This window comes from Copadichromis virginalis, linkage group LG3 (assembly GCF_057382275.1).
Source record: "Copadichromis virginalis isolate Kocher_CV1m ecotype Utaka linkage group LG3, C_Virginalis_male_GT1.1, whole genome shotgun sequence".
NCBI lineage: Eukaryota > Metazoa > Chordata > Actinopteri > Cichliformes > Cichlidae > Copadichromis > Copadichromis virginalis.
Genome location: NC_140620.1, coordinates 9,833,135 through 9,904,056, shown reverse-complemented (window position 1 = coordinate 9,904,056; position 70,922 = coordinate 9,833,135). Strand labels below are relative to the sequence as shown.

The window sequence follows — 70,922 nt, the reverse complement described above, 5'->3', positions numbered from 1 at the left end:
GATGATAAATTTCTTCCCATAATTGATTTAGGACACCAAAGATAACACAGTGTCTGCTCAGTGGAGCAACAGGACAAATCCCAGGCTGCAGCCAGTCAAACATGTTTTCAGTGCAGATGTTTCACTTCATCCAAACAAAATGTTCTCAGTGCTGATGATGTTGTGTTCAGCTCATTGTGGTATTTTTTCTCCTTTCAGTCCCCCTGGTGGAGGTGGAGCAGGGGGTCGAGTCTGTGCAGCTGCCCTGCAAAACCAAACTTCACCTGCTTAAAGGCAGTAAAGTGGAGTGGACCTGCATTTACAGCCGGACCACAAAGGTCCACGTGTCTGAGAACGGCTCTGACCAGCTTGAAGAACAAGACCACTTTTACAGAGACCGAACGAAGATGAATGAAGACCTGCTGAAAACTGGAGACCTCAGTCTGACCCTGAGATACCCCACAGACAGAGACAACGAAGTCTACACCTGCACCGCCTACAGCAGCGAGGGAAACATCCTGCTGAAGAGAGAAGTGAGGCTTCGAGTCAAAGGTCAGAAATGAATTTAAGTCAGTTATTTATACAGCACCAAATCACAACAACAACTGCGTCAAGGCACTTTATATTATAAGGTAGTTCCTTCAATAATACAGAGAAAACAGAGAAAAACCCAACAATCATATGAGCCCACTATGGGTAAGTGCTTTGGTGATAGTGGGAGGAAAAACTCAGTTTTAACAGGAAGAAACCTCCGTCAGAACCAGGACTGGGGCGGCCATTTCTGACCCATTCCAACAAAACGATGGCTGATAAACACACGTGCTGTGGTAGAGAGGCAGAGGTTATTAATGACTAATTATAACATTCAGAGAGGTGTATTAACACATCATCACAACCACAATCAACACAATCATCATCTCGGCTCCTCTGACGACCTGTTTGCTGTTGCATGCTGCTGAAAGGCAGTGAGGAGAGGGGACACTCAGGCAGTGCATTTATCACGTATAATGTGTTTCCTGGATACACTGCTGCTTTTACAGCATTCAGAGATCGATGGCTCCGTGTCAGAGCTGGCTATGAATTTCAGACAGATCAGACTTTAACTTAACAAAAAAGTTATCAGTAGTTCTTTTCATCTTTCCTTATTACCCACACCTACATCCACTCTGTCAGGCCCAGGCTGCTCACTAGGGCTGGGTATCATCACTGATTTCTATAATCCCTTTGATTCCGATTCACGAGGTCCCGATTTGATTCAATTTAGCCTCAGACAGTCAGAAATATTATAATTCTGATCATTTATCAGCACTGATACATGTGAGACTTCATCACAATTGTGAGCATCACAGCAGATGTCTTTGTGTGAAAGTAACTGAGGATAAAACTCAGAAAAACATGAAGGAGATTTTCCTGGTCTGGCGTTTTATAGCAGATAACCATAAAAATATTCTACAGTAGATCAAAAACTGTAGAAAACCATGAATCGACATAGCATAACTAAGGGAGGATTCAGGGTCACCTGGTCCAGCCCTAACTATATGCTTTAGCCAAAAGGAAAGTTTTAAGCCTAATCTTAAAAGTAGAGATAGTGTCTGTCTCCTGAATCCAAACTGGAAGCTGGTTCCACAGAAGAGGGGCCTGAAAACTGAAGGCTCTGCCTCCCATTCTACTTTTAAATACTCTAGGAACAACAAGTAGGCCTGCAGAGCGAGAGCGGAGCGCTCTGGGTAAACTGGTGTAAGATCCAATAAAGTGTCATCTTGTCATTATATGCTCCACTTTCTTGTAAGTAGTTACCAAAATAGATTGTACTGATACAATACAATAGATACTTTATACCCAAAATGAGTTGAGATCAGGAGTATCTGTACTTCATTGATTTGATTGATCGCAATCTGTGTGTTACATGAACACACAGATTGTAGTTTTGGGTAAGTTTAAGGGTCCAAATATGTGTTTCACTCAATGATATACAGATGAATTTACACTTTTTATGTAATCTTTCTTTTTTGGATTTTTTGTTAATAAATGGTAAATGGCCTGTATTTATATAGCGCTTTACTCAGTCTCTAAGGACCCCAAAGCGCTTTACACTACATTCAGTCACCCATTCACACACACAGTCACACACTGGTGACAGCAGCTACAGTGTAGCCACAGCCGCCCTGGGGCGCACCGACAGAGGCGAGGTGATAATTTGTCTCCCTTTATTAAAATTAAACTACCATAAAAAATTAGAGACTCGTTCTTTCTTTGTGAGCAGTTCCACTCAAATCCTACTAAAGTGGACTGAAGGCAACAATTCAAAAGAAATGAAGAACAACCAATAAAATACATTATTGAATTATTATTGTACTTGTCTTGCTCTCAGCGAAGGCGGTCGCACTTTTTCTCCTCTTTTCTCCCTCTTTTCTCCCTTTTCTCCTCACTCCCTTATCTTCCCAGGGAAGATAAGGGAGTGAGGAGAGGGGACACTCGGGCGACATGACAACCCAATCCTGTGGGTTGTCATGTCTTGTGCTGTGGACATTTATGTGCTTTTTGTGCAGAGGAGTTTTTTTGTCTCCTGTTCTCGTGCTGTCCTACCATGGAAGCACAGCATGAGTAGAGGTCTCTTTTTTTCCTCTTGTACTTTCCCATTGTAGTGTATATTTCAGTGTTTTTCTGTAACGCTACCGATCTCTGACTTGTATCCTCATGTGATGTCTGTGTTGTGTGTGTAAGGTCGAGGGGGGGGGTCCCATTTCACTGCAGGGCAACCTGCATGTGGCGAATAAAGCTTTGATTGATTGATTAATCCTGAATTAAATGAGTGTAGTATATTTCATCTTTAGGAAATCAACACAAGCAAAGACAAACATCATAGTTTGAGCTTAAAATTGAATATTAAAGTTCACTTTGGAATCATTGAATAAAACTGCTGCTGTGTCATGTTGTGTTTGTTGTCCTCTCAGTCTGTCAGGTGGAGGTGGAGGAGGGGGCGGAGTCTGTCCAGCTGCCCTTCACAACCACAGAAAACCTGCCTGGAGATGCTGAAGTGGAGTGGTGGCGCTATGAACCTGAACCACCGATGACTGTTCACAAATATCACGCCGGCTCTGACCAGCCTGACGCACGAGACCAGTTTTACAGAGAGCGAAACGAAATGAGAGAAGACTCACTGAAAACTGGAGACCTCAGTCTGACCCTGAAGCTCCCCACAGACAGAGACACTGGAAAGTACATCTGCAGAGTTGAGGGGAAAGGGATCAAGAGAAAGAAAACAGTTCTGCTGAGAGTGATGAGTCAGTGCAAATACCTATGAAATATTTCTTACAGTGTATTTGTTTATAAAATAACAATAATTAAATGTAAATATCAGACTGCAGCATAAAGAAGCTTAATAAGGTGTTTTCTAGATTCACTGCTGTCTGTACAGCTCATGTTGTGTTTGTTGTCCTCTCAGACTGTGTGGTGGAGGTGGAGGAGGGGGTGGAGTCTGTCCGGCTGCCCTTCAAAACCACACAAAACCTGCCTGAAGATGCTACAGTGATGTGGAAACGCATTGACCCTGTACCATCAGTGTTGGTTTACGTGTATAAGAACGGCTCTGACCAGCCTCACAAACAGCACCAGGATTACAGAGACCGAACGAAGATGAATGAAGACCTGCTGAAAACTGGAGACCTCAGTCTGACCCTGAAACAGCCCACAGAGAGAGACAGTGGAGAATACATCTGTAATGTCTGCAGCAAAGAAAAATGCATTTCAAGAGAGACCACGGTGCTATTAAAGGTCAAAGGTCAGTATAAAAATATAAGTTTGTCTCTTGTTGTCTGTCCCTGTCTGACTGTCTTGTCTCTGCAGGGAGAGTTCCGGTCCAGGATCAAACAGGGGACATCAGGAACAGAAGCAGCTCCATTGATCCGACTCCTCTGATGGCTGATCAATCAGTTTGATCTGTGCTTAGTTTAGGATCAGCTTTTAGTTCAAGCTAAAATTAAAGTCCCTTTCTCATGACTACACTTTAAGAAAGGGACTGGAGCACACCAGCCTGCGTGGCAGAGTTCCAAGACTTTTGGGGAAAAAAACCCTGGACTGATGAGTGTGTGTCATTACACACTGCATTTCAGAAAAGGAAGCTCATACCAACAGTAAAATATGGTGGTGATAGTCTGATAGTCTGAGGCTGTTTTGCTGCCTCAGGACCTGCAAGACTTGCCTCCCTAAATGGAACCATGAATTCGGCCCTCTTAAAGAAACAATTCTTTAGGAGACTATCTGCCATCCGTTCTCATCTGACCTGAAGCGCACTTGGTTTCTGCAGCCGGATAATTATGCAAAACACCCAAATAAGTCAAAGTTCTTACCTGAATCTGATTTATATCCTGTGACATGACCTTAAAAAGGTGGTTCATGCTTGAAAACCCAGCAATGTGGCTAAATTACAACAATTCTGCAACAGTGAGTGGGCTGAAAATCCTCCACAGTGCTGTTAAAGATTTATTGCAGGTTGTTACAAATGCTTGGTTGCAGTTATTTATTAAATTCAGGGGCAATAGCTTTTTCTGACATGTTCATCTAGGTTTGGGTTTTTCCCCTTAATAATAAACACATTTATTTAGAAACTGCATTTTGTATTTACTTCTGTTCTTTGGATAATATTGTAATTCAATTAATGTTTTATCACTCACCTTTGAAAGTTCAGGTCAGGGGTTAACGTGTGATAATGAGAAATAACAGAGAAAAACAAAAGGAAGAAAAGGAAGGTGCAATGAGACATAGGAAATCATGATTCATGGCAAATGAAATTTATCAATAATTGAAAGCCATCCTGACAGTTATTACAAATTAATATTAGCAGGTTCAGTCCCAACTGATAACCTATAAAGATCTGTGTCATTACCAAAGTGTCACAAAAGAAACATCTCATGATGGGTAAAACCAGTGAGCCGTCTCAAAACCTTCACAACCGTATTGTTGCAAAACATACTGAAGGTATTGGTTCTAAACTACTGAAGGTTCTAGTGAGCACTGTTGGGTTCTTAATGCAGAGGTGGAAAGAACATCATTTCACCATATATAATAATGATCAGAAGAGTCGTTGAAGAGCCAAGGTGCTACAGAAAAACCTGGAATCAGCAGGTACAATTGTTTCAAGAAGGCATGGCATGTAGGTCACCATCCATGGTGCCATTGCTGAAGAAAAAGCATGATGAAGAGCTTTTAAAGTTTGCTGAACATTTAGAGAAGCCAGTGAAATATGGTCTGGTCAGATGATCATATGATTGTTCGGTTTTTCTCTGTAGGGTCTACCTTACAATATAAAGGTAACTGTTATTGTGATTGGTCGCTATATGAATAAAATTGACTGGAAATGAAAAGATGACTTGTCCATGGATATGCAGACTGGAGCATCCAGGAAATGATCCCATCAATTTTCCAACTGGGAAATGATCTGCTTTACCTCCTGAGTTGGTAGATTAACACCCCAAGTTGCTCTCTGATGCAAAGAATGAATGTTAGCATATCTTAGCTAGAAAGCACTAAAGCATAGAAACCAGTGCTCGTCTGGTTGAATGAGGCAAGTTCTTTAAAATGACCGTTGCTCTGAGCTGATGTCCTGAAACTGTTTGTGTCCACAATGTGGAAAAACCACGGCGATGTGTTTCCAGACTTTTGACTGGCAGCTTTCAAGACAATGTTTCATATATTCAGCTTCAGCTACGTGCTCTGATGTGTGACTTTCAGAGAAGAAGTTGGTGAAGATGTTTATGTGGCTCGTTGGTCTAGGGGTATGATTCTTGCTTAGGGTGCGAGAGGTCCCGGGTTCAAATCCTGGACGAGCCCACCTCACGTCTGTAGCGTTACAGGGTAACCTCCTACATCTTCTAACGAAACCTCTTAGAAATCCGTTATCTACAGCCTGAAATCACACGTTCCCATAGTACCTCACACAGATGTAGCTGAGAGATCTGATTTCCATTCTTACAATTTTAATTCTCCAACAAGTTTTTTGAAGATAATTATTTGTCTTTCATGTTGGCCTAACAAAAGAACACAGAGTATTATTTTAGATTAAATCAGAGGGTTCAATCCAAACTTGTGCACAGAACTACAAAAATACACAGCTTTCTATCAAATATTATAAATGTGTAACTCTTTGACACAACATTAACAAAATGCATGTGGAAAAATGCACATACATTTCTTCCTTTTGCACAAAGGGACCAAGATTGAACATCAGTAACAATTAATACTTTACTATCACAAAAGAATCTAGTTCAGTGCATTATGCACACATTATCTACCAACTTTAATACAAGTTTACAAATTTGATTACAGCAAAAGTCTGAAATGCCATGTCAGCTGTTATTTGGAGTGTAACTAAAGCAAAAAAACAATTAGTTAGAAAAATAATGCTGGGAAATTATTTTAGTCCTTGCCAAGCTCAATACAGGAAGGCTACACAGATAAAGGTCAGTAAAAATAGTGTTCAAGCTTGTGGTTTATTTTCCAGCTCTACATAAGAAACGCTTCAACCACGAGTGATGGCAGTTCACTGATCATCATTTATACATGTAAACTGGTTGTCTGTGTAAACGAACTGCTGCTACTGCTCTAATCCAGCTGAGCACTCAAGACTCAGCTATTCACACACTGCTTTCTAAGCACCTTTATCAAACACTCACGTTTGGATGGAGGCGTCAGAAGAAATTTGGGGTTCAGTATCTTGCCTAAGAATACTTCAGCATGCAGACAAGAAGACACATTTAGAAGACAACCCACTGCATCACATGAGCCTCAGTCAGTGTTCACAGTGCACAGAGAGATCCTGCTGGTTTGCTGTTTATGCATTACTAATGTAGATTTATTTTTGACATGCGTGTTTAAGGTTCGGTGCCCAAACTGACAGTGACTGATGGCAACATTTAGACTGAAAACCAAACAATGAAACTCTGAGAGACACAGGACGATTATCGACTCTGTCCACACAGTGGAAAATTTGTTCTTAATAGAGGAAACATCGTCTACATAACAGACCCAATCAGAAGTAGCGATGCTAAACACAGCAGCTGTGGTTTCCTGTTTGATGAAAACAGGTCGTCTGCCTTCATGTTCAGTCGTCATGTTACAGACTCTAACTGAACTGAACCTTCAGCAGGTTTTGGACGTTTATGAGACAAATTTAAATCACAAACTTTCATCACTTTAATCCTGCAGGTTTGAAACTGTTTTCTATTATTAGAAAGATTCTTTGTGTATTTCAGGTAAAGTGTGATGCTCATATGTAAATAACATCTTGTTTTGTTTCCTGTCCAACTGGCCAGCTTTGAGATGAAACCAGTCATTTTTAACCAGGATATGTCCTTCAACGCACATATTAAACAAATATGTAGGACTGCTTTCTTCCATCTGAGCAACATCTCTAAAATTAGAAATATCCTGTCTCAGAGTGATGCTGAAAAACAAGTTCATGCATTTATTACTTCTAGGCTCAAAATCGTTTTCTGTGCCTGTCATGAACAGCTGTGTGGCAGGCAGAGGCAAGACCCAAATGCAGGACTTGGAAACAAAGGGGTCGGCTAAAAGAGGCAGCGTTATTAATGTTAAAAGATACTCACAGAAGAACACAGCAAAACAGGCACGAGGGAGACTGAGGACCTAAACACAGGGATGGGATTACAAACACAATGAGACAGAACACAGAGAAAACAGACAAACGCAGGTACGTGAGCGGGGAGACTGAAAGAATAACAAAACACAGAGAAGAGGCTGGCACAGACTGGACACGAAGGAAATAAACATGAACAACAAGAAATAGAGAATAAGAAATATAAATAATGACGACTCTGACAAATAAGGGAACCTGAGCTCAAGAGACACCAATATAGAACCAGAACAAAGGTCATTGAAACAAGAGAACAAATAAACACATAGTCCATAACAAACACAAAAACTAGCTCAAAGACTGAGGACCATCACAGGACACTCTGTGTCAAACATGAGTGTTCATAAGTTCAGAGTATTGATCAGTTTGAAATGATGGAAGCAGCTCCTGAAAGTGACGACTCTTCACCTCGCAGTAGACCTTTGTCAGAGTTCAAGCTGCACAGACTCAAACCAGCAGCAGGTTGATTTCTTTAGTTCCCCGTCAATCCTGGTTCCTCAGGAGGAACTTGCTCCCACAATGACATCACTGTGTGAATGAATGGGAGTGAATGAAGAAAGGAGGAAGCTGATGACTGCCTGTAAATGTTCCCACGGTGACTGACAGAGTGAGACTGTCCACAGGAAGTCTGCAGGTCTGTCCTCAGCTTCCTGTTTACACTTCTTCTGTGGTGTCTGTGGTTCCTTTAGCTTCTGTAAAAATGGGACAGTTGAGTGTGCAGTCATGGTGCAGGTCACTAGAAGGGTGAGGCATTTATTGTCCTACCAACTTTAAAACCTAATTAAAATGTATATGTATGTAACAAATATACGAAACTTTAAACCTAATTTTTAAACTGAAGCTTAAAGAGAAAAAAGTTAATGATGGAAAGCGCTTTTCAAGGCACCCAAAGCCCTTTACAATGCCACTATTCATTCACACACTGGTGGAGGCAGCTACAGTTGTAGCCACAGCTGCCCGGGGGTAGACTGACAGAAGCGAGGCTGCCATATCGCACCATCGGCCCCTCTGGCCAACACCAGTAGGCGGTAGGGGAAGTGTCTTGCCCAAGGACACAACGACCAGGACAGAGAGAGAGCAGGAGGGATCGAACCGGCGACCTTCCACTTATAGAGGAGCTTCCCAATCCACTGAACCACAGTCGCCCCGATAGTTCAGCATGTAATAACACTGGGACATGAGTCATATAGGTGCAGCCTCCCTACCTGTGTTCTCAGGGGTCTGAGTGATGATGTCAGCATTGGTCATGTGTGTTTTTGGGATGACATCATCAAGACAAGAACATGCCAATGAGTGACTGAATATCCGGGTTTTATTTACAACTCACTGAACTTGGATTTCCCATCAACCCTGTTTGCCTGCTGAACTGAATTCAAATATATATTGTTTTCATTTAATAATAATCCTGCAGAAAAATCTTAATTCTTATGAAGACGTTGTGAGGGGCTTCATGAATCTCTCTCTGAAAAAGAACTCATTTTGTTTCACTTTAAACACTAGTCACACAAAGAGATGAAGACAAGAAACAAAGTTAAGAACATCTTTTGCTGTGTGGTAACTTTACATCTTCCTTTGTTCAGTCCTGTATCTCAGCACCGGTATCTGCTGACATGCACTCTCTCTACTCTCAGACACTGTTTACCTCTACAGAGTCCACAACATTCAAATAGCTGCTAGACTGATCTTAAACACATAAAACACTTCATGGTTTATGTGTTTTACCTTTGATCATTTCCCACTGATCTCAACAAAGAAGCTCCGTCACAGAGAGCTTCTCTCAGCAGTTAACCACACCAGCAGCACCTGTTTTGATGTGGGTGAATGAACGCTCGACTCCGGGAAATATGAACTACTGACTCAGGTGACTTCACTATTTATGTGCTTTTACATCTGATTACTGCTACTACTGTGTATAACCCTCAGATTTACATGGCAATAAAAGAAATAATGTGGTCACTGAACTAGCTTCTCCTGCTAGTCCCAAAAACGTGACTCAAAGTGAGAGCTGACTGGGCTTTTTCAGCTGTAGCCTAAACTGTGGAAGCATCACCCTGCCCTCGTTAGTTCAGCCCACTCGCTGCCTGTCTTTAAATAATGTCTTAAAATGTGTTTTTGCTCCTCAGATTAGAGTCAGAACGCGAGCAGTACATTCTCACCTTGTACTGGTTGTTATTTTCCTAATTTTGCTGGTTTGCTGGTTTGTACAGTATTTTATTAAACTGTCCAACGTGTGCTTCTCCGATTTATTTTTGAAAAGATACATCTGGATTAAAAACAAACCAAATCCGCTCAGATTATTTTTAATCTTCAGTTCAGGCCGACAGCTCCTGTTACACTGTGTCATACACACAAACCTGAATTGACTCCCATCAAACACCGATCATATCTGTTTAAGCTGCAGGATTTCCTGTCTCAGTGCCACGTCTCTCTCTGCTGACTGCCTCATGTTATAAACACTGAACTGACCAACGAAACCACAGTACAGCTTTAATTATGAAACCAGTGACAGGTTTTACTGAGGAAACAGGAACCTAAAGAGTGAACTGCACCTGCATTCAGGTCCCACTTTCAAAACACTAGTTTGATAAATGTGAGAAGAAGATTCTCATTGTTTCACTGACCACATTTTACAAGCCCAATGAAAACTACTTTTGGGTTTATCTCTCATTGATGTCCCTCGCTAGAACACAGGTGAATGTGTACCTGCAGTGTTTGTCCTCAGACTGGAGTAAAGTACTTCAGGTTCGCTGGCTGGAGTCTTATTGGTCCAGGCTCTACTGGTGACCTCAGCATAGGTGACATCATTTACTGGAGCTGACTGGTATCTCCCTGCAAAGATGAAGTGATCTGAAAGAATACTAGTATTTGTGTCTGTGGAGTTTTAGTCTGAATCTACTTTCTAAGTGTTCTAAAAATAGAAACGCTGATGGAGGCTGTCTTGATGTGTCCAACATGATGACTTTGGATGAAAATTTGAGACAGATGCCATACCTGTGCGCTTCTTCCATAGAAGATGAAGTACAAACAGAACCAGAACCAATAGCACCAGGGAACCTATAGCAGCTACAATTGGGGATATGAGGGAGGAGGGGGGAGAGGGAGAAGGGGGAGGAGAAAGAAGGGTAGAAGAAGAGGAGATATGAGTGTTTGTCAGTGACGTTATGGTTGTTGTTTCTTCTTTTGTTGTTGTAAACAAGGCTGTGGTTGAAGGACCTGCAGGAGAGATGAGGAAGCTGGTTCAGTCAGTTTATCATCAGCTCAGCAGATTGGCTTTAAACAGGAAGTGATGTCAGTGATCTGACCTCTGACCCTCAGAAAGCTCTGAGGAGATAATCCAAACTCATCAGGAGCACACCAGTAGAGACCTTCATCAGACTGCTGCACGTTAATGGTGATTATGTGCTCTGATTTAGGTCCAACAGGACGTCCATTAAAGTAGAAATAAGCTGCAGCTGTGCCACCAGTTTTCTTCTTACAGCGTAGAGTGACATCACTTCCTGTCCTCACAGGAAGTGCAGGGATCTCCAGGATCACATGTTTATCTGAAGAAAAGACCCACAGAGTGATGTAGAGGTGGTATAACAGTCTGCTGTTAGTCTGATGATGAAATGAATGACTTCATTACCTGATACAGTGATGTTGACTTCTTCACTCTTCTCTCCAGCTTCACCTTCACACCAGTAAACTCCACTGATTGGCTCGAACTCATCAAACAAACAGGATGAACCATTGAACCTCCCGAAGCCCCGCCCCCCTGCTCCACATGACTCAGTCCCACTTCCTGTGTCCCTCTTCACCGTCCATCCATCAGAGCCCAGCTGACCTTCACATGTCAGAGACACTGAGGCTGCTGTGACGAACTGCTGAAGGTTTGGACTGACGCTCAGAGAGACTGGAGGACAGACGGACAGTTTCTATCAGTGTTTACACTCAGTGTTTGTCCTGGACCATGGTGCACTTCATCTACTCACCTGCACAAACAGTCAGTGCAGACAGCAGCAGCACACACACACCTGCAACAGGAGGTCAGAGGTCACTGAAAGTCAGAGGTCAATGAAGGTCATAGGATATTAAAGGTGAGAGGTCACTGAAAGAGAGTGGAAATTATGACCAGAAGGCAGTAATAGGCCTGGGAGAGCATCTTCTATGTTACCATGTTCACTCTTCACCCTGCTGTGATGGCACTTGTTTAGCCATTTGTCACATAGACTCTGGATGTTATATTTCAAAGCTGCACACTGGTTATCTGTGTAGGTCACAGTTAGGTAGTGATGGCCCGCTTGAAGCTGGCGCTCCGGAGCGTGTGTCGAAAAAAACAACACACTGGTTCAGAAGCACTGTGTCGAGGCTTGCTTCGTTTGGCAAAAGTCACGTGACCAGTGACGTCCGAAGCTTCATTACGCACGTAACTGCTTCGGTACCTGATTCAAACGGATATAAGGAAGCGAATCATCCACGGGATTCGTGGAGTGTGTTGATGGTGACAGAGAGCGACGAGGTGATCATTCCACTGACAGATATGGAGCCAGCGAGGAAGAGAGGACGTTCTGGCGTGTGGGAATATTTTGAGTTGATTTTGCTCAATTCATTTTATCTGCCGAAGTGAAAAACTTGAAATGTCCAAAATCATGTTTTCATAATGTAAATATCATTACAGCATATGACTTTAGGAACACTTCCATGTGAATTAAAGCTGATGAAGACTACAAAAATGTATTTGACACTATACGTACATTACATTGCTACAGTTTAGAAAATCATTTTGTTTATTGTTTTTAGGTGATAGTCTGCAGGACCCAGGAATACCTGCATATCTACCAACTTGCAGTGTAGTTCCTGCACTCCACAGCCTCTTCTGTTCCATGCAAGTGGATTTTCTCCAGGGCAGGAGAAACTATTTCTAAGAAAAGAAACAGACTCAGCCAGCGCACAGTAACACTAATCCTCTTTTTAAATGTAAATAACAAAAGGGCTACCTGACATTGATCATGTTTTTACTTTGCAAGTTCTTGATTAGGGGTGGGTTTTGATTATCGCCTTTCTGATTACAATCCATACTAAATTGAATAAAGTGATATTGATTCATTACAATCCTGTGTCGATTTGTAAATTAACGTTATAATGCCTGAAACGCCAGCATCTCAGGTTAAACCTCACAACATGTCGTCAAACACCATGCAGCTAAAACAGTAACTGGGAGCAGGTTTACGGATTCTGCATACAAACGTGAACACAGAGCGCGGACCCGACGCGTCAGAATCAGATTTTGGTGTGTCGGCGGGTCCGCGCTGTGTTTGCCTCCTTTTTTTCCCCGCTGGCTTCTGCAGCTGCAGGTTTCATAACTCTCTGTTTACATCTCTAATTAAGTCTCACATGTGTCAGCTTTCTTTTAATAGATACGAAATTATGGATATATACTGTTAAATGACCAGAATTGTAATATTTCTGACTGAGGCAAAACTTTCCAGATTCCAATCAAATTGAATCGGATCCTGTATCGAATCAAAATGATTCTACAAATCAGTGACGATGCAGCCGTACTCAGCTCCCTAAGCATTTTCCCTTTCCAGTTCACAATCAATCCCACCCCTAGGTCAAAAATATGTATAGGACAATTGGCCTCATCTAATATTCTGTATGAACCTGTCCAGCTGTCCAGTGATTAAATGACAAGTAGATGGTGGAAGGACTCCACAGCAGGGGCATACTCCATAATGTGCTGTGCATTATCATATGTATATTATATATATTGCTCACTTATTGTATTTACCAACATCAAGGAGTTATGAGCAAAGAAAGGCCACACCATAGTGCATGTTTAAATAGGGAAAGTTTATTGATCAAAATGTATTACGCAAATACGCATTACATTTTTTTCAGCCCCCCAATCGAGAAAACAAAACCAATTACATGTTCAAAGCAACGGAACGGTGGCCCAATATCGGAGAGAACTCCACTCTTGAGTGAGCAGTGATGATTGAGCAGTCCGTTTTATTCTGCAGATTCAAGCTGCTCTTCAAAATTTTCACCACCAGATGTCACCGGAGAGGACTGTGTTGAAAAGCTTCGAGTAATGAACCGTTTTTCAATACAAGCTTCAGTGCTTCGGAAAGCTTCATTTGGCCATCACTACAGTTAGGTGTTGTGAGAAAGTTGGTGACACCCAGTTGGTGGGGAGGTCCTGGTGGTGAAGTCTTCTGTTCTCCTGTGTCAAGAGTGTAGACAACAGCTGTTGAAACACCTTCTCTTTTAACGTCTATTCAACTAAATGCTGTGCTATTTATCTTTAGTGACTGTGTACCTGCCCCCCCAATAGTATCTTCAACCTTTTGTATAGTCCGAGTGGAAAACAGTTAAAACATAAACATGTTTAATGAATACCTTTCATAACTTGAAATGCAAATAGAAATGATACATTTTTAAAAATGATGCAAACAACAAAGTAAAATGTTGCTATTTACCCCAAAATGCAGCCAAGGCCTCAGATTTTTTGCACAATCATTTCAAACTATTTACAGAACAATCAGGTGTGTTGCATCAAATAAGAAGGCACACAAAGTATTCATGCAACTCCCAAAGAATAGGTCCTGTCCACTATAAAACAGAGGAGAACACCACAAGGTCTGACAGCAGGAGCACCTGTGACATTCACTAGTATAACTCACAAAAACCCAATAACTGCATAACACACTAACTACAGCCTCCAAACACACTAAACGTCACTAATCTCTCACATGTGAAAACTCGCTCTCTCTCTTTCTTTCGCTCTCTCTCTCTCATTGGTGTCACTCCTAAAACTTCTCCCTCTTCCTAAACAACCAAACGCCTCATGTTGCCATATCATTTTTTGATTGGTGGACATGGTACACTTCAACATGAATAAGGAAGGGAAGTGGTGCTTTTTCTTTTTCACTCGCAAGCGGAGAGCGTTTGCTAGCGCTGTCCTTAGAAAACGCAGTTGCTGAGGCGGCTGAGGTCATTTGGAGTCCAGGGAGCGCTTTGAAGACCTTCTGTGACTCTTTGGTGGCATCTGTCATTTTTTACAGTGTTGTATGTTGGTACCTCAGGTCCCACATCTCCAGATTCACTAACAGCTTCTTCCACCTGGGCCATTCGGACATTTAACAAACACCATGTCCCCTCTGTTCTATCTCTGCTGTGATCCCAACAACCTACATGTAAAGGTCGCCCAAACTAATAAAATTGTCAGGGATTATAGTGGAGAGAGAAAACAGGCGGCTCCCACCCTCTTATCTGAACATCAGTTTTGAGTGGCTATACAGTATATCTGCAGAGATACGGGCAGTACAGGTGCAGCAGTTAGGTATTAAGAAATAAAAAAGAAAAGAAAAACATAAAATGAATTCATATTCAATTTCCACATTTACTAAAAGCAAACAATGTAATGATATTAAAGTAACTCCCTGATGGATGACATGAGCAATGAATAGCTTCACTGATTTTATTAGGTTCTATTTGAGTCTCAATCTGCTGCTGTTTGAAGCTCATCACCAGAAAAACAACAAAACATACAAACTCTGAGGGAAATGACCAAAACAGTCTCCAGTCTTTTGTTAGACTCTGTGTTTATAGTGGAAAATTTGCTCTTATTAAAGGAAGTGAAGGCTACATAATAGGCAGATAAGACAAACGTGTGGTGAGTGCAACTAGCAGCTGTGGTTTCCTCAATGAACGTCGATGTTCGAAGAAACGAGGTTACTACACCGGGGGACCCCATCCTTGGGGTGGACCCATTGTTGTTTTAGCGTGTTTTGGGGTTTAAAAGCCACAGAGACGCGGTGCTTAGGAAAAATGCATTTCAGCTGTGCTGATGCTCCTGACACGTATAAGACCTGGAAACCTGCATTCAGCTGGACCTGAAAAACACTATGTCCAGATAAACACAATCAACTTTTGGAGAAAAATAAAAGATTCTTCATCAGACTAACAACTAAAAACATGACACTTACCTTAACAGTATGGGCTACATCAAATATATTCAAGACCGACAACAACACTTCTCACTGCTGCTAATTTTAACAAAACTAAACAAAAAGTAGAAAAAGGCAATTCACCAAGTCTTGAAAAGTAAAACTGAAAAATAGAAACACAGAATAAAATAAAACATCCATCCAGATCTTTACCACCAACAACATAAAATCTATCTTAATTAAATGGCCAAATTCTCCAATAAATGAGCAATAATAAAGTAAGAAAAAATAAGACATTCAATTTATGGACGCTCAAATTAACAGAGCGACATTAAACGCACCTCATTGCCTGCCGTAGCGTTCTTCGCAGCTGCACTTCACCTCAAAGGTCGGTTAATACATCGGATTGAACTTAACCAAAGTCCAATTAAAGGAAAATAAATGTTTCTAACAAATACAATGAAGAAGATTAAAATAATTCACTGTCAGTTACTGTCGCTGTGAGTTTGACGAGGTCAGCTGCTTCATTTGGTTCTGCCTAAAGTTCTCTCAGTGATCCAGTGTTTATATGATAAGATACGTGTTTAATGCAGAGAGTTGGAATTACAAGTTGGTAAGAAGCTTTTTAACAAAGGTTTGATTTAAGCTTTAAGTTCAAAGGTGAAAGAAATTTCACGTTTGATGAAGGAAGATCAAGGCTAACAAGGACATAGGTCAAAGGTCAAAATAAGGTGAGAAAATATAATAGATATATATAATCAATCAATAAGGTGAAAATATCAGATAAAAGGGTTTTTTTGGTTATAAGGAATAAAGAGGTCAAAGGTCAAAACAAGAGTACTGTTAAGTTAAAATTAAAGGGTCAAAGGTCAGATTAAACAGGTTACACAGAAAGGATCGGCAAAACTTAAACAAGGATAAAGAAATAATACATTAAACAAGGAAATAAATTAAAAGTCTGAGTTAATGAGAAATTAAACGTTTAAATCAGGTTAAGAGTTAAATTTTAAGCTTTTCTTAGTTAAACTAAATAAAATAATCAGAATAAACGATTGGAGGAAAAAAGCAAAGATGTTGTGATCAAATAGTTTGTACGGCAGAAAGAAAAACATGTTTCAGTAGATTGTATGTTGGAAACCACAGTAGACACAGTAGACTCAAATCATTGTTACTGAGGAATTCTGCCTTAAACAGTAAAGTGTTCTTTAACAGTGTGTGTGTGTGTCTGCAGCTGTTCTTTGTGTTGTTGCTGCATCGTTGCCTCAGGGGGAAAGTTGTGTGTGTGTTATGCAGACTAGCAGAGACTGCAGCTGTCAGCAGCCACACACACTTTCTATTCTTCAAATCAAATCACAGTGAAACATGTTCACTGACAGCTCAGCTTCAGCATCGTCTTCATGCTGTGACTGCAGCCGTTCAACTCTGTTTGTCTTTAACCCAAATCATCACAACATGCAAATATAATCATCAAAATGATGTGACTGGAAGGATGCAGCAGTCTGTGCTCCACCTTTCTCCTCCACACCTGCAGGTGGAGAACATGGATGCATGAATCTCTACAGAGTTCTTTGAATATTATCCGTCTCATCAGTTTTCAGTGAACAAAACTCCTCACAGAGCCAAAATAAGCAGTTTGTATCCAACATAACTCAGCTGGACTCTGATGCTCCGTATAACAGCCACACATGAGTCTGGATTCACTCAAAGCATTGAACAAACTTTATTGGAAATGAAGCTTTTGGACATTTGTTCTCTGATATTTGCTCTTCAGCTCGAGTCTCCATCAGTGGGAACATTTCCTGATTCAACTTTTCTTCTGTTCAAATCAAACTCCATGAGAATCAAAGTGTGAATCAGAGTCCTGATGATCAGATTCTATAGAAACATGGAGACTGTAGAGGATTTACACTCAATATGTTCATTTGTTCCCTTCAAGAAAAATCAATCATTCATCCAATTAAATCAGTCGTTGATCAGTTTGATTGACAGGACAGATGATCAGAGGTGCAGAGTTTTTACCTCCATGATTAGGACTGGGACAGAAGAATGGGTGGAGTTTGTGAGTGAAGGAGCAGCCAGTAAAGGAGTAGATCAGAGCTGCAGCACCTACATCATAAAAGGAGACCAGACCCTCCTCATAATCCACAAACACCCCCACCTTCTCAGGACCAGGATTGAGACAGAGACGGACTGAAGGGGAAGCAAGAGCTTCGTACTCATTTCCATTTCTCAGCCACACAGTCCAGAAACCATCCTGAGGTCTCAGTGTGATTCCTCCCTTCCTGTTGATCGACTCTGTGGCCACTCCTAAAGTCCAGTCAGTCTTTCCTTTAACCTGAACCTCAAAGTAAAATCTGCCTGAAGAGAAACTCTGCTCTCCTAAAACATTAGCACACTGAGAAAATCTCTCTGGGTTGTCTGGAAGTTTCTTCCTCACATCACTATGATAAACTTGTTTTCCATCATCAGACAGGATGAGTTCAGGATGAGCTGTATCAGGATCCAGAGTCACATCCACCTCATGCTGCTGCACCCTCTGCAGCTCTGCAGCCTCTAACAGCTTCTTCTTCATGAGTTTCCAGACTGTCTCCTCCAGCTGAGCCACAGCTCTCCCCACAGTCCCCTCATATGATGGTGGACGGACTCTGACCTCTGTCCAGTCCTTGCTGGGTGGAGCAGCTTTCAGGGAGGAGAAGCTTTGGAGGAGGTGGAGGTGGTCTTCAGAGCGTGAGAGCTGCTCCACCTCAGAGCTTCTCTCCATCAGCTCAGAGATTTCCTGTTCCAGATCTTTGATGAGACCTTCAGCCTGTTTCTCTGTAGCTTCCTGTTTGTCTTCGATCTCCTTCATGAGCTCCTTCAGGCGTCTCTCAACAGACTCCATCAGAGCCGTGAGGACCTGAACACCTTCTGCTTTCTGTCTGTCTGCAGCACCTTTACTCATCTTCACCGACTCTGTGATCTCCTGAATCTTCAGTCGTCTCTTCTGGATCATCTGCTGAATCTCAGCCTCTGTCTTCTCCAGCTCTGCCTTCTTTCCTTCATATTCTTCTCTCAGAGGAACAAACTCGTGGTTCTTGTGGTCTAAAACAGAGCAGAGCATGCAGACACATGTCTGGTCGGTCTTACAGAACAGCTCCAGGAGTTTATCGTGCTTCGTGCACATCCTGCCTTCCAGGTTCTCCACAGCATCAACCAGCTGATGTCTTTTCAGACCTTTCAGTGTCAGATGAGGCTCCAGGTGAGTCTGACAGTAGGAGGTCTGACACACCAGGCAGGACTTCAGGGCCTTCAGTCTGGTTCCAGTGCAGACGTCACAGGGAACTTCTCCTGGTTTGGCAGCTTGTTGCTCTGAGCTGCTGCTGCTGGCTTTCTGCTGAGCTTCACGTCTGAACTGAGCAACCATCTCAGAGAACAAAGTGTTGATCTTCAGCTGAGGTCGAGTGTAGAAAGTCTCTTTACACATGGGACACTGACAGATGACATTCATGTCCCAGTGCTGACTGATGCAGGTTTTGCAGAAGTTGTGTCCACATGGTGTAGAGACTGGATCAGTGAACACATCCAGACAGATGGAGCACAGAAACTGATCTTCAGATCGCAGATTGCTGGCAGCAGACATGTCTGCACTCTGAGGGAGAAAGAAGAGAAACATTTGATTCAAAATTCACTTTAAATTTCATTTTACAAAGAGAGAAACAAGCGTCAGTAGTCTGAGGAGCTTGGAGAGAAAAGCGTCTGGACTTCTTTAAAATAACACAGCACTACTTAACCTCATTTTGAATGTATCATCGGTTCACTGACCATCGGGCAATACGCTCCCAACAGACTTGTGAAACAGATCTGTGGAACAAATGTGCAACACTGTGAGTGCGATAAGAGGTAGAGAACTACACACTCTCTGTACATTTTCTTCTTTTTCTTTGTATATAGAAAATAGTACGACTACCCTACTCCGGACTTCATTTCTATCCTTCTGCTTTTTCTGTCTTTATATTGTTAAAGTGTGATTTGACTTGGAAAGCTCTGCACAAGTATTCCACTGTGCATGGACTGTTGGTCCTGTGTGCAAATGTCAAAATAAAAATCTTGAACCTTCAGTTGTCAGAGTAACTGGTGGAGACCCAGCAACACACTCAGACACAAACTGGTTCATCTGAAACACAAACTGAACAACGTCGTGTCTGCTGTACAGTGCAGCGTCCAGATGAACAGGATCAACAGGATGAACATCTTTTTAACAGTCGTTACAAAGATGTGAAGTTGTTTGGCTGACACAGACAAACAGTATCCCACATTCTTGATTTTTAGCTCACAAACACGTCTTATAAGGACTTATTGATCCTGAAATGTTGGAGGTTTTAGCTCTTTAAACAGTAAAGTTACAGGAGGATACAGATAATTATCAGGAAAATGTCCTCGGTTTGTTAAAATGATCCCGTCCGATAACACACGAGAACAATAAATGTATCATTTTCTGTTGTAACCCACAAACTGAACGGTCACACTCATCTTTCATGTTGTCACTAAAACATCACTCCTTCCACGTCTAGTTGGTCGTGATGGAGGCGGAGTGCGTTGGGTCCGCTTTCCCTGCCCAGCCGATGTTCCTGACGCAGGGAAACAGATCCTGTTGGGGATCCCTACCTTGGCACAACACCTGCCATGGTCTTTGCACACTCACCACAGTAAATGCATCATGTTGTCAGCTTTACAGTATCATAGTCAGAGAAACTGGTCAGGCCGCTCTCTTCCAAATGTCTACACTTCACCCTTTTACTGTCAGTGGGCTCAGAGTCCATCTAATGTGGCTCATTATCTGATGCCGTCTGCAGACCAGTGTTAGACACTGAGAGGTTGATGGCTCCGTGTCAGAGCACCGGCCTTAACGAAAAAGTTATCAATCGTTCTTTTCATCTTTTCTCATTACCCACAGCTACATCCACTCCTATCACGCTGCTCACCTCTGCTGCGACGATTCAAACAGCCGGAAAGTAAATAATTTGGAGACGGTGCGTTTGTGTCACAGTGAAGAGTGAAAACAGAGACTTTCTAAAACAATGATGCATGTTAGTCATGTGATGCAGGCATGTGACCAATTAAACAAAGATAGTGGAGAGCATTATACAGCTGCAGTTTTGACAGTCCTATTAAAGATGAATATCAGTCTGCACATGCTCCACAGAGCTTTTCTTCAAATTCTTTAATTCTCTCTCGCTTTTGCAACTTTGTACTTTTGTGTTACTCGCAGCAACAACTCCACCTCATTGTTAGTCCATTTTAAAACTCGGTGCTTTTCCTCCACCTCTGCTGCGACGTTTCAAACAGCCGGAAAGTGAATAAGCAGCAGACAGAAATGAGACCGGTCGAATCGTCTTGCGTTTCACGCATGCGCAGGACTGGAACGTAAGCATTTTCAGCCGTCTTAATGTGGACGCACAACTCTGTGAAAACGACTGAAAACACTAGTGTGGACGCGGAGCGCTGTTTTCAAATCTATCCGGGCGAGTGTGGACGTAGCCTAAGTGGCACCATGGAGAAATGAGGTGGCGCTCTAGACCCTGATGAAGTGAACAGAGTGAAGATTTGTGTAGAAGCAGGAAGTGTGATCAGCTGCACTCACCACTGTTGCTGAGAGGAACCTGATGGACTCCAGTGAATCTTCTTTTAGAGACAAACAGGACTCGACTGCAGCTCTGCTGCTGCTCTCTCACACTTTCACTTCTGCAAAATGACGTTGAGCTTCTTGTTTTTCAGGTGTTGCTCCGCCTCTTCCTGCCTCTCCCTTTACAGGAATCAGCCGGTCTGTACTCAGTGACTGTGTGCAGCGGGTGGGAGGAGTGAGGAGTGGTGTGTGTGTTCACACAGTAATGACGGCCTCAGGTGATCAGGAGAAACTCACCTGGATTTCCTTTTTCCACAGCAGACTGAGAGCTTCAGGTGGACCCTGAAGGAGGTCTCAGACACAGGTGGTAAAAGTACACACAGTGTGTACTGAAGTAGAAGTACTACTGTTAAAAATACTCCAAGTACTGTTTCAACTTCTTTACTCAAGTAAAAGTAAAAAGTACTGGCTGTGAAATGAGAGTAAAAAGAGCTGATTGAAGAACATTTCTAACACTTGTTCCATTGGCAGATTTTTTTCACTTATTTCAAGCTAAAATATTTATTAGAATTCAAATTTAGACAGAAACAAAGTGAATAATATTATTTTATTATCACGTTGATGCAGCACATGGTTCAGTTAGCTTTGTATAAACAAGTTAAAACTCTCTATTTTTTATTATGGTTTCAAGATTCACTGTCTTGAAAAAAGTTCATATCCGGTGGCAGACGCCCTCAGACATCAGTGCGTTGGTGGTTCTTTGTGTCCGGGGATGGGCGTCCAGGTACACACCGGCTCACTCCTTGGTGGGTGCTTATCGGGGCCTGGAGCCTGGGGCTCGCTCGGGCCACTTCGGAGGTGGGGTGCCCCCGGCCTCTCGGCCTGGGGCTCGGTCACTCAGACACAGCTGGCTGCCGGCGGAGCTCACGGGCGCGTCACTGCAACCCCCCCTGGCTTCTGCTCCGCGGCTGCTGAGTGAGCCCTCATCTGGGACTCTCCTCAGCTCTTTCTGGGACAGTGGCGCGGCTGCCCCTCTGTTGGTCTTCCTTGGTCTCTTGTGTTCTGGGGGCCTCTGGATGTCTGGAGTTTTGATCTCCTCCATCCCTGCTTCATGCCCTGGAGGACGGGGCTGTGGCCCCCCCACACCCTCTAGCAGATCATTACATGAAGGAACCTTTTAAAAACAAGCGCGTCCATGCTCACAGGTGTACACACGGGTGATCACACCCACAAACTACACCCTTTTTGGCTCCTACCTCAAAGCACACTGTGTGCTGTCGATCTTACAATAATGTTTAATATTTAGTATTTACTGTTATAGTCACATAGATCATCGTGATGTTGTTTATGCGATTGCTCTAGTCTTCCTCTGCTTGTTTTCTTTTTTCTTTCTCAACAGGTGATCCAGGGAAAGGAAAAAGAGAAAAAAAAGGTGATGAAGCAGATTTTCATCGTGTTTTCTCTCTCTCTCTCTTTTCCTTTTTCTTTCCCTCTCCTTCTGTTAACTTTCTTCTGAACTTTTCTTCTTGTTTTTCTTTCCCGTCCCCGAGTCCAGTCTGGCCTGATTACAATAACTTATAAAAATAACTAATAAAGATCAAATAAACTATGACAATCAAGTGGACCAGTATTGCAAAAGGCCCACTTGGGAAAGTAAATCTGTTGGGCATTTGTCTTGGCCTTCAGACATAATTCTGATTGCTACAGTGCCAGACAGGAGACACACACACACACACACACACACACACACACACACACACACACACACACACACACACACACACACACACACACACAAAGAAAAAGATAGACCTGAAAAGCTCAATTGAAGGCCGGACAGCCCTGATGCCAAAGGATCCCAAGAAGCAAGTGGTCTCACCCGAATACCTCGGTACCTCATACTGAATCCTGTCCATGCCCGCTATGACTCCCCACACCCACTATCAGATCGTTACACGGAAAAACCTTTTGAATACAAGTGCACACAGGTGTGCGTCAAGATGAACCGAATCAACCTTTTGGGACTGCAGGGAGGGCACTGGCTGCCTCGAGAGCGAAATGCCGTGACCTGTTATTGGAGATACAACATCAGGAAATCTTTATATGGTTTTAACCTGCTGTGCCCAGAAAATGGCACAGCTCATGGTGTGTTTGAAAAGCTGGGAAATCTAATATTGGATGCACTTAAGCTGCAACTGGGAACCAGCAAAGTAACACATTCACATTTAATGAAGTTTGGTGTGAGTGAGCAAGTATTTCACTGAGGCAATTCAGTTCAGGGGGATGTGTAGGCTGGGATATCATCCACGTAGGCTTCTAGTTGAACAGCGTTGACCAGCCTCATCAGGAATGTTGCTCGTTCACGTCTGCTAAATTTTTAAATCCAAAACTTCAATTATATTGTACGAAATGGTCAGGTGTGACAAAAGCATGTATGCATGATTACAGTTTTTACTGCCACGAGGACTGGACCGGATTCTGGACCGGAGTTTTTCCCATTTTGTGGATAAGCTGTCGGTCCACCGTTTACCTCAGCTGTCAATGCTGGAGCTGAGAAATGTCCACTTTTATTTACTCTCAAACAGGGTGTAAAACTTTGTGCAAGTTAATAAAGCTCACTGCTGACCGAGGACAGCCATGCTGAGGTGAGCTGTCGACGATATGCTAAACTGTTGGTTAGCGTTGGTATTAGCCTCTGTTAGACTGTGCCAGCTGCAAACAGCAGCTAACAGAGGCTTTTCCACTTTCCTTGAAGTGGATCCTTCATCATTTGTTTGTATTCATGTGTTTTTGGCAGTTCCAGTAAATTGTAAACTCAGTCAAGAAAATCTAGATAAATGACAGATTTGTGTATGAAATGTTTTTAAGTATAGTTTTTAAAGTACTTCATCTGCAAACAGACTGCTTTTCAATGAGGCCTAATACTTTTCTTATGTTGAAAGCTGATAGAGGACAGGGTTTGATGAATATCTGTGAGAGATTAGAGATTCAGAACAGAAACACTAAGGCTGCTAGTGTTTGTCTTTATACCATTTTTCTTGTATCCACTGATATTAGCTAATAAATGTACGGTCTGTACATTTCTTCTGTGTGTGATGATGATTTATTTGTATAAAGAAAAAACTAGCTGTCACAACACAAATCAGTCAAATGTCTGATGTTCTACATATGTATATGTGTTACAGTGCTGCATTTCTGTCCTGACCTTTGACCCTATGCTCAGACTAAAGGTCCACACAGGCTGGTGTGTAAAAACAGCTAACAATGCATTTCTGTGTAAAGCATCATTTGTAGTAAACATTTAATGCCTGTTTCAGTTTTACACAACCTGATGGAAAAGAGAAGGAGAGCAAAGGTCAGTGAAGGGAACGACTGTAGTGCAAATACAGGTGATGTCAGTGAGGATGTGACCCTGCTGCCCTCCTAAACAGAGGAGACATTGTTACCCCAATACTGTCAGGCCAACATCAGCAATAAAACAGGGAAGATGTGGGGTTAATGCGCACTAATGTGAAAGAAGATTGTGTCACAGGGTTTTAGAGAAGCATTACATGTTAACTACAGTAGCTCCATAATGAATGAGTAACACGGGAAAAGCTGTCCTGTAAAATTCAAACAAATCAAACAGCTGGAGCTGTTTAGTAAAGGAGCCGCCGACTAATATCATGTAAAATGTTTAAGAATTCAAGAAAATTACCGTATTTCCTGGACTACAAAGAGCACCTGAATATTAGCCGCACAAGCTAAAATCAGGGGAAAATCCTGTTTTGTACATACATTACCGCACGTGACTAAAAGCCGCAGGTGTTTCAATGTTGACTTATCATATGTAAGAGAATATGCACAAAGGGAATTGTCAGGAAAGAGATGGCTGTTTGGAGACACACCCCTTTTATTAATATTTTGAAAAACAAGTTATGGGTACATATTTGCATAACTTTTTAGGTATATGTACAAGTAGCAGTAATTACAAGTACAAAACATGTACTGTGCTTCATAAACGGGTAACAAATGTAGTACATAACAATAACCTACAGCACACCAGAAAAATAGCTTCGGACTACTGTTATGTATGAACCAAGAATTATTGTGTGCTATGCAAGCCATCGCCAGTAGGGGGCACCACGCCCAGTTATGTGTGTGTGTTACTTCTGTGTTATCCCAATAAAGAAGAAGTCAACTTGTAAACAAACTATTGTGTGTGCAGTCTGACTCGGCATAAGCTCTAATAGTGTATTGACACTACAGTGGAAATATAACAACTACCTTTTAGGCTCAAGTGCAGTGACACGGCTTTAACAAGAAGAAAAGTCAGTCATTCACCATCTTTCTCTTCTTCCTGCGCTCTAAAACCACCAAAGTCCTCTTCTCCAGTGTCGGATACGAACAGGCTCATGATGGCTTCCTCATCCACTCTCAGCTTCTTTCCTTCGTTGTCACTTTCAAAACCAAAGAAATCCTCGTTGTCAGTGTCAGAGTCGAACACCCTCTGAAGGGCCGTGGCGGTGTCCTCCTCTCCATCATGCAGCAGTCCAGCCCTTCGAAATCCGTTGGTGATCATGGATGTTTTCACACTTTTCCACGCTGTCAGATTCCACCGGTGGAGTTGAGCATAACTTGCTTCTCGCAAGTTTATCGCCGCTCATCATCCACGCCTCCTGCTGAACGCGAGGAGGAGGAGGAGGAGGAGGATGGGAGATATGAGTGGTGATGGTGGTTGTTGTTGTTGTTGCTCTTTCTGTTGTTGCAACAGAGATTGGTGTCACAGAACCTGCAGGAGAGATGAGGAAGCTGGTTAAGTCAGTTTATCATCAGCTTAGCAGATTGGCTTTAAACAGGAAGTGATGTCAGTGTTCTGACCTCTGACCCTCAGAAAGCTCTGAGGAGATGATCCAAACTCATCAGTAGAACACCAGTAGAGACCTTCATCAGACTGCTGCACGTTAATGGTGATTATGTGCTCTGATTTAGGTCCAACAGGACGTCCATTAAAGTAGAAATAAGCTGCAGCTGTGCCACCAATTTTGTTTTTACAGCGTAGAGTGACATCACTTCCTGTCCTCACAGGAAGTGCAGGGATCTCCAGGATCACTTCTTTATCTGAGGAAAAGACCCACAGAGTGATGTAGAGGTGGTATAACAGTCTGCTGTTAGTCTGATGAAATGAATGACTTCATTACCTGATACAGTGATGTTGACTTCTTCACTCTTCTCTCCAGCTTCACCTTCACACCAGTAAACTCCACTGACTGGGCTGAACTCATCAAACAAACAGGATGGACCATTGAACCTCCCGAAGCCCCGCCCCCCTGCTCCACATGACTCAGTCCCACTTCCTGTGTCCCTCTTCACCGTCCATCCATCAGAGCCCAGCTGACCTTCACATGTCAGAGACACTGAGGCTGCTGTGAAGAACTGCTGAAGGTTTGGACTGACGCTCAGAGAGACTGGAGGACAGACGGACAGTTTCTATCAGTGTTTACACTCAGTGTTTGTCCTGGACCATGGTGCACTTCATCTACTCACCTGCACAAACAGTCAGTGCAGACAGCAGCAGCACACACACACCTGCAACAGGTCAGAGGTCATTTAGAGACACTCTGATGTTATAGTCACATAGTTTTTTCTTTCAGGAAACTTTCTAATTTCCTGAAGTCTCTGCATCATCGAGCTTTTCAAGTTGAGGATGAAAGGAGCTTCATCGTTTCTTTTATTTTAACACACACTCGACCCTTCACTTCATCTACTCACCTGCACAAACAGTCAGTGCAGACAGCAGCAGCACACACACACCTGCAACAGGTCAGAGGTCACTGAAGGTCAGAGGGCAGGAACCTGTTTCAATCTGGTCTTGTTCCAAAAACATCACATTAAAGGGGGGAGACCTTTAATTCGCTTTGAAGGTTCTGTTTAGGTTTTCAAAGTACATTTAGACTTATAAACATCACACAAAGCGCCAGCTCAGTTTTAACACATGCTGACGAAACTATGTTGGTACACTTGGTCTGAATGAGGTGGGCGTCATGTGTTTTGACAATCTAACACCCTGCACCTAAACATTTCCCAAACTAAGCAGATTTTGGGGAATTGTTGATTATTGGCAGCAGAAGAGAAACTGCTCCCCACTCAGGCTTCATGAAGACTCAGCAGTTTGGGGTGGATGGGCAATGGGGAATAAAAGAGTAAGGGGTACAGCAGGCAAGAAAAGCATTCTCAGGATTAAACAGTCAGAACTTATAAACCAAAGCCATGGGATAAGGGTTAGTTGTTTATTCAGCATCAGCTGCTGAATAAAAACCTGGAGAAGCTGCTTCATTGATCTTTATTCACAGGTTTGAGTCCCAGTTTGCTTCTGTTTGAAGCTCATCATGAGAAAAATAACAAAATACACAAAAGTAAGGTAAATGACAAAAAACAGTCTCCAGTCCTTTCATTAGAGTCCACATGAAGGAAAGTTTGCTCTCTATAGTGGAAGTGAAGACTACATAACAGACCAGAGGAGCATGTGGTACCTGCAGCTAGCAGCTGTGGTTTCCTGAATGAAAGTTGATCTTCGATAAAAAAAAGAGGTTGCCTGACTTCTCTACAAGTCAACATGTTAAAGACAACAAACTGGATATGAAGGTCCAACTCTCTGAGTCCAGAACACACGATGGATCTGAACTTTAAAACAACAAAAACACTAAAGAAGAAGAGTGAACTCTTCTTCTCGCATAAACGTAACTTCAGACTTTGGACAGACCTGAAGAGATTTCATTTTAGAGTCAGTCAGTGAGAGCATCCAGCACACACTCTGTTACTGTGTTATAAGATAAATGAACGCTATGAGTGAGTGAAGGATTTCAGCGTTTGACTCACCGAGGAGCAGAGACACAGATGAAGTCTTCATGTTGTCGGGACGACGACTGGCAGCAGAGTGACACCTTCAGCTTCACCACTTCCCTGTCAAGATCATCACGCTGCTGCTTCTGGACAGCGAGGACGAGGAAGAGCTGGTGATGCGCAGTTAGCTGATTTGGATCAAAGTTAGCTCCTTATTTGGTACAGAGGAGGGAAGTAGAGGGCGGAGGTGGCTGTGAGCTGGGGTTTAAGAAGCTGCTGTACATCCAATCATCCAATCAACACTTAGGAACTCTTTCAAACCAGCAATCAGCAGCATCCACCTGCCTCAACAGTCAACACACACATATCCATACTCACATCTCAGAGAAAGCAGAGAAAGATGCACACCATCCCGTGGGAGGAGCCAAACATCTAAAAATATTTGACAATATGATCATGTATCATGAAATTTACCCCCACCCCAAAATCAAACATTTCTCCCCTAAAAGAAATGGACTTGGGGTTCAGAGTGTGTTTGGGGAGTGTGGGTTCATCTTGTCTCCACACTGGGTGAGTGCTGATTATTTGTATATGTGTGTATGAGGCTGGTGTATGTTTGTGTCTGTGTGTGCATGTTTGTCTATGTCTATGTGTCAAGTCAGGTCTCACATACTGGCTCACTCCCGGCGGCTGCTTGGCAGGGCCTGGCATCCGTGACTCCGTCAGGCTACTTTGGGGGGTGGAGGGCCCTCAAACCTCGGGCCTCGGTCTGCTCTGGTGCAGCTGGCTGCCGGCCCTCTCTGACTTCCGCACTGTGGCTGCTGGGTGACATCCCATATAGGCATCTCTTCAGCTCTTTCAAGGTGGGTGGAGCATCTGCCCATCGGGTGGTCCTGGGGGGGGGGCTGAATCTATGACTCCCCACACCCACTATCAGATTGTTACACGGAAAAACCTTTTGAATATAAGTGCACACAGGTGTGCGTCAAGATGAACCGAATCAACCTTTTGGGACTGCAGGGAGGGCACTGGCTGCCTCGAGAGCGAAATGCCGTGACCTGTTATTGGAGATACAACATCAGGAAATCTGTCTACCTGTGATTTTACCATATTAATGGCTACTTTTAAAGCGTTCCTTGAGCTTGTTGAGACCCACATTACAAATGATGTTACATCCTCAGATCAGAGCCCCAAATAAAGCTTATTGTTATTCATGTTTTTATTATTGGCTCCAATGGAGAGGTTGTTGTTCAGTTCCACCTGGAAACACAGATCCCGTTTGAGTTGCCTCAGGAAGCTCATCTAGTGCAAAACTGCCAAATCAAACATGCTGAGCTACCGGCTCCACCTGTTTATTATTTATTAATAACAAATTATAGAATGTGTTACTGTTTATCTGCAAGACCTTCATTAGGAACCTGGAATTTTAAATCATTATGCTATTATTATCATTTCAAAATGCCAATCACTGGCTGTCACTACAGGTCTGTGCTGGACTTTCAGTAACAGCCACTTCCATGCAACAACTGCCTGAAGCATAGTACACTAAAAACTCATTCTTTACAAATCCCTTTGCAGCCCTGGCAAAAGCCTGCTTTTAGTAAATGGTAGAAGGACTGGTTCTTATGTAGCACTTATATAGCGCTACTCTGACGCCACAGCCAGGGTTCAGTTTATCAGCAAGAGATTTTTATTTAAACAAAGGAATAAACTGAAGGCTTATTTTTGGCCAAGACAAACATCAAAGTTGAAGGCAGCTGGACATTTGGATGCAGAATGTACACTTTTTAAGCAATGGCAAGAAAAACAGATGAGCAGGGCCTTTATACTGAAAAACAGGACAAGCTCTAAATCTTAGCAGGGAGCTGACGGGACTGGCAGAGAGAAAATCCTCTTCTTCCCATCCTCCTTTAAATTTGATCTGGGAAACTCCATCAATAACTCAGCCCTGATGCACAAGAGAACGAGAATGAGTAGATGGTTAAAAGAGAATCCAGGAGATGGAAAGACAAGAAGAATAGAGGAGCAAAGAAATTATCACAAGGACCCACAGTGGACAAAGGGTCATAATCATATTTTGTGAAGCAATAACTTGTTGGATAACAGCTGAATGTGTACCTGCAGTGTCCTCGGACTGGAGAAAACAACATGTGAGTGTGTATCTGTAATTTTATTGGCTGATTGTCTGAAGTTCATATCCTGATAGGTGACTTGACTCAGACTTGATGACAGCGTCCTTTCTGCAGGAATGAGAAAGACGAGGATTTAAACACGAGACAAATAATAAAAGATTCTAAACCGAAGATGTCTGCCAGCATGGAGCACAAACTGGGAGTCATCAGGACGCTACAACACAGAGCGAACACCATCCCCACAGACACAGCGGCCAGGAGGAACATCACATCAAGAAGGCCCTGAGTAAATGTGGTTATCCCAGCTAGTGATGTGTGGGTCGCGAAGGAAACTCTCAGAGCCGACTCTTTGACGTGAACGACACGAGCCGGCTCCTTATCGCGAGCCGTGGGTTTTTTTTCTCTCTCTCACTCTCTCTCACTTTTTTCCGCTTCACTGAGCAGAGGGGGGAGGGGCGGTAGTGACACTCAGTAGCACAGGAACGGAGCGGGACGGAGAGAGAGAGAGCAGGGCCAACAAGGTCACATTAGAAAGGTATAGTAATCATCCACAACTATTTTCAGTTGCAGATGATAAAGGATTCAGAAAGTTTATTCATGCAGGTCCATATGACAGAGAATGTGCATGTTCTTTTTGTTTTCATATTATAATTTATATTTAATTGTGTTGTGGTTTGCAGTGTTTTGTGTTGTTTCACTTTAAATTTGTTTAAAAGGAAAAAGCTGAAAACTTAAATAGTTAAAAGTTGAAATGTGATTAGTTGGTTTTTGTATTATATGATTTATTTATTACATTTTATGTGGGGTGAATAAATAAAAGTATATTTACGGTGGCCCCTACAGACAAAGCACGTACGAAACACAACAGAAGTGCTCCAGGATGCTGGGCGCAGTGTTGAGCTTTTGTTACCTAGAGGCTACACAATCCAGCAAGTACCAACAACCGGATTTGGTGTGTGGTAGTAACAGGTAAATGAACATATTTTTTAATATATATGAGTGCTTGTGTATAAATACACAAACAATACACACATGCTTTCATGCTTTCAATTGTGTAATTTAAGTGATCTGCTCTGCTTTGAAGTTCAGTTAAAGCTAGAAATGTGTTTTGGAGTTTGCACGTGCTTTGTGTCGTGGTCCTCGTGCCTCGCTGGCTCACTCTGTGTTTGGCAACATGTTTTGTTTGTTTTGTTTCCTTTGCGCTCTCTCTCCTCTGCTGGGGCGGTGCTCATTACGGGTTCCCGCCCCTGGCCCACGCACCTGTGCTCACCGTCACACCTGCAGCCGATCCCAGCTGATTTGGAGCACTATTTATGACGGCGGACCTGAACCTGTATCTGTGAGTTTGAGACTATCCCTAACCTGGACGTCTCTCTCTGTGTGTATATAGAGCTGCCCTGGACCCGAGCGAGTGTGTGTGTGTGTTTGGAACCCACTGAGAGCATGTATGGGATTAATCCCTGCTTCCCCCGGACCCTGGAGCCCCGGACCGTTTTTAATTAAAGCAACAAAACAACCTGAAGAGCCGCTTGGGAGCCGGAAGAGCCGGTTCTCTAAAAAGAGCCGGAAATCCCATCACTAATTCCAGCTGGACTTTCAGTTGCAAACGGGACAGACATGACTGTGGGATAGGACAGGGGGAAAGAATGAAAGAAAGAGAGGGAGAGAAAGAAAGAAAACCAAAGGGGAGAAGAGACGGTGAGAAGGGGGGGAAGAGAGAAAAAAAAACAAACAAACAAAAAAAACAAAACTCCTGGATCACCTGTATGGAGAAAAAAAAACAGAGGAGACAGCAAACAACAAAGAGCAACATAATAAGAAAAAAAAAAAGCACCATCACAATAAACTAGCTAGTCATAGATATCAGTATTTACTAAATAATAAACGATATTGTGCAACACGCAAGATAGACAGCGCACAGTGTGCTTTGAGGCAGCAGCCAAGAAAGCTGTAGTCCGCGTCTGTGAATACCCATGTGTGTACACCTGTGTGCATACCTGTGTGGATCAGCATGCTTGCATTCCAAAGGTTTCTCCATGTAATGATCTGCTAGGGAGTGTGGGGAGCCACAGCCCTGTCCTTTATGGTATCAAGCAGGTATGGAGGAGATCAAAACTCCAGACATCCAGAGGCCCCCAGAACACAAGAGACCATGGAAGACCCACAGAGGGGCAGCCGCGCCACTGTTCCAGTAAGAGCTAAGGAGAGTCCCAGATGAGGGCTCATTCAGCAGCCGCGGAGCAGAAGCCAGGGGGAGTTGCAGTGACGCGCCCGTGAGCTCCGCCGGCAGCCAGCTGTGCCTGAGTGACCGAGCCCCAGGCCGAGAGGCCGGGGGCACCCCACCTCCGAAATGGCCCGAGCGAGCCCCAATAAGCGGCCGCCAAGGAGTGAGCCGGTGTGTACCCGGACGCCCACCCCCAGATACAAAGAACCACCAACGCACCGACACCTGAGGGAGTCCGCCACCGGCAGGGGAAGTGGTGCAGTGCAGGGATCTCCAAAATCACTTCTTTATCTGAGGAAAAGACCCACAGAGTGATGTAGAGGTGGTATAACAGTCTGCTGTTAGTCTGATGAAATGAAAGACTTCATTACCTGATACAGTGATGTTGACTTCTTCACTCTTCTCTCCAGCTTCACCTTCACACCAGTAAACTCCACTGATTGGCTCGCTTTGCTTATCAAGCAAACAGGATGAACCAGTTAACCTCCCGAAGCCCCGCCCACCTGCTCCACATGACTCAGTCCCACTTCCTGTGTCCCTCTTCACCGTCCATCCATCAGAGCCCAGCTGACCGTCACATGTCAGAGACACTGAGGCTGCTGTGAAGAACTGCTGAAGGTTTGGACTGACGCTCAGAGAGACTGGAGGACAGACGGACAGTTTCTATCAGTGTTTACACTCAGTGTTTGTCCTGGACCATGGTGCACTTCATCTACTCACCTGCACAAACAGTCAGTGCAGACAGCAGCAGCACACGCACACCTGCAACAGGAGGTCAGAGGTCACTGAAGGTCAGAGGTCATTTAAAGAAAGACTGAGGCTGCACAGTTTTTTTTTTGTTGTTTTTTGTTGTTGTTTTTTTTCTCTCAGGAAACTTTTTAATCTCCTGAAGTATCTGCCACAACCTAAGGAGCTTGGAAAGAAAAGCGTCTGGACTTCTTTGAGTTGCTTGAAGACGTTTCACCTCTCATCTGAGAAGCTTCTTCAGTTCTAGGATCAAACGGTGAAGAGACCCACATTTAAGCTCTGTGGGAGTTTCCCCCTGAGAGGGACAATGGACCCCCTGATGATCCTCTACCTAATCACATGAGCCAAGGTGTGGTAATGGGTGTGGGTCACAATCAGCCAGGGTTATACTGCTACTACTTTGTACTTTCTTACTTTGAGTACTTCCTAGTCTGTACTTTTTTTTACTTTTACTTGAGTTAATAAGTTGAATCAGTACTTCATCTTTTACTGGAGTATTTTTGAACAGTAGTATTTGTACTTCTACTTAATTATGGAAGGTCTGTATTTTTGCCAGATCTGTGAGCCACGCAGATTAAACTACACAAACACCACCGTGCACTGTAACAGGAACAGGAAGTTATAAAATACCACCGAGACAGCAACGCAGGTTAGCCTGTCTTTTCCTGTTTTCTATACATTTTTTGATCAGATGGCAATCAACGGTAAACATCACAGTGCACAGCATTGTAAACAATGGAGAAGGAACTGTGCATGGATGAGCTTTCATTCATGTGCAGAGAAGAAAGTGTGGGACTAAGAAGCCACCCTTCAAAAGCACAGTTTTTATTTTCAGATTTGTGGCCTGTTTCACTCCCACACTGCTGCTGTTTAAAGGTCATCATGTCAACGGGAATGGGAACTTTAACAGTCAAAACCGTCTGTGGTTGTTTGAATACACTCAGTCCTCTTAATGGAAAATTGGCTGTGAATAGAGGAAGTGAAGACTAGATAAAAGAGGGGACGCAGTCAGAGGACCCTGTGCTTCATGCAGTCAGAGGCTGTGGTTTCCTGACTGAAGAGATGTTTGATGAAAAGAGGTCAAGTCTCTTTTGTTCTTTTGGTCTTCATGTTACTGACACTTAGCTGGGCAGAAGGTTTAATCGCTGACTTAGTCCAGACTATATGGTGACTTTCCTGCAGGATTCCAGGTTAAACTGCTGAGTCTGAACCTCTGAGAGGTTTGCAGTGATGATGAGATCGATTTAAACCGAAAAACTTTCATCATGCATGTTTGAAACCATTTTCTATCACTCTTCATACATTTCAGTTAAAACTGTGAGCTCCATTATTCAACATTAACATCACTTCTTGGTTCCTGCCCAACTTCACAGCCACCAATCCAATGAAACCTGAAAGACATAAGAAGGAGAATGAACTGTTCCTCTCGCCTTGACGAAACTTTTCAGAATTTTTACATGAACTTTAAAGTCAGTAGCTGCAAGCTTGTAACTGCTGAAAGGTTGTTTTCCTGCCATATTGTTTGTTGGAGCTGTGATAAATAAATCGATGATTTTAGTGTTTGACTCACCGAGGAGCAGAGAGACCGGTGCAGTCTTCATGTTGTCTGGATGACGACTGAACGTCAGTCTGAGCAGCAGAGAGACGCCTTCAGCTTCAGCACTTCCCCGTTAACAGTCTTCAGTACGTCACGCTGCTGCTCCATCACAAAGAGGCAGAGCAGCTTCTCCAGCAAACATCAGTGAATGAGATGTTCCGTTGGGTAATTCAGCTCCGAATCTATAATCCTTTTAAAAAACAAATTCCCTTTTCCCACAAAATGTTAATTGAACTCACATGTAGTTATAAGGAAAAACAGACTGTATGTGTCCAAGTCCAAACTATAAATGTATATCATCTCTTTAGCTCCATCTTTGTAGAAGTAGTCGGTTTAAATCTGGTTTTACTATCTTAGAAAACATTATGAGTTGCAGCACTTTATAATAACTAAGAAGCTGTAAAATTAAAGGTGTTGAGGTGGCAGGCAGGATGTAGGACCCAAACGCAGGACCCAGAGACAGAATGATTAACTAAAGTGGCAGCTTTATTGCTGGAGAACATTCAAATAGAAATAGAAGAAAACAAAACTAGAAACTCAAAACTTAAGCCCAAACTAGAAACCCGGGAAACTAGAAAATCAAACCAGGAAAGAGTGAACCAGAACATTACCAGAAGCACATAGAAAACAAAACACAGTACAGTGAGGGTACAACACAACAACTAACAGAGAAACACAGGGCTTAAATACACAAGCAGGACTACGAGAAGATGGGGAATAGGTGGTAACACATCTGGGACAAATCAGGCCTAATGACAGAAGGGAAGCAAAACCAAGCACACTGCACACAGGACAGGGACTATCAAAATAAAACAGGAAACACATGAGGCACAGACTTGATACTGAAGAGAGGGAAAACAGAGCACAGGGACAGGATTGACAAACTGCAACATGAGACACGACTGAACAAGAAAATCAGCATGAAGACAGAACTAAACCTTGAGTAAACATGAGGGCTGCAGGAAGAAAACCCAAGTAGATTAGATTAGATTAGATGAAACTTTATTAATCCCTCGGGTGGGTTCCTCCAGGAAATTCAGTTTCCAGTAGCAAAGCACCGAAAGAAGTTGCATGTTACAGATACATTAAGGGGAATAAGAGTAAGGATATAAGCATAAATACACCACATATACACATATAGATACAGAATATACAATATGGATAAATAGGATTGCTCATTTGAGTGAGTATATTTCACCGTTGCTTTCGTATACATGAAGCGGACATACCTGAGTGGCTGTGATCTAATCCTGTTTACATAAAGTAAGCCTGCTCCCGAGCAGGTTTACGCTTACGGATCTGTTGCTATGACAGCAAGTCCCGGATGAGCTTCGGAGAACCGAACGATCCAAGATCACGTGAAATCGTCAACAATCAAATCCAGCTAACTTACTTAGCGAGGTACGAAGAACGGGCCCCTGGTCTGACTGTTAGCTGAATGTGTGTGTGCAGGTGTGCGTCTCACTCTTTGTGACCAAGCTGGGAGGAGTCTGCAGGTGTACCTGGACTTAAGCCACACCCCCTACCCACCTGGCCTGTTGCCGGGTAACACTCTGCTGTTGTCTGGTGTCCAGAGGAGGCTGTCCAGGTGAGACACACATAGACAGGCTTATAAAAGTTTGGACTCTTTATTTGGACTCATTTCCAACAATGTCAGCCCCAATAAAGTTATGGATCATCTTGCATCAATAGGCTGCTGGTTTTCTTTACTGGTTTCAGGTGTTACCAGCAAAATAGTTGTTTAATCATCTGGAAATGTACCCAGATTTATTTATTTAGACAGAGATCTTGACCCCCCAATGTTCAATACAAAGTCACGCCGATGGTTACGTACCTGTGCGGTTTACCTGTGTGTGTGTTTCAGGACAGGAAGTGTGTACTGCACGTACTTACCTGTCAGCTCCATAACTGTGGTCTCCCTGGGAGACACCAGGTAAGTTTACAGGTAAAGTCTGGTTCACGTGTTTGTCGTGCTGTTGTTTATTTGTTTGTTTGGTTTCTATACGCTCGGCCCAGCCTCCTCCTCCTGCTCCCATCATGCACCTGGGTGAGTGGGCTCTGAGCAGTGAGTCACGTGCTCATCGTCGTCTTTAAACTTTATTTTATCTTTAAAAATTTAAGATCGGGTCATGTTTTTATTCCTGAGGCTTTAACTGTGAAAGGGCACATCCTGTTTACATCCTGGTAACAGCTCCGTCTGCTCACACTTTACTGCTGAACTGGTTTGGGGGCGTGGCGTCAAACTGAGGGTTTTCTTCATATTTACAGTCGGTGTGAAAACGTCAGAAGGTTTGAGTGAAAAGAGAGAAACAGATGTTTGTGAGGATTCACGTTGTGGATATCTGAGGTTATCAGAGTGTCAGGAAGGGAAACCTGAAGAAAGTCAAAGAGCCGCCCAGCACAGAACAAGCCTGTCAGAGCAAAGACTTCAAAGACTCTACAGGCTGCACAGGGACGCACTGTGAGCTCACAGAGCTCCACGTCTGCAGACACCTTCAGCCACACTGCTGAGGACGAAGACCTGCAGACTGAAACGTCCTGTGGTCAGAGGAGGTGAAACGAGAAGAAGATGCAGCTACAACCCAAAGAACAGCGTCCACACAGTGAAGCACGGTGGGGACGCTGTGGGGGGGCCACCACAGAGAGAAACAGGCGTCCTGCAGGACGTTTCCACAGGGCCGAGCCGTGACTCTGCAGAGACATAACCTCTGTGTCTGTCTCAGGTGTGTGACGGGGACGCTGACGACTTCCTCCTCCACTTCCTGTTGTGTCTGTGCAGCAGTGATGTCATGATTCGGCCGCTCAGCCTCACCTGCAGGAAACACACCAACCAGAGACCAGAAGATAACCCCACCCTCACCACCCTGACCAACCCTGACTGCAACCTTCAGAGTCGTGTGTGTGTGTGTGTGTTTCAGAGGTGAGGAGGTTCACTCGAGGAGACAGAGTTCCTGACCAGACTGGCTCCTCCCCTTCAGCTCACCTGTCTGCACCTCCACCCTGACTGAGCTCCACCTGCTTCGTTCTGACTTCATCTGTTCTACGTGTTCGTACAAATAAAACTTTATTGTTCCTCCTCCTGTCACATGGTATCTCACCTTCACTGACCCTAACGCTGGTGATCAGGGTCAGAGGTCACACGAAGCTCTCTGGGTTTAACCTCACACGAAAGGGGCGTCGCTGTCATCATCACAAAGGGGCCAGGTCATGTGACCCTTCTACAGGAAGTGATCCCTGTGAGTGGCGCCCACATCAGAGACGTTCTCAGATGGTGATTCATCAAACCTGCACCAGTAAAATCTGACAGTAGAAGGATGATGAGTGAAACTGGTTAATCTGGTGTTTGTGGCACAGAAGGTTTGACCTCCACTGTTTGACACGGGTCAGACTCCAGCTGGGCCTGCCGCTCTCAGCCTCACTCTGAGGAAGCCTACAGTCTGTCACAGTGGAAACTACACCGGGGGACCCCATCCTTGGGGTGGACCCATTTTTGTTTTAGCGTGTTTTGGGGTTTAAAAGCCACAGAGACGCGGTGCTTAGGAAAAATGCATTTCAGCTGTGCTGATGCTCCTGACACGTATAAGACTGGGGAAACCTGCATTCAGCTGGACCTGAAAAACACTATGTCCAGATAAACACAATCAACTTTTGGAGAAAAATAAAAGATTCTTCATCAGACTAACAACTAAAAACATCACACTTACCTTAACAGTATGGGCTACATCAAATATATTCAAGACCGACAACAACACTTCTCACTGCTGCTAATTTTAACAAAACTAAACAAAAAGTAGAAAAAGGCAATTCACCAAGTCTTGAAAAGTAAAACTGAAAAATAGAAACACAGAATAAAATAAAACATCCATCCATCCTTAATTAAATGGCCTAATTCTCCAATAAATTAGCAATAATAAAGTAAGAAAAAATAAGACATTCAATTTATGGACGCTCAAATTAACAGAGCGACATTAAACGCACCTCATTGCCTGCCGTAGCGTTCTTCGCAGCTGCACTTCACCTCAAAGGTCGGTTAATACATCGGATTGAACTTAACCAAAGTCCAATTAAAGGAAAATAACGGGAGGGTTAGGAGTCACAGGAAAGACGGGCTCCTCAGCAGCGCAGCATCCGATTTTCAAAACCTGCTCACCTGAAATCTCAGCCAGCAGGCCACAGCCAGGCTCCACCATCAGCCAGCAAGCCCAGCCACGCTCCTCCATCAGCCAGCAGGCCCAGCCACACTCCTCCATCAGCCAGCAGGCCACAGCCAGGCTCCACCATCAACCAGCAGGCCACAGCCAGGCTCCACCATCAGCCAGCAAGCCCAGCCACGCTCCTCCATCAGCCAGCAGGCCCAGCCACACTCCTCCATCAGCCAGCAGGCCACAGCCAGGCTCCACCATCAACCAGCAGGCCACAGCCAGGCTCCTCCATCAGCCAGCAGGCCACAGCCAGGCTCCTCCATCAGCCAGCAGGCCCAGCCACGCTCCTCCATCAGCCAGCAGGCCACAGCCAGGCTCCACCATCAACCAGCAGGCCCAGCCACGCTCCTCCATCAGCCAGCAGGCCACAGCCAGGCTCCACCATCAGCCAGCAGGCCACAGCCAGGCTCCACCATCAGCCAGCAGGCCTAGCCAGGCGGCATCATCAGCCAGCAGGCCACAGCCAGGCTCCACCATCAGCCAGCAGGCCTAGCCAGGCGCCATCATCAGAAATTCCGCTTCCGGGTCCCTCGTGGTGGCCGCCTCGTGCTCTCGCTTCAGTATGCCACCCAAGAAAGGCCCAACACCAGAGGAGGTTGAAGACATTAAAACCTCCCTCGGAGCGCTGTGCGGAGACGTGGCCGCAGTCAGGGCGCAGCAGGAGCTGCTTCTGGGGCTTCTGGAGGAGGTAAAACAGCTACGCCTCCAAAATGCCGAGAAGGACAGACGGATCATGGATCTCGAGCGGCGGGTGGATGACCTGGAGCAGTACACCCGTACGAACGACGTGGTAATCAGCGGTATTAAAATCAAGCCACGCTCGTACGCGCGCGCGGTGGCCGGGAACGTCGGGGAGCCCAGCGACGAGGAGACCCGCTCGGTGGAGCAACAGGTGGCGTCCTTCCTCCAAAGCAAGGGGATAGAGATGGACCTGGAGCACATAGAAGCATGTCACTCACTGCCCAGGAGGAGTGACAGACTGCCGGCCGTCGTTATGAGATTTGTCAATCGGAAGAACAAGGTCGCACTGCTGAAACAAGGACGCAAACTGAAAGGCACGGACGTTTTCATTAATGAGCATCTGACACGAAAAAACGCAGACATCGTGAGGAAGGCAAGGCAACTGAAGAAGAACGGTAAAATACAACATACATGGGTAACAAACTGTAAGATTTTCATTAAGCTAAACGGGACACCAGAAGAGGCAAAAGTACTGATAGTGAGGAACATGGAGGATCTGGACAAGTATAACTGACACCAATGTATCAATTACACCAGGAAATGACATGGACACGTTGAAATTAGTTCTTCAACAGAAAGTAATTGATCTAGATTGTGAATATAAGGAGCATAATATAATAGATCCAGAAATAGATTCTGAAAGTAACTTTCTCTCTTCTTTTGTTAAAAATTGTAATTATTTCACTCAGGAACAATATGAAAAAGAAATTAACCTAGACGGGAAGCTCTCATTAATTCACTTTAACAGCAGAAGTATGTACTCTAATTTTGATTTCATTAAGGACTATTTGCAACAATTTTCTCGCCCCTTTAGTGTTATAGCCATCACTGAAACTTGGTTCAATGTCGATAAAGGAATAGATTTTTGTTTGAATGGATATGATTTAAAATACATGAATAGATTAAATAAGGCGGGCGGCGGGGTTGCTATATATGTTCATAACTCTATAAAATATAATGTTGTAACAACTATGTCTATGGCTATTGATGGAATTTTGGAATGTTTGACTATTGAGATTATGAATGACAAAAAGAGAAATGTTATAATAAGTTGCATATATCGGACACCCAGTTCAAGTATTGACACTTTTAATGAATGGATAGAAAAAACGTTTGCTTCGGTGAACCAAAAATTACTATTTATCTGTGGTGATTTTAATATTGATTTGCTAAATCCAACAAGGTTAAAAGCCATTGATGACTTTACTGACACAATGTACAGCTTATCACTATATCCAACAATAACAAAGCCAAGCAGAATAACTTCACATAGCGCCACTATTATTGACAATATTTTTACTAATGTCATGGATTTCCAAATTAATAGTGGTCTGCTTGTCTGTGATATAACTGACCACTTACCAGTTTTTACTTTGTGTGACTGTGATTTAAAAAAAATAGATACCAAGATCATGATAGCAAAGCGAACAATAAATGAAGAAGCAATTCATGCCTTCAATTTCGATTTAGCACAACAAGATTGGAGTTCGGTGTATGAAGAGTCAGATGTGGACAAGGCTTATGATCATTTTCTAGATATTTTTACTATGTGGTACAATAAACATTGTCCTGTAAACGAACACATGACAAAGAAAAAAAAGATAAAAAGTCCTTGGCTCACAAAAGGAATTATTAATGCTTGCAAAAAGAAAAACAATCTGTATAAACAGTTTATCAAAGTAAAAACAAAAGAAGTGGAACAAAGATATAAAGCATATAGAAATAAATTGACTGATATTATAAGAACGAGCAAACAACTTTATTATAGAAGAAGATTATATGAAAATAAAAACAATATAAAAGGAACTTGGGATGTGTTAAACAACTTAATTAAACAAGGATCTTCTGGAACATCATATCCTGAATATTTTACTGATGCAAATGGTGAAAATCACAACATGAGTAATATTGTCGATGGGTTCAATAAATTCTTCATAAATGTTGGCCCTGAACTAGCAGCGGACATCCCGTGTCATAAAAATGAAAATATCAGTAATATAAAATCAAATCCCTTTTCACTGTTCCTCTCAGCTACAAATGAGCAAGAAGTAATAAATATCACATTAAAATGTAAAAGTAAGTCTTCAATGGATTATCATGACATAAATATGTCTGTAGTTAAACAGGTTATTCTGAATATTGCTAGTCCCTTAACATATATCTGTAATTTATCATTTCAGTCCGGTTGTTTTCCAAAAAAAATGAAAATTGCGAAAGTAATACCACTATATAAAAGTAATGACAAACACAGTTTTACCAATTATAGGCCTATTTCTCTACTGCCTCAATTCTCAAAAATTCTAGAAAAACTTTTTAATTCAAGATTAGAAAAATTCCTTGAAAAACATCAAATAATAAATGTTGGTCAGTATGGTTTCAGAACGCAAAGAACCACTTCAATGGCGATAATTGAGGCAGTAGAAGAAATTACTGATACACTGGATAAAAATAAATATGCAGTTGGTATTTTTGTTGACCTCAAAAAGGCCTTCGACACAATCAATCACTCAATTTTACTGGATAAATTGGAAAGATATGGTATTCAAGGGAAAGCTGGTAACTGGTTAAAAAGTTACCTAACGGGTCGGGAACAATATGTTAGCATAGGGCATTACCATTCAGAGAAACTTGGTATTACATGTGGTGTTCCCCAAGGGTCAGTGTTGGGACCAAAACTTTTCAATGTATACATAAATGATATTTTTGATGTTTCTCAAGTACTTAAACTCATACTGTTCGCAGATGACACCAACATATTTTTCAATAGCGATGATTATACTGATCTTGTAATGACTGTAAACAGGGAGCTAAAATTAATAAAAAAATGGATGGACATAAATAAATTATCATTAAATATAAATAAAACTAAAGTAATGTTTTTTGGTAATTTAAAATATAATATAGAATTACCAATTATCATTGAAGGCGTACCAATTGATAATGTGAGTGAAAACAAATTTTTGGGAGTCGTGATTGATAATAAAATTTCATGGAAACCCCACGTCAGACACATAAAAACCAAAATTTCCAGAAGCCTCGCAGTTTTGAACAAAGTGAAACAATTCCTTGATAAAGATGCACTTCGTACTCTGTACTGTACCCTGGTTCTTCCATATCTTACATATTGTGTGGAAGTGTGGGGAAATACATATAAAAATACAACTAATCCATTAGTCACAGTACAGAAACGAGCACTGCGTATTATTCACAAGGCTGGTTATCTAGATCATACTCATAAACTCTTTCTTCAGGCAAAGTTACTTAAATTCCAGGATCTGGTTAATTACAATACATCCATAATTTTGTATAAAGCTTTTACTAAACTTTTACCGGCAAATTTACAAACTAGATTTGAAATTCGAGAAAAGGTTTATAATGTGAGAGGCTTTGGAGAATTCAAATTACCCAGAACTCGAACAACCCGTAAAGGCTTTTGTGTGTCTGTATGTGGTGTGAAAATCTGGAACAGTCTGAGTTTACAATTGAAACAATGCAAAAATTCCAAAATATGTATGTACATATATGTACTTGTGTGTGTAGATATATATGTATGTATATGTATGTGTGTTTGTTACTTGTAGTTATTACTGCCTGTTACCTGTGGTAATGCAATTTATAATTTATATATTCTGTATTCAGTTATGAAGGCTCTAATTGTTGTTTGCGAGCTGCCGTTTAGAAGCTTGTATGTGCCCGGGGCTGTTGATGGGTCTGTATGCAATGATGGGCGTAGCTGCGGGAAGTTTATTGTTTTTTTTGTTGATGAGTGAGTATAGGGGTGGGATTTAATAAGTTTTCTTTGTCCCACTCCTTTTTCAGGCAATTTTTGTTTTTTGTTTTGTGTATTTTATGTTCAATATACGTATTTGTTGTGCCTGAAAATGAAAAAATAAATGAAATGAATGAATGAAATGAAAGATAAGGTGAGAAAATATAATAGATATATATAATCAATCAATAATGTGAAAATATCAGATAAAAGGGTTTTTTTGGTTATAAGGAATAAAGAGGTCAAAGGTCAAAACAAGAGTACTGTTAAGTTAAAATTAAAGGGTCAAAGGTCAGATTAAACAGGTTACACAGAAAGGATCGGCAAAACTTAAACAAGGATAAAGAAATAATACATTAAACAAGGAAATAAATTAAAAGTCTGAGTTAATGAGAAATTAAACGTTTAAATCAGGTTAAGAGTTAAATTTTAAGCTTTTCTTAGTTAAACTAAATAAAATAATCAGAATAAACGATTGGAGGAAAAAAGCAAAGATGTTGTGATCAAATAGTTTGTACGGCAGAAAGAAAAACATGTTTCAGTAGATTGTATGTTGGAAACCACAGTAGACACAGTAGACTCAAATCATTGTTACTGAGGAATTCTGCCTTAAACAGTAAAGTGTTCTTTAACAGTGTGTGTGTGTGTCTGCAGCTGTTCTTTGTGTTGTTGCTGCATCGTTGCCTCAGGGGGAAAGTTGTGTGTGTGTTATGCAGACTAGCAGAGACTGCAGCTGTCAGCAGCCACACACACTTTCTATTCTTCAAATCAAATCACAGTGAAACATGTTCACTGACAGCTCAGCTTCAGCATCGTCTTCATGCTGTGACTGCAGCCGTTCAACTCTGTTTGTCTTTAACCCAAATCATCACAACATGCAAATATAATCATCAAAATGATGTGACTGGAAGGATGCAGCAGTCTGTGCTCCACCTTTCTCCTCCACACCTGCAGGTGGAGAACATGGATGCATGAATCTCTACAGAGTTCTTTGAATATTATCCGTCTCATCAGTTTTCAGTGAACAAAACTCCTCACAGAGCCAAAATAAGCAGTTTGTATCCAACATAACTCAGCTGGACTCTGATGCTCCGTATAACAGCCACACATGAGTCTGGATTCACTCAAAGCATTGAACAAACTTTATTGGAAATGAAGCTTTTGGACATTTGTTCTCTGATATTTGCTCTTCAGCTCGAGTCTCCATCAGTGGGAACATTTCCTGATTCAACTTTTCTTCTGTTCAAATCAAACTCCATGAGAATCAAAGTGTGAATCAGAGTCCTGATGATCAGATTCTATAGAAACATGGAGACTGTAGAGGATTTACACTCAATATGTTCATTTGTTCCCTTCAAGAAAAATCAATCATTCATCCAATAAAATCAGTCGTTGATCAGTTTGATTGACAGGACAGATGATCAGAGGTGCAGAGTTTTTACCTCCATCATTCAAACAGGGACCGAAGTATGGGTGGAGTTTGTGAGTGAAGGAGCAGCCAGTAAAGGAGTAGATCAGAGCTGCAGCACCTACATCATAAAAGGAGACCAGACCCTCCTCATAATCCACAAACACCCCCACCTTCTCAGGACCAGGATGAAGACAGAGGGGGACTGAAGGGGAAGCACAAGCTTTGTACTCATTTCCATTTCTCAGCATCACAGTCCAGAAACCATCCTGAGGACTCGCTGTGATTCGTCCCTTCCTGTTGATCGACTCTGTGGCCACTCCTAAATCCCACTCAGTCTTTCCTTTAACCTGAACCTCAAAGTAAAATCTGCCTGAAGAGAAACTCTGCTCTCCTAAAACACAAACACAATTAGAAAATCTCTCTGGGTTGTCTGGAAGTTTCTTCCTCACATCACCACAGTACACTTGTTTTCCATCATCAGACAGGATGAGAGCAGGATGAGCTGTATCAGGATCCAGAGTCACATCCACCTCATGCTGCTGCACCCTCTGCAGCTCAGCCTCAAACAGCTTCTTCTTCATGGGTTTCCAGACTGTCTCCTCCAGCTGAGCCACAGCTCTCCCCACAGTCTCCTCATATGATGGTGGATGAACTCTGACCTCTGTCCAGTCCTTGTTGGGTGGAGCAGCTTTCAGGGAGGAGAAGCTTTGGAGGAGGTGGAGGTGGTCTTCAGAGCGTGAGAGCTGCTCCACCTCAGAGCTTCTCTCCATCAGCTCAGAGATTTCCTGTTCCAGATCTTTGATGAGACCTTCAGCCTGTTTCTCTGTAGCTTCCTGTTTGTCTTCGATCTCCTTCATGAGCTCCTTCAGGCGTCTCTCAACAGACTCCATCAGAGCCGTGAGGACCTGAACACCTTCTGCTTTCTGTCTGTCTGCAGCATCTTTACTCATCTTCACCGACTCTGTGATCTCCTGAATCTTCAGTCGTCTCTTCTGGATCATCTGCTGAATCTCAGCCTCTGTCTTCTCCAGCTCTGCCTTCTTTCCTTCATATTCTTCTCTCAGAGGAACAAACTCGTGGTTCTTGTGGTCTAAAACAGAGCAGAGCATGCAGACACATGTCTGGTCGGTCTTACAGAACAGCTCCAGGAGTTTATCGTGCTTCGTGCACATCCTGCCTTCCAGGTTCTCCACAGCATCAACCAGCTGATGTCTTTTCAGACCTTTCAGTGTCAGATGAGGCTCCAGGTGAGTCTGACAGTAGGAGGTCTGACACACCAGGCAGGACTTCAGGGCCTTCAGTCTGGTTCCAGTGCAGACGTCACAGGGAACTTCTCCTGGTTTGGCAGCTTGTTGCTCTGAGCTGCTGCTGCTGGCTTTCTGCTGAGCTTCACGTCTGAACTGAGCAACCATCTCAGAGAACAAAGTGTTGATCTTCAGCTGAGGTCGAGTGTAGAAAGTCTCTTTACACATGGGACACTGACAGATGACATTCATGTCCCAGTGCTGACTGATGCAGGTTTTGCAGAAGTTGTGTCCACATGGTGTAGAGACTGGATCAGTGAACACATCCAGACAGATGGAGCACAGAAACTGATCTTCAGATCGCAGATTGCTGGCAGCAGACATGTCTGCACTCTGAGGGAGAAAGAAGAGAAACATTTGATTCAAAATTCACTTTAAATTTCATTTTACAAAGAGAGAAACAAGCGTCAGTAGTCTGAGGAGCTTGGAGAGAAAAGCGTCTGGACTTCTTTAAGTTTCTTTTCATCACAGAAGCTTCTTCACCTCATCCTCAACACGGACCAAGGAATGAATACTGCACTTTTGGAAGAACTCCCCCCCCTGCAACCTCTTATCGTCAAAGGGACGGAGGTGGAGAGGGCAAACAGCCACAGATTCCTGGGACTGCAGGTTACATCAGACCTGAGCTGGACTCTCAACACTACAGCAACTGTGAAAAAAGCCCAGCAAAGGCTTTATTTCATTCGGCTGCTCAGGAAAGCTGGCATGAACCACCACCCTCTCACCCAGGCCTGCAGAGGACTGATAGACAGGATCCTCACCGCAGGCATCACTGTCTGGTATGGAAACACTACACAGACAGAGAGGAAGGCTCTGCAGAGTCAGAAAGTCTGCAGAGAGGATTATGGGAACAACACTTGCATCCATGGACCTGCACATACAAAGCTGCACATACAATCTCAGACACAACAGAGCGGACAGCAGCATCACACACAGAACACGATTCTTCAACAGCTTCTTCCCCACAACTGTCAGACTGACGGCAAACAAAAACACACTGAACACTTAAAATAACACAGCACTACTTAACCTCACTTTGAATGTATCATCGGTTCACTGACCATCGGGCAATACACTCACAACAGACTTGTGAAACAGATCTGTGGAACAAATGTGCAACACTGTGAGTGCGATAAGAGGTAGAGAACTACACACTCTCTGTACATTTTCTTCTTTTTCTTTGTATATAGAAAATAGTACGACTACCCTACTCCGGACTTCATTTCTATCCTTCTGCTTTTTTGTCTTTATATTGTTAAAGTGTGATTTGACTTGGAAAGCTCTGCACAAGTATTCCACTGTGCATGGACTGTTGGTCCTGTGTGCAAATGTCAAAATAAAACTCTTGAACCTTCAGTTGTCAGAGTAACTGGTGGAGACCCAGCAACACACTCAGACACAAACTGGTTCATCTGAAACACAAACTGAACAACGTCGTGTCTGCTGTACAGTGCAGCGTCCAGATGAACAGGATCAACAGGATGAACATCTTTTTAACAGTCGTTACAAAGATGTGAAGTTGTTTGGCTGACACAGACAAACAGTATCCCACATTCTTGATTTTTAGCTCACAAACACGTCTTATAAGGACTTATTGATCCTGAAATGTTGGAGGTTTTAGCTCTTTAAACAGTAAAGTTACAGGAGGATACAGATAATTATCAGGAAAATGTCCTCGGTTTGTTAAAATGATCCCGTCCGATAACACACGAGAACAATAAATGTATCATTTTCTGTTGTAACCCACAAACTGAACGGTCACACTCATCTTTCATGTTGTCACTAAAACATCACTCCTTCCACGTCTAGTTGGTCGTGATGGAGGCGGAGTCCGTTGGGTCCGCTTTCCCTGCCCAGCCGATGTTCCTGACGCAGGGAAACAGATCCTGTTGGGGATACCTACCTTGGCACAACACCTGCCATGGTCTTTGCACACTCACCACAGTAAATGCATCATGTTGTCAGCTTTACAGTATCATAGTCAGAGAAACTGGTCAGGCCGCTCTCTTCCAAATGTCTACACTTCACCCTTTTACTGTCAGTGGGCTCAGAGTCCATCTAATGTGGCTCATTATCTGATGCCGTCTGCAGACCAGTGTTAGACACTGAGAGGTTGATGGCTCCGTGTCAGAGCACCGGCCTTAACGAAAAAGTTATCAATCGTTCTTTTCATCTTGTCTCATTACCCACAGCTACATCCACTCCTATCACGCTGCTCACCTCTGCTGCGACGATTCAAACAGCCGGAAAGTAAATAATTTGGAGACGGTGCGTTTGTGTCACAGTGAACAGTGAAAACAGAGACTTTCTAAAACGATGATGCATGTTAGTCATGTGATGCAGGCATGTGACCAATTAAACAAAGATAGTGGAGAGCATTATACAGCAGCAGTTTTGACAGTCCTATTAAAGATGAATATCAGTCTGCACATGCTCCACAGAGCTTTTCTTCAAATTCTTTAATTCTCTCTCGCTTTTGCAACTTTGTACTTTTGTGTTACTCGCAGCAACAACTCCACCTCATTGTTAGTCCATTTTAAAACTCGGTGCTTTTCCTCCACCTTTTGCCGCGACGTTTCAAACAGCCGGAAAGTGAATAAGCAGCAGACAGAAATGAGACCGGTCGAATCGTCTTGCGTTTCACGCATGCGCAGGACTGGAACGTAAGCGTTTTCAGCCGTCTTAATGTGGACGCACAACTCTGTGAAAACGACTGAAAACACTAGTGTGGACGCGGAGCGCTGTTTTCAAATCTATCCGGGCGAGTGTGGACGTAGCCTAAGTGGCACCATGGAGAAATGAGGTGGCGCTCTAGACCCTGATGAAGTGAACAGAGTGAAGATTTGTGTAGAAGCAGGAAGTGTGATCAGCTGCACTCACCACTGTTGCTGAGAGGAACCTGATGGACTCCAGTGAATCTTCTTTTAGAGACAAACAGGACTCGACTGCAGCTCTGCTGCTGCTCTCTCACACTTTCACTTCTGCAAAATGACGTTGAGCTTCTTGTTTTTCAGGTGTTGCTCCGCCTCTTCCTGCCTCTCCCTTTACAGGAATCAGCCGGTCTGTACTCAGTGACTGTGTGCAGCGGGTGGGAGGTACATACAGTCTGTACTGAAGTAGAAGTACTACTGTTAAAAATACAGCAAGTACTAATTCAACTTCTTTACTCAAGTAAAAGTAAAAAGTACTGGCTGTGAAATGAGAGTAAAAAGAGCTGATTGAAGAACATTTCTAACACTTGTTCCATTGGCAGATTTTTTTCACTTATTTCAAGCTAAAATATTTATTAGAATTCAAATTTAGACAGAAACAAAGTGAATAATATTATTTTATTATCACGTTGATGCAGCACATGGTTCAGTTAGCTTTGTATAAACAAGTTAAAACTCTCTATTTTTTCTCTGGTTTCAAGATTCACTGTCTTAAAAAAAGTTCATATCCGGTGGCAGACGCCCTCAGACATCAGTGCGTTGGTGGTTCTTTGTGTCTGGGGATGGGCGTCCAGGTACACGCCGGCTCACTCCTTGGTGGCTGCTTATCGGGGCCTGGAGCCTGGGGCTCGCTCGGGCCACTTCGGAGGTGGGGTGCAACCGACCTCTCGGCCTGGGGCTCGGTCACTCAGGCACAGCTGGCTGCCGGCGGAGCTCACGGGCGCGTCACTGCACCCCCCCCTGGCTTCTGCTCCGCGGCTGCTGAGTGAGCCCTCATCTGGGACTCTCCTCAGCTCTTTCTGGGACAGTGGCGCGGCTGCCCCTCTGTGGGTCTTCCTTGGTCTCTTGTGTTTTGGGGGCCTCTGGATGTCTGGAGTTTTGATCTCCTCCATACCTGCTTCATGCCCTGGAGGACGGGGCTGTGGCCCCCCCACACCCTCTAGCAGATCATTACATGAAGGAACCTTTTAAAAACAAGCGCGTCCATGCTCACAGGTGTACACACGGGTGATCACACCCACAAACTACACCCTTTTTGGCTCCTACCTCAAAGCACACTGTGTGCTGTTGATCTTACAATAATGTTTAATATTTAGTATTTACTGTTATAGTCACATAGATCATCGTGATGTTGTTTATGCGATTGCTCTAGTCTTCCTCTGCTTGTTTTCTTTTTTCTTTCTCAACAGGTGATCCAGGGAAAGGAAAAAGAGAAAAAAAAGGTGATGAAGCAGATTTTCATCGTGTTTTCTCTCTCTCTCTCTTCTCCTTTTTCTTTCTCTCTCCTTCTGTTAACTTTCTTCTGAACTTTTCTTCTTGTTTTTCTTTCCCGTCCCCGAGTCCAGTCTGGCCTGATTACAATAACTTATAAAAATAACTAATAAAGATCAAATAAACTATGACAATCAAGTGGACCAGTATTGCAAAAGGCCCACTTGGGAAAGTAAATCTGTTGGGCATTTGTCTTGGCCTTCAGACATAATTCTGATTGCTACAGTGCCAGACAGGACACACACACACACACACACACACACAAAGAAAAAGATAGACCTGAAAAGCTCAATTGAAGGCCGGACAGCCCTGATGCCAAAGGATCCCAAGAAGCAAGTGGTCTCACCCGAATACCTCGGTACCTCATACTGAATCTTGTCCATGCCCGCTATGACTCCCCACACCCACTATCAGATCGTTACACGGAAAAACCTTTTGAATACAAGTGCACACAGGTGTGCGTCAAGATGAACCGAATCAACCTTTTGGGACTGCAGGGAGGGCACTGGCTGCCTCGAGAGCGAAATGCCATGACCTGTTATTGGAGATACAACATCAGGAAATCTTTATATGGTTTTAACCTGCTGTGCCCAGAAAATGGCACAGCTCATGGTGTGTTTGAAAAGCTGGGAAATCTAATATTGGATGCACTTAAGCTGCAACTGGGAACCAGCAAAGTAACACATTCACATTTAATGAAGTTTGGTGTGAGTGAGCAAGTATTTCACTGAGGCAATTCAGTTCAGGGGGATGTGTAGGCTGGGATATCATCCACGTAGGCTTCTAGTTGAACAGCGTTGACCAGCCTCATCAGGAATGTTGCTCGTTCACGTCTGCTAAATTTTTAAATCCAAAACTTCAATTATATTGTACGAAATGGTCAGGTGTGACAAAAGCATGTATGCATGATTACAGTTTTTACTGCCACGAGGACTGGACCGGATTCTGGACCGGAGTTTTTCCCATTTTGTGGATAAGCTGTCGGTCCACCGTTTACCTCAGCTGTCAATGCTGGAGCTGAGAAATGTCCACTTTTATTTACTCTCAAACAGGGTGTAAAACTTTGTGCAAGTTAATAAAGCTCACTGCTGACCGAGGACAGCCATGCTGAGGTGAGCTGTCGACGATATGCTAAACTGTTGGTTAGCGTTGGTATTAGCCTCTGTTAGCCTCTGCTAGCTGCAAACAGCAGCTAACAGAGGCTTTTCCACTTTCCTTGAAGTGGATCCTTCATCATTTGTTTGTATTCATGTGTTTTTGGCAGTTCTAGTAAATTGTAAACTCAGTCAAGAAAATCTGGATAAATGACAGATTTGTGTATGAAATGTTTTTAAGTATAGTTTTTAAAGTACTTCATCTGCAAACAGACTGTTTTTCAATGAGGCCGAATACTTTTCTTATGTTGAAAGCTGATAGAGGACAGGGTTTGATGGATATCTGTGAGAGATTAGAGATTCAGAACAGAAACGCTAAGGCTGCTAGTGTTTGTCTTTATACCATTTTTCTTGTATCCACTGATATGAGCTAATAAATGTACGGTCTGCACATTTCTTCTGTGTGTGATGATGATTTATTTGTATAAAGAAAAAACTAGCTGTCACAACACAAATCAGTCAAATGTCTGATGTTCTACATATGTATATGTGTTACAGTGCTGCATTTCTGTCCTGACCTTTGACCCCATGCTCAGACTAAAGGTTCACACAGGCTGGTGTGTAAAAACAGCTAACAATGCATTTCTGTGTAAAGCATCATTTGTAGTAAACATTTAATGCCTGTTTCAGTTTTACACAACCTGATGGAAAAGAGAAGGAGAGCAAAGGTCAGTGAAGGGAACGACTGTAGTGCAAATACAGGTGATGTCAGTGAGGATGTGACCCTGCTGCCCTCTCCTAAACAGAGGAGACATTGTTACCCCAATACTGTCAGGCCAACATCAGCAATAAAACAGGGAAGATGTGGGGTTGATGCGCACTAATGTTAAAGAAGATTGTGTCACAGGGTTTTAGAGAAGCATTACATGTTAACTACAGTAGCTCCATAATGAATGAGTAACACGGGAAAAAGCTGTCCTGTAAAATTCAAACAAATCAAACAGTTGGAGCTGTTTAGTAAAGGAGCCGCCTACTAATATCATGTAAAAATGTGTAAGAATTCAAGAAAATTACCGTATTTCCTGGACTACAAAGCGCACCTGAATATTAGCCGCACAAGCTAAAATCAGGGGAAAATCCTGTTTTGTACATACATTACCGCACGTGACTAAAAGCCGCAGGTGTTTCAATGTTGACTTATCATATGTAAGAGAATATGCACAAAGTGAATTGTCAGGAAAGAGATGGCTGTTTGGAGACACACCCCTTTTATTAATATTTTGAAAAACAAGTTATGGGTACATATTTGCATAACTTTTTAGGTATACGTACAAGTAGCGGTAATTACAAGTACGAAACATGTACTGTGCTTCATAAATGGGTAACAAATGTAGTACATAACAATAACCTACAGCACACCAGAAAAATAGCTTCGGACTACTGTTATGTATGAACCAAGAATTATTGTGTGCTATGCAAGCCATCGCCAGTAGGGGGCACCACGCCCAGTTATGTGTGTGTGTTACTTCTGTGTTATCCCAATAAAGAAGAAGTCAACTTGTAAACAAACTATTGTGTGTGCAGTCTGACTCGGCATAAGCTCTAATAGTGTATTGACACTACAGTGGAAATATAACAACTACCTTTTAGGCTCAGGTGCAGCGACACGGCTTTAACAAGAAGAAAAGTCAGTCATTCACCATCTTTCTCTTCTTCCTGCGCACTAAAACCACCAAAGTCCTCTTCTCCAGTGTCGGATACGAACAGGCTCAGGGTGGCTTCGTCATCCACTCTCAGCTTCTTTCCTTCGTTGTCACTTTCAAAACCAAAGAAATCCTCGTTGTCAGTGTCAGAGTCGAACACCCTCTGAAGGGCCGTGGCGGTGTCCTCCTCTCCATCATGCAGCAGTCCAGCCCTTCGAAATCCGTTGGTGATCGTGGATGTTTTCACACTTTTCCACGCTGTCAGATTCCACCGGTGGAGTTGAGCATAACTTGCTTCTCGCAAGTTTATCGCCGCTCATCATCCACGCCTCCTGCTGAACGCGAGGAGGAGGAGGAAGGAGGAGGAAGGAGGAGGAGGATGGGAGATATGAGTGGTGATGGTGGTTGTTGTTGCTCTTTCTGTTGTTGCAACAGAGATTGGTGTCACAGAACCTGCAGGAGAGATGAGGAAGCAATAAATGTATAATTTGGGGGGTCAGCGGGGGAGCTGGCCCCAGGGAGGGGTCACCTGCCCCTCCCTTCCTTCCCTCCCCATCTCCAGCTGCCTCCCTCCTCCCGCTCCACCACAACCACCCACACATTCAGGGCCCTATGAGTAGGGGTATGTCACCAGGATGCAGAGGAGGCAACCCCCCCTCTGTCCCCTTCTGGCTGCCTCTGCCTCAATTTTATCCCACAACTTAGACATTCACATTACTCACACCCTCATTACACATACAGATAGGATCTTGGGGGTGGGCACGCTACACGGAGTCCAAGTTACCATCAGGGTGTACACCCCACCCCTGGCATCGTTGCCCACCTCTCAATGTTAAATACATGTAGACATTGAGGGCTAACAGGAGGGACTATGCGCTTACCTGCTGCTCTCTGGCAGGTAGCTCCATGCCCTCCTGGGTTTTAATTGCACCTTAGAACACACATGCATCAACACTACAATGAGCGGGTGGAGGGAGGTTTGGAGTCTTCTCTCACCCCCGTTCTCTGCGGCCTGCTGGAGCGGGGGGGCTAGGAGGAGTTGGCCGTCCGGCTGCGGTCTGGAGTGTGGGGCCTCCCTGCTGCTGCGGAGTCGGGGCGGTCTGCCTCCCCCCACCGCAGGGAAAAGGGTAACACCACCTGGGTCTGGGTGCAGTTCCCCCCTCCAGGGGCAAGGGTACCTAGACCCGGTTCGTAGAGTACGCTTGGGGAGTGTGATCGTGTATACAGCGTCTCTTTATATTTGTCTCCACGTCGGTTGAGTGTGAAGTGCACATGAGAGCATGAGGGTGGGAATGGATGTTTGTGTCTGTGTGTGCCTGTATGTCTGTGTCTATATGTCAGGTTGGGTATCAGGCGCCACCTCTCTGGGGACATCTCGGGCCTTCCAAGGTTTGGAGGCCTATCTCCACCCACCACCACTTCCCCTGCCGGTGGCGGACTCCCTCAGGTGTCGGTGCATTGGTGGTTCTTTGTATCTGGGGGTGGGCGTCCGGGTACACACCGGCTCACTCCTTGGCGGCCGCTTATTGGGGCTCGCTCGGGCCATTTCGGAGGTGGGGTGCCCCCGGCCTCTCGGCCTGTGGCTCGGTCACTCAGGCACAGCTGGCTGCCGGCGGAGCTCACGGGCGGGTCACTGCAACTCCCCCTGGCTTCTGCTCCGCGGCTGCTGAATGAGCCCTCATCTGGGACTCTCCTTAGCTCTTACTGGGACAGTGGCGCAGCTGCCCCTCTGTGGGTCTTCCTTGGTCTCTTGTGTTCTGGGGGCCTCTGGATGTCTGGAGTTTTGATCTCCTCCATACCTGCTTGATACCATAAAGGACGGGGCTGTGGCTCCCCACACTCCCTAGCAGATCATTACATGGAGAAACCTTCCCCCCCTTCTCACCGTCTCTTCTCCCCTTTGGATTTCTTTCTTTCTCTCCCTCTCTTTCTTTCATTCTTTCTCCCTGTCCTATCCCACAGCCATGTCTGTCCCGTTTGCAACTGATAATAAAATAAATTCATAATTATAATAAAGGTCAACCAAATGGACCAATATGGCAAGGCCATGATGATCCACTTGGTAAAAAAAGAAAAAAAAAAAAAAAGGAGAGATGAGGAAGCTGGTTCAGTCAGTTTATCATCAGCTCAGCAGATTGGCTTTAAACAGGAAGTGATGTCAGTGTTCTGACCTCTGACCCTCAGAAAGCTCTGAGGAGATGATCCAAACTCATCAGTAGAACACCAGTAGAGACCTTCATCAGACTGCTGCACGTTAATGGTGATGTTTTTCTCTGATTTAGGTCCAACAGGACGTCCATTAAAGTAGAAATAAGCTGCGGCTGTGCCACCAATTTTCTTCTTACAGCGTAGTGTGACATCACTTCCTGTCCTCACAGGAAGTGCAGGGATCTGCAGGATCACATGTTTATCTGAGGAAAAGACCCACAGAGTGATGTAGAGGTGGTATAACAGTGTGCTGTTAGTCTGATGAAATGAATGACTTCATTACCTGATACAGTGATGTTGACTTCTTCACTCTTCTCTCCAGCTTCACCTTCACACCAGTAAACTCCACTGATTGGCTCGAACTCATCAAACAAACAGGATGAACCATTGAACCTCCCGAAGCCCCGCCCACCTGCTCCACATGACTCAGTCCCACTTCCTGTGTCCCTCTTCACCGTCCATCCATCAGAGCCCAGCTGACCGTCACATGTCAGAGACACTGAGGCTGCTGTGAAGAACTGCTGAAGGTTTGGACTGACGCTCAGAGAGACTGGAGGACAGACGGACAGTTTCTATCAGTGTTTACACTCAGTGTTTGTCCTGGACCATGGTGCACTTCATCTACTCACCTGCACAAACAGTCAGTGCAGACAGCAGCAGCACACACACACCTGCAACAGGTCAGAGGTCATTTAGAGACACTCTGATGTTATAGTCACATAGTTTTTTCTTTCAGGAAACTTTCTAATTTCCTGAAGTCTCTGCATCATCGAGCTTTTCAAGTTGAGGATGAAAGGAGCTTCATTGTTTCTTTTATTTTAACACACACTCGACCATCTTTATGAAAGGAGGGTACCATCACAGGTCATCAAGCACCGCTCATGAAAACAAACCATCAGCATGGCTGACATGTGTCACCTCATGTAAATGAGGATTTGATGTTTATGCATTATTAATGCAGGCTTACATTTTACGTGCTTATTTAGAGTTTGGTGCCTAAACTGACCCAAACAGTTACTTTGGCAACATTTAGATCTGAAAACAGATCAGTGAAGCTCCAGAGTCCTGAGAGACACAGGAAGATTATTGACTCTGTCCACACATTGGAAAATTAGTTCGTAATAAAGGAAATATCGTCTACACACAGAGCCAATCAGAACGCAGCAGCTGTGGTTTCCTGTTTCATGAATAAGGTCGTCTGCCTTCATGTTCAGTCGTCATGTTACACACACTAACTGAAGCTTCACTGACTCAGTCGACATGCTCGACTTTCATTAGATTCAGTTCTGAGCATTCAGCAGGTTTTGGATGTTAATGAGACAAATTTGAATCATAGTAAAAACAAACTTTCATTACTATAAACCAGCAAGTTTGAAACTGTTTTCTTCACTGACTCTTTGTGTGTTCGAGTTAAAACGTGATGCTCGTACATAAATATCATCTTGTTTTGTTTCCTGTCCAGCTGACCAGCTTTAAGGTGGAACCAAATAAAGAAAGAAGCAGAGCGAAGTCTTCCTAAACGAAGCAAACCAGCAGATCTACACAGATTTGATTTCAGTGGAAGTTTCAGCTCAGTCAGTGGGAGCTGACGATGTGTTCTCCTTTACAGAGTGTGGAAGTACAGTAAATGAATGGATGAATATGAGTGTTTGACTCACCGAGGAGCAGAGACACACATGAAGTCTTCATGTTGTGGAGACGACGACTGACAGCAGCTTCAGCTTCACCACTTCCCTGTTAGCACCAGCAGCTTCGTCACAGTGAGGCCGAGCCGCTGCTCCAATGAACTCAAAGAGAAACTCAAAGCAAATATTTTTATCTATCGGGGCCTTTTTATTCATGATTTACACACTTCAAATCTGCCACATATATTGGAAATATAATATTAGCCTTCATTTTTATGCAGACGACACTCAGCTGTGTATTTCTTACAAACATAATTCCACCCATCTCCTGCTGCGACTGCCTCATGGAAGTTAAATCATTGTTGTCCTTAAACTTTCTCAAACTAAACATTGATAAAACTGAAGCTCTTGGTTACGACTGTAATCTGTCATATGTGTCATCCTCTGCAGTATTTTGTCATATCAGTTTCATATTAATCACTCAAGCTGCCTCGTTCCACTTAAGCAGTACAGTCGTCTCTGTCCTTTGGGGACATGAGCTGCAGAGCCACAGCTGGCAGGACCTGGATGTGCTGTGCAGCCTTTGTTTCTCCTTTTTAATCGCATCATAATTATTACATTTTTACAGTCATTACAGAATTTCACCTTTCAAGTACGTTTCATGACAAACACTCATACACAGACACTCACGAACACACTCTGTAAAAATGTATATTTGTTTGAGTTTTGTCTGTTTTGTCTTTCAGGCGTTGTGTATGATTTAAGTGTGCTTTGTTTTGTTGGAGTGGGCCTTTTTTTCCCTTTAACCCCTGTCCACTCCAGCACAATATTCAGATACCAATAAGAATATTAAATAAATCAAAGATAACGAAGCATTCAGATTCTGCTGTCTCCAAAAACAGAACTTCCCATCTCAGAGTAAAATGCTGAAAAACTAGTTGATGCATTTATTACTGCTGGGCCCCTCCTGAAAATCACTGGCTGTACCCAAAGAGATAATTAAGTGTGCCCCCTCTCTTCCTGATATAAACAGGAAAGTTCCTGATCGATGCAGATCTGTCTGTTCATTAAATCTGTGTTAAATCACAGCTGCTGAAATTACAGCAGGAGTTCAGAGTATTGATCAGATTGAAATGAAGGAAGCAGCTCCATCGTAGACGACCTTTGTCAGAGTTCAAGCTGCAGAGACTCAAACCAGCAGCAGTTTGATCTCTTCAGTTCCTCCTCCTGGTTTCTCTGGAGGAACTGGAAACAGGACGCCTTCCTCACTTGCTGCCATCATGACTCCATTGATTGGATTAAATGTGAGTGAATGAAGAAAGGAGGAAGCTGATGACTGTAAATGTTCCCACGGTGAGACCGACACAGTGAAACGTGTCCACAGGAGCTCTGCAGGTCTGTCCTCAGCTTCCTGTTTACACAGAGAAACTCGTCGTTTCTTTCACTTTTTAATTTCTTCTGTGGCGTCTGTGGTTCCTCCACCTTCTGTAAAAATGGGACAGTCATGCACGTTGGTCACTGCGCTGAAGGAATCAAAGACAGAAACAAGCCGCTGTGTGACCGAACATCTGGGATTCATTTTCATCTCACTGTGAACTTGGAGTTCCCATCAAACCTTGTCTGCTGAACTCAATTCAAACTATTATTTTTTTATTGATAACACTGAAGAACAATGTGAAACAATATGATTCAGCAAAGCTTCAGGTTCAGTATCTGCTGACATGCACTCTCTGGACTCCACATCATTCAAACATCTGTTAAACTAAAGGTAAACAGATAAAACACTTCATGGTCACAACAAGGGAGCTCTGTCACACAAAGATTTCAGCTTCTCTCATCAGCTAACCACACGAGCAGCACCTGTTCTGATGTGGGTGAAAATAAACACTCGACTCTGGGAACTACAAACTCAGGTGACTTCACCATGTACATGCTTTTACATCTGACTGCTGCCCCAACACAGTGAACTGAAACATCCTCGTCAATCAAAGTGAGTCTTCCTCAGCTCCTTTCTACTACGAGGTGTAATTCTTGAACAAATTCTTCTCTCTCTTCATCGTCTCTTTCACAGAGTCTTTATTGCCTAACCCCTGTTTTTATGTGTATAACCCCAAACTTACATGCCAGCGAAACATCGGTGGCTTGTGCTTTCATGTTCCACGCTTATGTTATTGTTTAGCTTCACCTCTGCCTTTTAATTTCAGATGTTTTTATCAGCCTTGTTAGACGGCTCCCCTTTTGTTTATCTTCTATGTTCATTCGTGTCAGGATTTTGGGTCCACTCCTCAAATTCATAGTGTGCTGCTGCATGCTGTGACAAAATCTCCCCAAATCATTTTCACACTGGAGTTCAATCAGACAGTTCGTGCTGCAGCGTGTCATGCACACTAATCTTCCACATCATGCACCAATCACATCCTTCCATTTCAGCGTTCTGATTGAGCTGCAGGATTGGTGCCATGGTTTTCTCTGACACTGACCCATTTTTACAAACTGCGACTCGAGCAGTGAGACCACAGTAAGGTTCAGACGTGAAACCAGTAACATGTTTTACTGTCAGACAGGAAACTAAAGAAAGTTTATGTTTCATAAAGCTTGAAGCCGTTGAGTCACAGTTCCTCTTTGTTTTGATGCATTTGAGGAAAACATAAGTCAATGTTTCCACGACCACAGTTTACTCCAATTCTTAAAAACCACAGGGACCCTGTGCAAACACAGACTGAATGATGTGCAAATCTCACAAACCTGTATTTTATCATGAGATAAGAAATAAGCTGAGATAAGAAAACCACAAAGAAGAGGCTGATTCTGGAGCATGCTCACATGTGGTTCTTCTTTGCATTATAGATCTTCAACCTGCATTTGTGGAAGGCAGGTGAACAATGCTCACAGAAACAGTTTCAGGAAGTGTACCTCCACCTGTTTGTCTTTGGGACCACCTGCTTTTTCTCCATTTGTGCATTCAATCCCTTTACTGTGTTCTATTTATTAAAATATGGTTTTATAAGATACACAAATCATTGCATTCTGGCTTTATTTATACAACATCACAAAAGATGTATTAACCTAAGTGTATCTCTAGTTTTCCTGCTTTTATCCCTCATTTCCGTACCTGTAGTGTTTGTCCTCAGGGTGGAGTAAACCATTTCTGGTTGGATGACTGGCATCTTATTGGATGCCTCTCTACTGGTGACCTCAGAGTAGGTGACATCATTTGAAGGAGCCTCATTGTGGACTAGGCAGAGCCACGAAGGCAGCATGAGAGTGATAAGACCAAGAATCACTGATCCCATACAACACATACATACATGTATACTGCTTCACTTACAAGTGCTCAGTTGGGTCAGACAGACTCTATACCTGTGTGTTTCTTCCAAAGGAGCCGGACCAGAACCAGAACCAGAGACGCAAGAACCAGAGAAACCACAGCAGCTACGACTGGGATGATGAAGGGCTGGAGAGGAGGAAGAGAAGGTGGATGGGAGACATCAGTGTATGTTGTTGTTGTTGTTGTTGTTGTTGTTGTGGGAGGAAGAGGACCTGCAGGAGAGATAATGACGCTGATTCAGTTAATTTATCATCAGCTCAGCAGACGGGAAGTGATGTCAGTGTTCTGACCTCTGACCCTCAGAACGCTCTGAGGAGATGATCCAAACTCATCAGTAGAACACCAGTAGAGACCTTCATCAGACTGCTGAACGTTAATGGTGATGAGTTTCTCTGATGTAGGTCCAACAGGACGTCCATTAAAGTAGAAATAGGCTGTGACTGTGCCACCAGTTTTGTATTTACAGCGTAGACTGACATCACTTCCTGTCCTCACAGGAAGTGCAGGGATCTCCAGGATCACATGTTTATCTGAAGAAAAAACCCACAGAGTGATGTAGAGGTGGTATAACAGTGTGCTGTTAGTCTGATGAAATGAATGACTTCATTACCTGATACAGTGATGTTGACTTCTTCACTCTTCTCTCCAGCTTCACCTTCACACCAGTAAACTCCACTGACTGGCTTGAACTCATCAAAAACACAGGATGGACCATTTATCCTCCCGAAGCCCCGCCCACCTGCTCCACATGACTCAGTCCCACTTCCTGTGTCCCTCTTCACCGTCAATCCATCAGAGCCCAGCTGACCGTCACATGTCAGAGACACTGAGGCTGCTGTGAAGAACTGCTGAAGGTTTGGACTGACGCTCAGAGAGACTGGAGGACAGACGGACAGTTTCTATCAGTGTTTACACTCAGTGTTTGTCCTGGACCATGGTGCACTTCATCTACTCACCTGCACAAACAGTCAGTGCAGACAGCAGCAGCACACACACACCTGCAACAGGTCAGAGGTCACTGAAGGTCAGAGGATATTAAAGGTCAGAGGTCACTGAAGGTCAGAGGGCAGGGAATTGTAATCTGTTCCAGTTAAAACTGCTGGGGTTGACCTGCTTGTTTTGCAGGCCCTAATTCTTTTGTATTGATACGTCTGCAGGTTTCTAAGTAGTTGTTCAGTAAGTAAAAAACTACAGATTCTACTAATCACAACATTAAACCCAACATTAGCAGGTTCCCATAGCCAGTGCTGGCAAAGGTAGGTTAGGCCCAATCAGCTCTTACTGGCTAAGTAAAACAGAGACATTTAAAAAAGCAATCAGAGTTAATGAACCATCAAACCACCGAGATCACTGGATTAAAGTTAGGCGACTTTGGCAATATCAGCTGCTGAGTGAGCAACCTGAAAAATCTGTTTAGTAAACATTACAGTCGTTTGAGTCCCGCTCGTCTAAATCGCCATCAGAAAATTAACAAAGCATTCAGAAAATGAGGAAAATCCGACGTTAATTCTGAAAAACCAACTATCTTCAGTCATTTAGTTAGACTCAGTCAATCTGGTCTGAACAGAGGAAGTGATGATTACAACAGGCAGATAAGGAGAACATGTGGTACATGCAGCTAGGAGCCGTGGTTTCCTGAATAAAGGTTAATGTTTGATGAAAACAGGTCACTTTCCTCTCTTACAGACACGACATGAAGCTTCAGCTCTGTGAGTCAGTCCAGATTACAGGACAGAGAAACGCAGAGTTAAACTTCTAAATTTTAAAGAGTTTATGCAGTTGAAACAGTTTTCTGTCATTTGCTGTATCTTCATGCACTCGAGTTAAATATGAGGTGCTTACAGGAAATACACTACTTGATTTGTGTCGAAACACACAAACAAATATCAGATACAACCAGCCTTAGATAAACAAAAGAAGTAGTGATCACTTCTTCTCATCAAGGAAACAAAACCAACAGATCTGAACAGATTTCATGTGAGAGAAACTATCAGCGAGAGCTTCCAGCTGCTGAAAATAGGCTCTTTACCTTTGACCTTTAGTGTGTGTTGGAGCTGTGATAAAGAATTGAAGAAGGGAGGGTTTGACTCACCGAGGAGCAGAGCGACAGATGAAGTCCACATGTTGTCATGTTGGAGACCGACAGCAGAGTGATACCTTCAGCTTCACCACTTCCCTGTTAACATCATCAGCTCGTCACGCTGCTGCTTCTCCACAAGGACGAGCTGTTTCTAATACACTCGTCTTCATCAGAATCAGAGAAACTTTATTGATCTCAGAGGGAAACTGAGTTATCATAGCAGCAAATATACAAGAAACAACACATAAAATCAGTGTAGAAACAGAGATATGATAACAAAACTATTAAGATAAACAGATGAATACAGAGACATGGGACTAAATATAAATATACATATGAACGTGAAAAGACAAGCATACAGTCCTGAGTGGACATAAATTATATGTGCAGTTTGCTAATACTGCAGTTTATGCAGTCTATGAACAGCTCAATGCTCCTTCTGAGAACAGGAAATAACAAAGAGAATACAACTTTATTTATATAGCACATTTAAAACCAGCAGTACCCCAAAGTGTTTTACAGTAATACGATCATTTATAGGAGGGAAACATTAAAAGCCAATAAATACACCAACAGGTGGAGCGCACTAATTTGCTGCAGTGCAGTGAAAATATGTAAAAGAAAATACAAACACAACTCGACTAGGAGATTATTTAACAATAAAATAAAATAATTAAAACTACATAAAAGAACATTTACAGGATACAGACAATAACTAGGGAAGGCTAGATTGAGTAAATCTTTTTATTAAATTATGACCCCTGTGACTTTACCTGTAAGCTTCTCACTGGGAAGCTGCAGTTTCAGATCGCTATGAAAGTCCCGTGACCGACTGTCACTGCAAGGCTGCTGAGCTTGAACAACTGCCTTTACAAACCCAGTTACACAAGATCTGGGGGCCTTCGTAAAATGTAAATAACAACAGAAAGAACTGTTTCGCAAATCTCAGATTTCATTTTTTATTTACAATAGTATGCAGAAGTCATTTAGAAAAAGAGTGAGGTTGTGATCAGGAAGATTTTTCATTTCATGAAGTTTCTGCATCTATAACCAGAAATGGTGGAATTATGTAAAAACATACAGAAAAATGTGTCAGTGCTTCTTTAATTACCTTATTAAGCAGAGAAGACATCAGATCATCTTTTTTTAATGGAGTGTTCGCCCAGGGTGCCAAACAGGCTAGCCTCTGCCTATTACTAAAAACATAAATAAAAACATTTAAGTTTGTGGTTTTAAGGTGAAAAAATGTGTAAATTTTCAAGGGGTATGAAGACTTTTTCAAGCCGTCCTAATCCCACAGATGATCTTCTGTAAGGGAAGTGAGTCTGGAATCAATGAACCAACTAGAAAAATTTGCATTTCCTGCGAAAATGCAGTGTGGATGCTTTAAAGCTGAAGCTGTCTGCTGAAAAAAGTTGAAAAAAAATAATGCTGCCCTGAGCAGGATTCGAACCTGGCCGTTCTAGTCTCAAGGAAGCTACTCATCTCACTGCACCAAACTCTTTCTCACAAAGAAGAGGTGGAGAGACTGACAATTCTGTTGAAATGAGCAGAAGCTGCAGAGAATTGAGGTGAAAAGAGGTGAAAAGGCTAAAACTTTGCAGAAAAGAAATGAATCAGCAGAATTTGTGCTCAAAAGAGTTTTTTTCTGAAAACGCTGAAAAATTTGCAGAAGAGGTGAATAAGCAGAATTTGAGCAGAAAAGAGGTGAAAATTCTGAAAATTTTGCTGAAAAGAGTTCAATCAGCAGAATTTCTGCTGAAAAGAGGTGAATGAGCAGAATTCTGCTGAAGAGGTTTTTGCTGAAAACAGCTGAAAAAGCTGGGATTTGTGCTGAAAAGTTGTGAAAAAACTGAAAATTCAGCTGAAAAGGGATGAAAAAGCTGAAATTTGTGTTGAAAAGAGTTAAAAAAGTTTAACTGTTAACTGAACGAAATGTTGCCACAATCGGGATTTGAACCCGGGCCTCCCAGTCTGAGAACGGATGCTCATCTCACTGAGCTAAAACACAGCTCAGCCCGGCGAGCAGAAATAAGTGACCACATTGATAATGTGTTCCATTCATTTCAATGGGCAAAAATATTGCAAAAAAAATTCAATATCTCAAAAAGTATAGAAGTTATGAGCACCAAAAGATATATCCGGCATTAGCAAAAAATAGCAGAATAGTTTAAAATTTGAACGGTGAAAATCGGCTGAAAATTGTGGAAGTAGTTAAGTGCCAAAAAGTGTACAGAAGCAACTAGAATAATAAAGTATAAAGATTAAAGAGAAACAGGAACTCAATAGTGTGGATGCTTAAAGCATCCACACAATTAAACACCTGGTTGGTGGCAGAGCCTGTAGTGTGGATGGGATTCACTTTGAGTTCCTGAAGGCTCTCAATGTTGTAGGGCTCACTTGGTTGACAGGCCTTTGCAACGTTGCATATCTGGGGCCCTTGACTCTCTGACTCGGGTAGTGGTCCCCATATTTAAATATTGGGGAGTGAAGGGTGTGCTCAGACTGTAAGGGGATCACAAAACCTCAAAGTACAAATTTTGACCGAATTTTTCTTCCTTTCAGCTGATTGGTTAACGTCATGTCAATCACAAATTTAACAATCCAATGAGAGAACAGATAGGTTTGGCTGTTGGAGGGGTGCTTTACTGAGCTTCAGGTCCTGGAGGTAGTTCATTCTTATGGTTCTTATGGGCTAAAATTGTTGGTTCTTCAGCCTAATTATTATTAGGCTGGTAACAATAATAATTATTGTTATTATTATTTTTCTTTTCTTTCTTTTAAAAAAACAAACAAAAAAACCCAAATCTTTTTTGCACACACACCAATTTGCATCTATAGATGCACAAACATAAATGTTTTAGATATTTTGGTTTACAAGGTTACAAAACTCAGTTCACAACTAGTCGGTCAGATTTACAAGTACAAAATATTTATGACCACAATTTGAGCCCATAGATGTGTGTGGAGAATCAGTTTGTGTTGAACATGTTTCACCTTCACGAATCCTCACAGTCAAGGGAGGAGGAGACAGGGAGGCATGAACCAATGAGAGACAAGGAGGAAACTGAAAAGAAGAAAATAAAGAAGAGTGAAATAAATGAGACAAGGAGAGAGTAGGCAACGAAGGAGGAGTGAAGGATGAAGGAAACTTTGAGACAAGAAGATAGAGGCAACATAGGAGGAGGCAGGAGATAAAGTGAAAGAAGAGAAGGGTAAAAAGAGTAAAGAAGCGATGAAGGAGACATACATAGAGGAGGAAGGAACAATGAGACTGGAGAAGTAAGAATGTGAGAGTGGGGAAGACATGGTGGAAGGAGGGAGGAGACAAGGATGCAAGATGAAAGGAGACACATAAAGGGAACAGAAATAAAGAAAGTTAATTTTGGACAATTTATGCCTTTATTTTCAATCATGTGACTCCGGCGCCCTCTGCTGGTCAGTGCTAACGTCACACAGCTCACAGAAGAAGCATTTCCCTTTGTTTGCACTCAGGTTTATTTCTGATGTCATCACTCATCTCTGTGTCTGATAGAAGAGACAGGTTACTGTTAATGTTTGTCTGACTGACACAATAAAGCCTAAACATTTATTCTTTACTGACTTTAGTCACTTTGAATCAATAACCAGGATCCATTTACCTGACTTTACCTGTTTAAACTCATTCGTGCCTTTAATGCTACATGGAATATACAAAGGAGCACGAGGAAGATGAGGAGAGGACTGAACAGCGCTTGCCTTGCCTGAAGATCATTACCTCTCCTCACCAGCAAGTCTGCAGCTCTGACCTCAGTTTCCATCATTCATTTTCCATTTGATCTTCTTCTTTTGTGGTGTCTGTAGGCCCCAAAGACCTGGGCCTTCGCATGATGTGCCCAGTCACGCCACCCAGGTCTCACTGTCATTGTCCACATGAGCTCTAAAGTCTCCAAAGATTCACTGGACGAAGAACCCTTGAGTACCCCACCCAGTTACCCCCAACAGACTGGCTGCTCTCAACTGTTGTTTGGTGCATAAATACAAACCACAGTCAGGATTTGTTCACTTTCTAAAGATGAATTCATTTGTTCATGATTCTCTGGACCTCTGTGGTTAGTCCACATACAGGTACGCCCAGCCTACCTTCGTTCTCACCTGTGTGGCGACGTCAGTGTTGTTGTGTATGAGTGAGTGAAGGACTGAGTTTGAGTTTCTGTCTGTTGAACTGAACTCAGATTATTTGTAATTTTTTTTTTACTGAGAATGTTTAGAGACAGTCTGAATGTCTGAGAACAAAATGCTTTTGTTCATTTGTCCATTTTTGAAATTGAGGTGCTGCGATAGTCCAAAGCCGAGACCCTAACATTGAATGAAATGTGTTGGTGGGATTTCAGAGAGCTGTGCATAACGTACATAAACGTCAGTGAGCTGAAGCAGCACTGTGAAGAAGATCACGTTTTTCAGTAGTCTTGAGATCAATGTCTCATGGAGGCTTCACCTGTTCACCTGTAATGACCTACGCCTGTATTCACACCTCTGCTCGTGTGATAACTCACATGATCAATATTCAGTCAATGACCTTCAGGACAGAGGTTAGTGTCACAGTTTCAATGTAGAAACAGACACAGTTACTCTTAATGACCTCTTTGCAGATATAAATATTTAGTTCTCTTCCTCTGGTTCTGTTTTTATCTCACATTTACATCACCTGTCAGAAAACAGGTAAACGTGTACTTGTGAAACAGCTTCTAGTTGGCCGCCTTAGATTGTCTCAGGTGTAATCAGCTAAATCAGCTGCTTCACCCAGAAGAACTGATGTAGTGTCTGATAGACTTCATCCTTCTGTGTTTCTTTCATAGAAGTTGAACCAGAACCAGAACGACCAGAAAAACCACAGCAGCCATGACTGTGATGATGAAGCAGGAGGAAGAAGAAAGAGCTGGAGGAGGAGAATAGGTGGTGTGAGCGTTTGTTGTTGTAACGGAGGCTGTGGTTGGAGGACCTGCAGGAGACATGATAAAGCTGGTTCAGTCAGTTTATGATCAGTTCAGCAGATTGTCTTTATACAGGAAGTGATGTCAGTGTTATGACCTTTGACCCTCAGAAAGCTCTGAGGAGATGATCCAAATTCATCTGTAGAGACCTTCATCAGACTGCTGCACATTAATCATGATGCTGTTTTGGTTAGTTGTCCATTAAAGTAGAAATAAGCAGTGACTATGCCACCAGTTTTGTCTTTGCAGCGTAGAGTGACATCACTTCCTGTCTTTTCAGGAAGTGTCAGGATGTCCAGGATCCTTTCTTTATATAAAAATTAAAACAGCGTGCTGTTATTCTGATGATTAAATGAACGTGTCATGAGGGCCAGAACTGAGCAGAACCCTGGAGGAGAAGCAGGGTTTAACAACATTTATTGGTCTAGCACAGGTTAACACTTGGCAGTAGCAGAAAACAGCCACACAGAATGTAACAGTGACTTGGCGTGAGAAACCTGGTAACGTGGTTGTGGACCAAAAGCGGAAATTGGGCTGGAAGGGTAACTGGAGCGTGACAGCTTAGGTCTAGCTGTCAGGAGAACGGAGTTAGAAGAAGGGGAAACACTGGAGAGGGTAAGTTTAGCTGTATTTATAGCTCACTGGGAGTTGGAGTGAAAAACGCTTTGAGGGAGGGGCAGTGTGAGTCCAGGTGAGTTGGATGGTGTGAGCTGGCTGATCTACGTTCCACAGGTTTGGATGGAGCGGGATGGCAGGCCGGTGAGGCACGGAGAGATTTCCAGAGTGAAGGTAAGTTGTTCGAGGTCCAAGGGATGAGCTTAAGGTAGAGTAAGAGACGTGGAAAACTAAGGCACACGAGAACAAGGGAAGCAAAGCCAGCTCCAACATGGAGTAGCTGACTAACTGGTGGAGAAGGAACGTCAGTGTGAGGCTTAAATATCTCCAGCCTGATTGCCAAAAATCAGCTCCAGGTGAGTGGAGCAGATGAAGAGATTATGGGCCTGCTTGGGGCGGATATGAAAGAGGTTCAAGAACCTGGTGGAAATTTGCAGCCACTCACCTCGATTGTAACGGAATGACACACCAGTAAACTCCACTGATTTGTTGTTTGTTTGAGTTGATGCTCCCCACTCAGGCTCTCAGCAGCTTTGGGTAAGTGGACAGTAAAGGTACTGCAGGCAGGTCTTGCAAAATAAAAAAGCACATTCTTGAAGGTTAGATGTTTATTCCACCTCAGCTGTGGGATGAACAGTGTGAAAAAGCTGTTTCATGGATTCTATTTGCAGGTTTACGTCCTGTTTGAGTCTCACTTTGCTCATATTTGAAGCTCATCATCAGAAAGTAACAAAGCATACAAACTCTGAGAGAAATTAAATTTGACTCAGTTGACATGATGGAAAATTTGTAAACAGAAGAGGAAGTGAAGACTATACAACAAAGGCCGGTCAGACAAACATTTAGTACATGCAGCTAGCAGCTGTGGTTTCCTGAGTGAAAGCTGATATCTGATGATTGTTGGCTGATATCTATACAAACCATCATGTTACAGAAACTGAAAACATCTCTACTTGATTTCCTCTTCACAACATGACAAACAAATATCAAATAAAACCAAAACACAAAAGAAGATGAGTGAACTCTTCCTGTCGCCTAAACAACACATGAAACTGTGGACAGACCTGAACAGATTTGATTTGAGAGTCAGTCAGTGAGAGCTCACACTCTGTTAGTGTGTCTATCTGTGACAGATGAGTGAAGCACTTCAGTGTTTACACTCAGTGTTTGTCCTTCATGGGCCACCATAAATGTAGCAGCAAGGCGCATTAAGATCAAATGAATATCGTGGAGGGGAAATCAACAGAGGACAGGAAATCTCTACCTTATCCCACTGGGATTCAGCATTCTGAACAAGCTGAAGATGAGAGAGCAGAGCCTGGCTGATACCAAAATAAAGACTATCACAGTAATCAAGCCTGGATTAAATAAATGCATGAATAACTTTCTAAAGTCAGCCGATTACAAAATGTTCTTATTTTTTGCCCTGAGCTGGAAGAAGTTGGCTTTTACAACGGAATTGATTTGTTTCACAAATGAAAAACTGCCATGAAAGAAATCACTTGCAAATTTTTTAATCAGGAAGTTCTGGAGTTTTCCAAAGGGCTAAGGTCACCCTAAAGATAATGACGGGGCTCAAATCGTAAAATCTACGTTCTTTGATCATTTACATGCAAAATATTTAATGTCAACCATGATTTTAAATCATTGGGTTAATCTAGCAAAACTGCACCAGCTGTTTGTGGTCAAATAGCCGCTAAAAAGAGCTTAGTAATAGTAATAACGAGATAATAATAATAGTAATAACATCTTGGAGATTGAGAGACCAGTGACGGACATCTAGAGCAACTGTAAAATTGGCATGCAGTTTTTGCACTAAAGGAAAATCACTACCATCTCATGCGCCTACCACATTGGCGCCAGCTGTGGCCTCAAGGCTGGAGCTGGACAACAAGACCTGTCTCCATGATAACAGACTGTGTTTAGAATCTTCGTTCCCATCCTTTGCACCCCAAACACCTCTGCATGCTTATCTCCAAGGCCGAGGTCAGGGGGCAGATCTGGGCCCAGCGCATGCTACAGGACCAGATGTGCTGTCTACACCGGCTTACCCCCACCCCTGTTGCTTGTGCTTCCATGGTGTACTAAGATTCGTTGAGCGCTTAGAACAGGTACTGCTGAAGGGATTGGCTGAACAGCTGTCCCAATCCAAGGAATGGGTGCGAGTGCAAGGATAGGTTGTGTCTTGGCCACTGTCACCCTACGAGTAGGGACAGGCATGGGAAGTAGTTGGACACCAGCCAGGGTGCAAAGGTGGACTGGGCCTTGGATGTCCTCACGCTGGGAGCAGGCATGGGAGCAGGTGACAGCTGGACACTAGCTGTTGCTACCTGAGGAACTGATATGGTTGCAGGGACAAGCGGAGCCCTAGCTGCTCTAGGCAACTGGGACTGACTGGACCACAGCGACCACCATTCAGGGAACTGGAAAGGGTGCAGGGGAAGGCAGGGTACAAGCCTCTCTGTGAGCAGGAACAGGCAGAGAGACAGGCTCTAGGATGGTCACGGGAGGGCAGAAACAACCAGAAAGAAAGAAAGCAGGGAAACTATAACTGATACGGGAAAATTTGACTGAACCACACGGCGTTGTTGAGGTGGAACTGCTGAGTGAAACAAAGCTGACCTTGAGGAGACAGGCATTTGAGGAGGGAGGTTGTGGGTCGTCTTCTTCCTTCTACTCATCATCATCATTCTTAGTTTACTGTAGTTCATGAGGTCATGGTATTTCATTCTCAGTAATAATTTGATCCAGTTCAGCACACTCTCATGTTCTGTCAGACACTGTTTGTCTTTTCTTTCTTCATGGCGGGAAACAGTCCACAACGTTTGAACAGCAGTTAAACTGAACTTAAACACATAAAACACTTCGTGGTTTATCACACCGGTTGTTTTACCTTTGATCATTTCCCACTGGTGTCAACAAGGAAGCCCTGTCACGCAGAGACTTCAGCTTCTCTCATCAGTTAACCACACGAGCAGCACC

At 43.2% G+C, this 70,922-nt stretch overlaps 5 protein-coding genes, 1 long non-coding RNA gene and 1 other non-coding gene across 7 annotated transcripts in view; 2 read left to right on the top strand and 5 right to left on the bottom strand.

Annotated features, from left to right (window-relative positions):
• Positions 1 to 4,589, top strand: part of LOC146712666 (uncharacterized) — a 6,182-nt gene extending 1,593 nt beyond the window's left edge. The window contains exons 4-7 of the mRNA XM_085452140.1: positions 199 to 531; positions 2,934 to 3,263; positions 3,425 to 3,760; positions 3,826 to 4,589. Coding sequence (XP_085308266.1) covers positions 199 to 531; positions 2,934 to 3,263; positions 3,425 to 3,760; positions 3,826 to 3,917 — 1,091 coding nt within the window. The 3' untranslated portion in view covers positions 3,918 to 4,589. The remainder of the gene's footprint in view (positions 1 to 198; positions 532 to 2,933; positions 3,264 to 3,424; positions 3,761 to 3,825) is intronic.
• Positions 4,590 to 5,736: 1,147 nt separating this feature from the next.
• On the top strand, positions 5,737 to 5,808 carry trnap-agg (transfer RNA proline (anticodon AGG)). Its single transcript has one exon. It is a non-coding gene; the product is annotated as a tRNA-Pro (tRNA).
• A 180-nt stretch (positions 5,809 to 5,988) lies between these two features.
• Positions 5,989 to 11,827, bottom strand: LOC146712664 (uncharacterized). Its single transcript, XM_085436877.1, has 7 exons — positions 11,800 to 11,827; positions 11,602 to 11,643; positions 11,256 to 11,522; positions 10,933 to 11,172; positions 10,622 to 10,843; positions 10,334 to 10,459; positions 5,989 to 8,322 (listed from the first exon to the last, which is right to left on the bottom strand). The coding sequence occupies exons 1-7, from the start codon at positions 11,825 to 11,827 to the stop codon at positions 8,285 to 8,287; spliced, it is 963 nt and encodes a 320-aa protein (XP_085293003.1). The 3' UTR covers positions 5,989 to 8,284.
• Positions 11,828 to 16,340: 4,513 nt separating this feature from the next.
• LOC146712663 (E3 ubiquitin-protein ligase TRIM21-like) lies at positions 16,341 to 19,184 on the bottom strand. The gene has a single exon (XM_085452141.1). It carries the CDS (start codon positions 19,178 to 19,180, stop codon positions 17,519 to 17,521), a length of 1,662 nt encoding a protein of 553 aa, XP_085308267.1. The 5' UTR covers positions 19,181 to 19,184; the 3' UTR covers positions 16,341 to 17,518.
• A 5,783-nt stretch (positions 19,185 to 24,967) lies between these two features.
• On the bottom strand, positions 24,968 to 28,139 carry LOC146712662 (uncharacterized). Its single transcript, XM_085452213.1, has 5 exons — positions 28,022 to 28,139; positions 26,915 to 26,956; positions 26,344 to 26,610; positions 26,024 to 26,263; positions 24,968 to 25,934 (listed from the first exon to the last, which is right to left on the bottom strand). Exons 1-5 carry the CDS (start codon positions 28,050 to 28,052, stop codon positions 25,684 to 25,686), a joined length of 831 nt encoding a protein of 276 aa, XP_085308339.1. The 5' UTR covers positions 28,053 to 28,139; the 3' UTR covers positions 24,968 to 25,683.
• A 1,518-nt stretch (positions 28,140 to 29,657) lies between these two features.
• On the bottom strand, positions 29,658 to 30,221 carry LOC146712661 (uncharacterized). The gene is made up of 2 exons (XR_014919068.1): positions 30,104 to 30,221; positions 29,658 to 29,933 (listed from the first exon to the last, which is right to left on the bottom strand). It is a non-coding gene; the product is annotated as an uncharacterized LOC146712661 (long non-coding RNA).
• A 13,378-nt stretch (positions 30,222 to 43,599) lies between these two features.
• LOC146712660 (E3 ubiquitin-protein ligase TRIM21-like) lies at positions 43,600 to 62,575 on the bottom strand. The gene is made up of 2 exons (XM_085452130.1): positions 62,365 to 62,575; positions 43,600 to 46,445 (listed from the first exon to the last, which is right to left on the bottom strand). Exons 1-2 carry the CDS (start codon positions 62,401 to 62,403, stop codon positions 44,766 to 44,768), a joined length of 1,719 nt encoding a protein of 572 aa, XP_085308256.1. The 5' UTR covers positions 62,404 to 62,575; the 3' UTR covers positions 43,600 to 44,765.
• Between the last annotated feature and the right edge of the window lie 8,347 nt (positions 62,576 to 70,922).

Bases quoted from the DNA above. Each gene is read 5' to 3' on its own strand.
- LOC146712664 (XM_085436877.1), bottom strand. From the start codon at position 11,827: ATGGCTAAACAAGTGCCATCACAGCAGG. The intron at 11,523-11,601 runs GTGAGTAGATGA...TCTGTCCTCCAG, and splicing joins TGCACTGACTGTTTGTGCAG to TCTCTCTGAGCGTCAGTCCA. The intron at 11,173-11,255 runs GTAATGAAGTCA...TCTTTTCTTCAG, and splicing joins AGTCAACATCACTGTATCAG to ATAAACATGTGATCCTGGAG.
- LOC146712663 (XM_085452141.1), bottom strand. From the start codon at position 19,180: ATGTCTGCTGCCAGCAATCTGCGATCTGAAGATCAGTTTCTGTGCTCC.
- LOC146712662 (XM_085452213.1), bottom strand. From the start codon at position 28,052: ATGAAGACTTCATCTGTGTCTCTGCTCCTCG. The intron at 26,957-28,021 runs GTGAGTCAAACG...GACCTGTTGCAG, and splicing joins ATCTGTGTCTCTGCTCCTCG to GTGTGTGTGTGCTGCTGCTG. The intron at 25,935-26,023 runs GTCAGAACACTG...TCTCTCCTGCAG, and splicing joins GAGCTTTCTGAGGGTCAGAG to GTTCTGTGACACCAATCTCT.
- LOC146712660 (XM_085452130.1), bottom strand. From the start codon at position 62,403: ATGACAACATGTGGACTTCATCTGTCGCTCTGCTCCTCG. The intron at 46,446-62,364 runs GTGAGTCAAACC...TTTCTCCCTCAG, and splicing joins ATCTGTCGCTCTGCTCCTCG to AGTGCAGACATGTCTGCTGC.